At 39.4% G+C, this 72,089-nt stretch overlaps 1 protein-coding gene across 1 annotated transcript; it reads left to right on the forward strand.

Annotated features, from left to right (window-relative positions):
• Nucleotides 1-25,225: 25,225 nt before the first annotated feature.
• Nucleotides 25,226-26,215, forward strand: LOC138907389 (uncharacterized). The gene has a single exon (XM_070197987.1). It carries the CDS (start codon nt 25,226-25,228, stop codon nt 26,213-26,215), a length of 990 nt encoding a protein of 329 aa, XP_070054088.1.
• The last annotated feature ends 45,874 nt before the right edge of the window (nt 26,216-72,089 follow it).

A 72,089-nucleotide genomic window follows, 5' to 3' on the forward strand; every position in this document is an offset into this window, starting at 1 on the left:
CATGGTCGCGGGACCATGAAGGAAGGGATCGAGGGGCAGATATACACCATAATTCCTATAATACTAGCTGAGATGTACCGAGACTTGGATCGGTGCAAACACGGGGTTGGACATTTTGAGGGTTGCAATCTTCTACTACAGGTTTTGCTGCTAGAGCATTTTCAGAGGGGAAATTACCGCCAGGAGCTCTTACATAGACCACTGAATGACTACATCGCCAGTCATCATCCAAAGAGGATGATGTTTGCTCCATATAGGTTTGCAAAGCTTGGGAATACTGAAGGTTGGGTACGTTTCTTCAGTAATCTGACTGATGAACAAGTGCATTGGATGTTCGAGTGGTTTCCTAGTAGAGAGTTCATCATCAGGTCCAAAGGGACCACTCATTAGGTGCTGATTGGGTTACAAGGCATTTAGCCTTACGCTCCTATATGGGTAATGAGGCAAGTTGGGATGAAGCATGTCATACCTCGGGTTTCCAATATGGTTAGTATAAGGCAGACTTCAAAGGAGACGTCATTCCATTCAAGTTCAAGGCCCAGCATATATGGAACCAAAAGATCATTGTAGATGGAGATACAATCGAACCAGACAAGTACCACGTCGGTCACATGTATTACTACCTTTCATGGTTGGAGGAAGACATAACCGGGGACGTCAAAGCGGGGGTCAATCTGAAATAAAGAATCATAGATGAGGTGGCTGAGGCTCAGGTAAAGTACAAGAGGCTATGCAAAAGAGTGTTCAAATCTAAGGCCAAGCATCTGGAGCAACATAATATGGATATGGAGGCAAGCAAAGAATGGAAAGAGATTGCGAACAAGTCGACAGAGAGGTTGGAGCACGTAAAACAAGGGTTGATGGAATTGGCGGGAAAGATTCGAAAGAGGCTTTGGGACTGCCAAGGTATGGGCTACGATAAATGAGGGAAGTTGGCAATGGCTTACTTGTTGCTCGACATGCTTGACCTGGAAAGTGTGATTAATAGAGTCAAAGGAGAAAAGCATGGAGAAGGTTCATCTGGGACCAAATACATTAGGAGTAGATTTTCTTTGTCTTTCTAGTTAGATTTCATTAGATTTCGATGTAATAAGGCTTCATGCCATTAGTGACTTCATATTATTATTTTGATTAAGTAAAGATTGGTTGGATTTATTTTTTGAATTAATAAAATGAGGCAACGAAGGCATATATTTTCTCCAAGTCTTCTTATCGCTTAGGCCTACCTCGGGCACAATGAGGTCCCCAAATTAGGACGCGAACTATTGCATGCCTTACGTGTTACTTGCTAAAATATTGCAAACACTCTTTTATTTCGTCTTACTGACTTGGTTACCTTTTGTTTTCTTTCTTTTGATTATTCCCATTCTCAAAGGTTGATTCGTGCATTCTAGCATCATCAGCATACCATATCAGATCCATATGTCCTCCACCTCCTATACCACCTAAAGACCCCAAAAGCAAAAGCAAAAGCAAGGGCAAAGAAAAGATGGATGATCTGAGTAGTAATCAAAAGGAAAATGCTACTATAGCAGAGAATATCGAGACTTCACATGAAAGAAGTACGCCAGGACAAAATGAGTTGGTTATGTAGTTGGAGCAGAAAATCTTGGAGCTACAAGGCGAGCTTGAGCAGGTCCAAAATCTCACAAATATCTCTCTTACTCTAAACGTCTGCGACATCAACCATCTATAATTAAACTCCACCCTAAAACACACAGACCCAAAATTCACCACCATTAGCTCTACAAAACCCTCCCACAACGTATCAATACCACAACCCTACACCCCCTCAAAGCATTAACCCACAACCATTTACAAACCCCTCAACAACACAACTATCACACGACCCAATACCCACAAACAACCACTTATCATACCCCTCAGAATGTGCCACAACCTACCCTCGATCCACATCAAGCCTCAATTAATGATCACTCATGTACTCAAGTCCCAAGGATGCACCAAGGCAACCCGATATACGTGGAAACCTTACCACATACCCCCCAAAGCAAACACTATATATACCCGAACCAACCGAGAAGGATCTGCTCATCCGGAATATGGCTGAAGAACTAAAGAAGGTGTCAGGAAGAGTCTAGAGTGTTGAGTGTGGAAAGGTGTTTAAGGTTTGAATTATGAAGATTTGTGTATCCAGCCAGACGTGGAGCTACCATAGGATTGAAAACCTCCTAATTTTGAAATGTTTGATGGCATCGGTGATCCCAAGGTGTATTTAAGGACCTACTATGATAAGCTCGTCGGAGTGGGCAAGAACGAACAAATCCGCATGAAGTTGTTCATGTGAAGTCTCACCGGGGATGCTTTATCCTATTACATTAGTCAGAATCCAAAGAAGTGGGGTAACTGGGTAAGTATGACATCTGATTTTATGGATAGATTCAGGTTCAACACAGAAAACACGCATGGCATTTTATACATCCAAAACCTCAAGAAGAAGCCAAAATGGACTTTCCATCAGTATGTTATTCGCTAGAGTTCAAAGGCCACCTAGGTGAGGCCGCCACTAGAAGAGGGCATTAATAGTTGTATGGTTATCAACTTTGAAGAGTTGTAAGCTACCAATAAAGCCTTACAGTTTGGGGGCATTTTGAAGAAGAATGAAGTGGGTGTCATGATGGTAAGTCTCCCCTTACTTATTAGACATCTCCACCAACATACCAACCCTCTACTCCAAAATACCATTACCCCGCCACCACCTATCACACCAACAATGCCCAGCCAACAAACTACCATTCATCTCTCCCCGCCTGCCAAAACTACATAAAACCCCGACCAAACTTCGACCACAGAACTCCCAGACAATACACCTCTATTACTGAGCCCATAGCCCAATTATATGAGAGACTGAAGGCCGGGTTATGTCACTCCCATTCCTGCAGCTGCTATTGAAAACCATTCTCAGTGGGTAACTCTAACACGACTTGTCCCTATCACTCAAGCATGAAGGGACATACTACCGAGGAATGTTGCATGTTGAAAGATAAAATCCAGACATTGATTGACACCAAGGTTATACAGGCGAATGGGTCCATACTGAATATCTGCAATAACCCCTTCCTGATCACAAGGATGAATGTGATTGAGACTAATGAAGAGTGGGACTAGGAAGGATCCATTGGCCTTATCCTAGAGGGAGAAACTCCCAAGACATCTCTTGTCACACTCTAGCCAATTATGGTACAGACTAGGGCACCGTTCAAGGTCGAGGTAGCTACACCCTACACTGTGATGGTAGCTCCATTGTCGTCTTACAAGTCTGATACTATTCCATGGGATTACAAAGTGGAGGCAAGGAGAAAAGGAAAAGCCAAGATGGAAGAGACGGGTGCGGCCCAGGGCATGACCAGTATTGTTAGGGTCTACATGCCAGAATATCTTGGAGGAACGAGTAAAGAAACCGCACCAAAACCACATGTCGTGGAGATGGGTACTGATGATCTTTTAAGGAAGGTACACACAAGGCGGTATTCTGTTCTTGATCACCTAAACAAGACTCCCTCCCAAATATCCATCCTGCCGATGTTACAAAATTCAGGTGCACACATGAATGCCTTGGTGAAAGTATTGAGTGAAGCTTACGTACCTACTGGTATCACTAGTGGAGAGATAGAAAACATGATAGGATAGGTATTGGAGAGTCACAAGATCACTTTCCATGAAGATGAGTTGTCGCCATAAGGATTGAGTCATAGTAAAATATTGCAAATCACTGTGCAATATAAAGATAAGTTAATTGCTCGAGTTTTGATCGATGGGGGTTCAAGTCTGAACATATGCCTTCTGACTACTCTGAAAAGATTGGGTATAGGTCTATAGGAGATACGAATGGGAATCATGAACGTGAAAGAATTTGATGGATCTCTAAGGGCTACTATTAGAGAGATTAACCTAGATCTGAAGATGGGTCAAACTTGGTTCGATGTTGAATTCCAGGTGCTAGATATATCCGCTACCTATTACTTGTTGCTGGGATGACCATGGATACATGCGACTGGGGAAGTTTCTTCTACTCTGCATCATGCCGTGAAGTTCAAGTGGAATCACCAGGAGGTAGTTATCCATAGGGATGGAAGTAATGCTATCTATACCAACCAGACGGTGCCATCCATTGAGAATTGAAGGAAGTTGGGAGGAGAGACATTCTACAGCATTGACCGGGTAAACATAGTCGAGAAAGGATAATGGTGGAGCAACAAAGTACTAAGCTTCAAGGGATCACAACACCAATACGACCACAATATCATGGCAGGACCTTTGGTCTCGGATATGAATACATTATGCAAGAATATATTGATTGGATGCCATTGTAGCGTGACTTCTACTATCTATTAGAAAAACCCATACCACCGCTACACCAGACTGATGTGATTTGGGGATCTGAAGAGGATGAGATCTTAGCCGGCATAAGGAACCTGTTTTTGAATGAGGAAGATATGGATTGCAGTGCAATCTTGGAGGAGGAGGAGGAGGAAGACCTTACCATTCAAATAGTGGGAGATAGAGCTGTTCTCGGGAACTGGACTGCTGCACCATCCCGGGCTCGCCGAGCACCTGGTATAATTATTACCTATCCTGTTGAATCTACGACTATGACATATAATGAGACAATGCAACATAAGGAGGGCGATTCAAAAGATTGCGAAAATGATGTAACACCTGAGGAAATTGTCAAAAAAGTAGAGGATTTTGAGAACAAACCAAAATCCAATATGGAAGAAACTGAGGCAGTTAACTTAGGGGATTCTGAAACAGTAAAAGAAACTCACATTAGCATTCATCTATCACCATCAAATAATGGAGAGTACATAAGATTCCTAAAGGAATATGAGGATATTTTTACATGGTCCTATGACGACATGACATGATTGAGCACATCCATAGTGGCTCACAAGCTACCTACCAATCCTATGTGTCCACCTGTTAAGCAGAAACTCAGAAAATTCAATCCAGATATGAGTTTGAAGATAAAAGAGGAGGTTACCAAGAAAATCACAGCCAAGGTCCTTCGGGTGGTCGAGTACCCAACATGGCTAGCCAACATTGTGCCGGTACCAAAGATGGATGGGAATGTTAAGGTGTGTGTTGACTATCGAGATTTGAATCGAGAGAGTCCTAAGGATGATTTCTTGCTACCGAACATACACATACTGATTGATAAATGCGCTAAGCATGAACTCTAGTCCTTCATGGACTCCGTTGCAGGATACCACCAGATTTGGATGGACGGACAAGATGCATAAAAGACAGCCTTCATCACGCCATGAAGAATATATTGCTACAAGATGATGTCATTCAGTTTGAAGAACGCTGGGGCAACTTATATAAGGGTCATGGCTACTCTTTTTCATGATATGATACACAAGGAAATAGAAGAATACGTGGATGATATCATTATTAAGTATAAGAAGAGTTCGGATCACACAACAGACCTTAGAAAGTTTTTCAACTGACTACAAAGTTGAATCCTGCAAAATGTGCTTTCGAAGTCCCTGCCGGGAAGTTGCTAGGTTTCATCTTCAGTCGCCGCGGCATTGAGTTATACCCATCAAAAATCAATGCAATTCAGGATTTTCCACCGCCAAAGAACAAGAAGGATGTAATGAGAGGGACGTCTCAATTATATCAGCCTCTCTATAGCACAGTCGACGCTAATATGTGAGCCAATCTTCAAAATGTTAAGGAAGGATGTTGCGATGAATTAGACTGGAGAGTGTCAAAAGGCTTTTGATAAAATCAAGGATAATCTATCCAAACCATATGTGTTGGTCCCACCTGAACCCAGGAGACCTTTGCTACAGTACATGTCCTTGTTAAATGGAGCCTTTGGTTGCATCTTGGGACAACATGATGAAATCGGAAGTAAAGAGCAAACAACATACTATCTGAGTAAGAAGTTCACGACATACGAAGCTCGGTACTCTTTGTTGGAATGTATCTGTTGCGCCCTGACATGGATAGCTCAGAAATTGAGACACTACTTCTATGCATACACCACATATCTCATATCAAGGATGGATCTGCTAAAATACATCTTCTAGAAGCCTATGCCTACCGGCAAGCTAGCAAAATGGCAAATACTACTGAGAGAGTTTGACATCATCTATGTGACTCAGAAAGCAGTCAAGGGGAAAGCATTGGTCGATCACCTGGCAGAGAACCCCGTGGACGGAGAATATGAACTGCTAAAGACGTATTTTCCCGACGAGGAAGTGTCGTTTATAGGGGAATACATTGCCGAAGCTTATGATGGTTGGATGTTGTTTTTTGACGGAGCCACAAACTTCAAATGAGTGGGAATTAGAGTTGTTTTGGTATAAGAAACTGGTCAACATTATCCAGTATCCGCCAAGATCAGGTTCCCGTGCACCAACAATATGGATGAATACGAGGCTTGCATTTTAGGACTCATATTGGCCACCGACATGAATATTCAAGAATTGTTGGTAATTAGAGATTTAGATTTGCTAGTACATCAGGTTCTGGGAGAATGGGCTACCAAAAATACTAATATATTATCGTACCTACACTGTGTACAAGACTTGATCAAGAGGATCACAAAGATAGAGTTCAAACACGATCCTAGAATCCAGAATGAGTTCGCAGATGCACTGGCTACCTTGTCTTCCATGATACATCATCTGGACAAGAACTATATTGATACCCTCCAAATAGAAATCTGTATGTAGTCAGCTTACTCTGCTCATGTTGAAGAAGAGTTCGACGGGAACCCATGGTTTCACGATATCAAGGAGTATTTGGAAAAGAGAGAATACCTGGAAAATGTTACGCACACCTAGAAGCATAAGCTTCGGAGATTGGCCAACCACTTCTTCCAGAGCGAAAGAATTCTTTATAGAAGGAGTCCCGACCTGGGTCTGTTATGATGTGTCGATGTCAATGAGGCATCTAGGCTGCTCAAAGAGATACATGCCTGAACCTGTGGACGTCATATGAATGGGCTTGTTCTATCCAAGAAGATTTTAAGGGCATGGTATTTTTGGATGACTATGGAGGCAGACTGCATCAAATATGTACATAAGTGCCACCAATGTCAGGTACATGCTGATATGATACGGGTACCACCCAATGAACTCAATGCAACAAGTTCACCCTGGTCTTTCTCTGCCTGGGGCATGAATGTTATCGGGACGATTGAACCCGCCACTTCCAACCAACACAGATTCATCTTGGTAGTCATAGATTACTTCACAAAATGGGTCAAAGCCGCTTCCAATAAAGCTGTGACTAAGAAGGTCGTAGCATATTTTGTCAAGGATCGTATTGTTTGCCGATTCAGAGTACCTGAATCAATCATTACCAATAATGATGCCAATCTCAATAGTGATCTGATGGAAACCTTGTGTGAAACATTCAAAATCAAGCACTATAATTCTACAGCACATAGGCCACAAATGAATGGAGCCATAGAATCATACAGGAGTCCAATGTCAGCGATGCAGAATGGACATAGCCGGTATGAGCAATTGGCTCTCATTGATGGTAAAATGATGAACGTGGTGTGTCACGGTCAACTCTACCTGAATAGAATGGAAAGGGATTTCAACAAGAAGGTTAGACCAATGTAATTCATACCAGGGCAATTGGTGTTAAAGCAGATCTTCCCGCATCAGGATGAAGCAAAAGAAAAATTCTCACCTAACTTGCAAGGTCCTTACATGGTTCACCGAGTACTGACAGGAGGAGTACTCATACTTGCAGAGATGGACGGGGAGTGTTAGGCCCCGTAAAACTTCGTCTAAAACCAGGGGTCTCATGGTGCCAAAGTAGGCTTATATGTTAACGATTATAGGGATTCTTCGCGGCGAGCAAGCTTGCCGCGGTTCAGACCTTTTGGGTTGAACAATGCGTTGGGGAGTTGAAGAAAATTTTTTGGAAGTGCATGGCATTTCTGTGGTCCATTCTGCCTTCGTAGAACTGATCCGCGGACCACAGATCTGCCGCAGACTGAAACAGAACTTGGGCAAATTTTTGGACCATTATGCGGTCCATTATGCGGCTGCATAAATCGTTTCATGGGCTGCACAATCCATCACATACCCACCAAAAGAATTTTCAAGGGAAGTTCTGCGGCGCATCATGCGACCGCAGAATTGATCTGCGGAGTGCAGACTAGTTGTAGAGTAGGGAAGAAGTGCCCAGTTATAGAGGGCCATTATGCAGACCACAGAAGCATTATGTCCGCATATATGACCGCAGATTTGCATCGGGGCTTCAGTTTTCTAATTTTTATAACCCGACCCTATCTCGATAATTAGATGCGAGAGATAATTTTGAAGGGAATATCTGATATTTTTAGAGAGAGGAAGTGCCCTAGAGTGAGATGAAATCCCTAAGCTAAATGTTCATTCAAAATCTTGCTCAAGCCTTGAAAGTCAACAAGAAAGCTCACAAGGTCTTCAACCAAAAGGTAAAATTCTACTCCCTAGCCCTCAATTCCGGGATTTAATTGGAAATAGGTAATGAGTAAGGCAAATTCTTGGGGATGGGAGTTGTTCATTATGCATGCATGTACCATCAAGGGTAGTGGAAGGATTGTTGAGCTCATTTGGGTAAAATTTGGGTAATGGGATGAAAGAATCCACCATAGGAGGACCTTGAAACCTTAATGCACACCTATTATTTGATAAAATGCTTAAATGAGCTGAAACCATGAATATCTTCCTAATTTGTGTTCAATTTGGCCATATCTCTAATTAGATCAAAGTTACTAGGATTTCCGGAATGGTGTAGTGAATTAAGGAAAGCTCAAAGTGAGGTATGTTGGCAAAACTTTTCTATTAGAATTGAACCTCACGATATCCTTGTAAATCCCATGTTGCTCATTATAAATTGATTATTTCAAATAAGCCTTGTGTCCAAAAGATATATGCTTAATATGTATTCCAAATGTTCTTGTTATGTTATGTGCTATTTGAAAATGTGCTCAAAGCATGGGTTGCATATCTAAATGTTATAACTTCAAGTCGTGATCCAAATGAAAGTTATTATGCCAAATTGGGTAAGAAATCTCAATGTGCTTAACATTCGTATTTGCTCACACGTGAATTTAAAAGTCTTGAATAGAAATGCTTTGTTGTTGATGATTCGTGATGATATTTGAAAGTGAAAGAAGCGAGTATGAGATGTAGAAATGTGGCCATCGTGCCAAGAATGAGAATTATATTTGTGGCCAATAGTGCCAGTGAAATGAAAGAATGTGTGAAACATTATGAGATGTGTTTTGACTCCTTTATATAATACTGTCATTAATGTCATATGATCACCCATGGCTAGTATAAGTAAGTGATAGTATGAACATGAACTGTGGCTGCTTGCCAAAATGAGAATCATGAGGCATTGTATGTTCTAATGGTTTCAACTATAGTTGTATGCTTCTGAAATAATGAATGTAAATGACTTCGATGTTAAGTCACCGAGAATCATGAACTTAGCTAGTGACCTTAAGATGACAAGGATGTATATAATGAGGTGGAAAAGAGATGGCATATGCTAAATGATGATGAACCTTAAGAAAAGAAATTGGGTCCATGCACCATCAAAATCTACTTAGTGATTTGCCATGAATGTGTTAATGTAATAAGCTGTGTTTCTTTATGATGAGCATGAACATGAAGTATTCCAATGATCTAGGAACTTACGACCTTAACGGTAATGTTAATCATGTCGTTTGAGTGTAAATAGGGTCGTGTACATGATGGTATAATATGTGAATCCTATGGACGGTCTATGAAACACATAGGTGTATAATATGAATGATTCCTATGGACGGTCTATGAAATACATAGGTGTATAATATGAATGAATCCTATGGACGGTCTATGAAACGCATAGGTGTATAATATGAATGAATCCCTATGGACGATCTATGAAATGCATAGGTGTATAATATGGATGAATCTGTATGGAAGGTCTATAAAACACATAGGTGTGTAATATGAATGAAACCCTATGGACGGTCAATGAAACGCATAGGTGTATAATATAATATGTGAACCCTATGGACGGTCTGGTGAGATGGATAGGCAACACGAACAATAGGTGCCACTTCCATCGCCCTTGTTTGTACATGTTGGTACTTTTACATTATATTATGTATCCCATGCATAGTTCATAGGGCACGCTTGATCCTAAAAGAGGTTCAGAATGATGTAAGTATAATAAGACTTGACAAGTGATACTATAGGTCATTTCGTAGTTTCTTGACGTAATGTATTTGCCTCTTATTTGAGTTACCGTCTTTCCATATGTTGTTCTGTCTACCTTACATACGAGTACTATTCCACATGTACTCATGTCCCTTTTGTCGGGGGCGCTGTATCTTTTAATGGATGCACATGGTTCCATAGTAGGCGGCATCGATCAGTGATAGTGGTACATCCTCCTCTCAGCTGACTTGGTGAGCCCCACTTCATATCGGGGTCATGTATCTTTTGTTTCTCATGTATTATGTTTTGAGGTATAGCCGGAGACTTGTTGCTGGCACTATCCTAGTACTCTTTTGTACCTGTTAGAGGCTCCGTAGACATGGTGTGGGTTGTAAGTTGGTATTGGGAAGGTCAAACTAACGATGTGTAATTGTATCACATGTTCCACTTCTAAACTATGGATGGGTAATGTAATATTTTGGGACTTATAAATGAAGTAGCTAATAGTAATGGATTGGTATTGTATACATGATCTCTTTATTGTCTAATTAATTAAAGTATATCTTCTCGTTATTCATGGGTGAGTTTGGGTAGAAGAAAATCTAGCAGGCTTTCTCGGTAGGGTTATCCCGATTGAGTGTCGGTCGCACTCCCTGAGATAGGGGCGTGACAGGGAGATATGGCCGAAACCTATCAATTTGGACGTCGTCAAGATATATTACATTTGAGAACGTATTTTCACTTTCTTCTGATGTAACATGAACTAAGCTTGACCTGATTCCCATTTAAGAGGGGATACGTATGCAGCCTTGTAGGTTCGGTCACATCATATTAAAATCTTCATTCCCCTCTACGGTCAGAAATCAGGGCAATATTTCTAGTTTTCGTTAATCTCATTACGTTAAGTATCGCCAAGAAGAGTATCGACGTAAGCATACATTAAACTGGGGCAGAATTTTGAGGGGGTCCTCAAAGTTTCGAGTTAAGAAGGTCGCAATGTATCAAAGCATGTGACGGCCTATGATTCGACCAAATTATTTACCTTTCTGCGTTATCTTTAAAACACTTGCACTATCTATAAATGATTTTCCATGAATACATATTTTTCAAAACTTCATTTCTGTAATAGCCAGATGTTACCCATGGTGACTCAAACAAGGCGTCAAGACAGGAGCGTAGGCAAAATGAGGAATCGAGAGCACGAACCTACCTACCCCCAAACTCATGATTTTTCTTTGGATGAAGGCATAATGGACATAACAAGCACGTCCATAAATATATACAATAAGACCACTATCTTCACACCCACATAAGTCACCAAGCACAAACACATCAAGGTAAGAACCATTTTTCTTCCTCATATTCAATCGTCGTTTTTCTCTGCATAGGGCTAAGTGCTGCCCTCATTATACTGCATGAGTCTAAGCACTGCCTCTATCACTTGCATAAGACTAAGCAATGCCTTCCTCTGCATAGGGCTAAGCACTGCCCTCATTACATTGCATGAGGCTAAGCACTGCCTCCATTATTGCATAGGGTTAAGCGCTGCCCTCATTATAATGCATGAGGCTAAGCACTGCCTCTATCACTTGCATAAGGCTAAGCACTGGCTTCCTCTACATAGGGATAAACACTTCCCTTATAAGGCTAAGCACTGCCTCCATTATTGCATAAGGCTAAACACTTCCTTTCTTTGTATGAGACTAAGAACTATCTCCATTACTTTGCATGAGGCTAAGTACTGCATCCATTATTGCATAAGGCTAAACGCTGCCTTTCTTTGAATGAGACTAAGCATTGTCTCCATTACCTTGCATGAGGCTAAGTACCGCATCCATCACTTACATATGTCTAAGCACTGCCTTCCTCTACATAGGGCATAACACTACCCCCATTATATTGCAGGAGGCTAAGCACTGCCTCCAATATTGCATAAGGCTAAATGATGCCTTTTTTTTGCATGAGATTAAGCACTGTCTCCATTACTTTGCATGAGGCCAAGCACTACCTCCTTTATTGCATGAGGCTAAACGCTGCCTCCATCATCGCATAAGGCAAAATGCTACATGTCTCTACATAGGGCTAACAACTGCCCTCATTACATTGTATGAGGCTAAATATTACCTCCATCATTGCATAAGGCTAAATGCTGAATTTCTCTACATAGGGCTAAGTACTTCCCTCATCTCATACAAGGCTAAGCGCTACCTTGTTTTGTTATCCCATATGACTAAGCATCACCTGCTCCATCTATCAATCAATCAATATCAACGCATCTATGCATTTCATGGGGTGAAATATCGTCACATTGTCCGAAGGCGTCATAGTCTGAAGGCATCATCCTCATAGCCCGAAGAGAACATTCCATGGTTTGAGGATCTCTTGAAACTGCATATCATTATTCAAATGTGTCATAGTCCTGAGGCACCGTCTTTATGGACAGAGGACACCATTTCATGGAATGCGAATCCCTTATCAAATGATTCATGGCCTAGGATGTCATGGTCTAAGGATATCATCCTCATCGTCCAAAAGACAACTCTCATGATCCAAAGGGAATTTGCATCATGTTTAAATTTTTGCCAATAACTACATATATTCACGTGCATCGTGTTTTAAGTGTTACAAGTAACTCGGGAGGTAACCGTTCTACAAATAAGAGCAATTTTCGCTCTGGTTTCCATTCAACGTTCACACCCTTTGATTACCTCGAATGTAACCGATAACCAGCAATAATCGTTTCTATCTCGTAATCGCTCAAACATTTGTCTTGTACATCCATAACGTTCTATTTCACATTCATAGCTCCAGTTGAAATTATCTGTTATTTATGACGCTACCCTACCCAGAGAAGATCCTTTTTCGAAACATACAACCTTTTTAGTAACAACTCCACCGACTTCGTTCACCGTTGGATCTAGAACTACATACGACCTGATTCCCGTAACACCAAGGATATGTAGGCAACTCAGGAACCAAGGTTCGACCCCCATTTTTTCCAAAATATATACCTCACCCTCGTTCATTCGGAAAAAATTGATCATTATTTTTTTTACCCGACAACCCTTTCATCATTCCCGGGTAAATAAGGGCGGTTGTTGATACCTAATTTTGCCCTCATATTTTACAAAATATTTCGTATACTTTCAAAATATTAGTTTCTCACTATACCCAACTTATAAGGGTCATATAAGTATTTTTATAATTTTAAAGCTTTAAAATTGATTTTCTTGTATTTAAATTATTCAAATATTTATTAATTATCCCTTCAAATTATTTTGGGGCTGTTCATACACAGTTTTGCCGTCATATTTTTTTAAATAGTATATATATATTCAAAATGTCAATTTTGCATCATTATTTGATTTACAAGATTTATACAAGTACTTTCCATAATTTTCTACAATTTTTAGAGTTTTAAAATTAATATTTTGCATTTGAATTACTTAAATATTATCCCTTTAAATTATCTATGATGACTTAATCATTCAAATTTATCATTTTATATCCACGTGTGTTTTTAATAATATTTTACTTTATTTTATATAATTACATTTATATTTTAATAATTAATGTAATTTTTGCAATAATAGCCTATGTTCATGCATAATTGCATTTTTATTATATTATTTGTGCCAAAATAGCATTTTATATTTTTATAATGCTAAATTATTATTTCCAATCATTTTACTACATAAGTAATATTTTTACTATTTATTAATTACTTTTATAAATTATTTATTTTTATAAATTTTGTGTATTTAAACTATGGCCCAATTTTAAGCCAATTTCTGACCAAATTTGGCCCTAATCCTCAGCCCAACAACCCCAGCCCAAGCCAAACGACCCTTTACTAAAACTCGGTCGCAACCCACTCCAAAAGACCCACCCGTTCAATTTTTTAAGATCAACGGTCCTCGTTCATTCCCCCTTTTAATTAACCCAACCTAAACCCTAATCCTCATTTCCCACCTAATAGCCGCCGCTGAAACTTCTCCACTTCACTCGTCTCTGAGAAACCCTAGACTCCATACCCTTAATCCTCTCTGATTCCAACCTAAACATGGAATCAATCCATGATCTACTTACCTATTTTGTGATACTTTACTATTATGTGCGTGTCTGTGGTGTTACTTAATTCTTGCCCTATTTTTGGCAAGAAATACCTTTCAAGAGCAGGCCTGATTGACTCAGAATTTATGAAGATCTTGCAGATCTTTCATCTATACACACTCCACAATGAACGATTCTTGCATTATTGGTTCGATTAAAGACAGTTGGACCCAACTCGGGTTTGAGATTTTCCTTTTTCCTTACTGATTTTGATTGCATGTGATATATTCTTTCCTTTCTTGTGTTTGACTGATGATTTTTCATGTTCGCCTGTTCCATTTGAACACTATATAAACCCCTCCCCAATTTCCCCTCGAGAGGGACCTAATTTTCACTGCTAGTACATTCGCCACACTCGTCTCTCACTCGTTCACTTCTTCTAAGATACTTGAATATTATCTGGAATCGTTGAATCCTTGGCCGGCTGAAAAACAAGGCTATAATATTGTTAAAACAACCTCCTCCGGTGCAAGCACTGCTCGAAGCCCTTCTCGAGGCTCTTGTGAACTCTGAAGCATCGGGGATCTGGGGTTCTTTTGCTACCAGTATTCTAACTCCTCATTCTTTTGTTCGTTTAACTTTGCTACTGGTTAGTGTCCTTGACTCTTGCAATGTTAACTATTTTCCTTTCTGTTTATCTACGACGTATGTGTTCTATGTGTTGATGTTATTTAAATTTTATAAGCATGACTCGGTTTCCCTGTTATTTATGGATCCCTGATATTGTACTGCTATGATATTGTTTTATAATCCCATAAAATTTCATGTTATTTATTAGTTGAATTCAGTAGGTTTCAGCATATGTAAGATGCTTTCATTATTGAAATGGATTCGAGCTTTATTAGGTGTTTCTAGACTAATGTGGTTCTCTACTTTGTCCTGTATTTCTATGTTTGTATTCTAGACCTTGTTAAGTTCTTCTTGACCAATATGATAGATCTCTAAGACTGTATCAATTATCTAAAGTATGTTTCCATTTAAGTTATGTTGCATGTTTGGTTTAGAATGGCTTCTAGGGCAAATTGCAATGTTAGTTACTCTGTCGCCTAGGTAATTGGTACGAATGGTTATGCCTGCCTGTCTCATTCCCTTTTAAGTGCTCATGAGTGAGGACACTGATGAGGTTTATGGTAAACCATGCCTTTGGTTTGTTGCTATGCTACTTATGGTCATCTTCATGTGAAATTGCATATCCCTCTAACTGTGATTGTTTCGAATAAGGCTCACCTGTTTAAACTCTTTTTTTGACATTTTGGTTAATGTCTTGTGCTAAACTTGATATATGAGAAATTAGTATATGTGTGTGTTTGTCCCGTCAACTCTACAAACTTGCCTCTTCACCCTTATGCTATAACCTCCCTTTATTGAATAATTGTTCAATTTGGTGTTAGTTCTTCTATGCCAAACTTGCTATGCCAAAGTTGTCTACCCAGTTGGTATGCTCAAGCCCTCTTGTTTAACCAATCTTGTTCCATTAGCTTCTAAGAATTATGACCACTGATAATAGGCTTTAGGACTGTCAATTGGTTATCATGTATGGTTTTCCCCTATATGCTTGGTATGAGTTTGTTTGTGGCCCTGGGTGTGTAGTTGATACATTCTCACTCTGAAACCTGCTGGGTCCTGTAATAATTTGTGAATTAAAATAGATGGGAAGATTAGTAAAAGAGGGGTAGGGTACTCTAATTCTCACATAAATGGGTAGAAAGCATGCCTATAGGATCTATGTGATTTATTCGCTATTTGCTTCACATGTTTAACTTCATGAGTAGAAAGCCTGCCTGTAGGGGTCACACACACACACATCACTTAACTGGCCAACGCATGCTATTTCAAGTATCTATTGTAATAGTCTCCACTACTATGTTTTCTTAGATAACATGACTATAGGGCATAGCAATGCAATATTCTACTAACCTAGGTGCCATGCCTATAGGACTTCGAATGATTAATCTATCGGTTGCCTCAATTATCATCGTACTGCTCATGCCTATGGGTTTATTAAAAAGCTGCCCATATCATTTGTATTGGTCATCCACATAGCATGCCTATAGGGATAAAACTATATAAAATCAATGTCAATCACCGACTATTAGATATCATGCTTCTAGGACACTATCACTTGCCTAACGAACTTGTCTATAAAATAAACGTTGGTAGTTCATGGTTTTGGAGTCGTTTCACTGCCTTTTGCGAACAATCTAGAAATCATGCCTATAGGTTTTTGTAATCTGCAAATCCATTGCTTGTATATTGCTAAAATCAGAATCATTTAGAAACCATGTCTATAGGACTTATAATGATTTAATCTATACGTTAGCCTAAAATGCAGCATTGCCTGTTTGATATTGGGATCATATAGAGATCATGCCTACAAGACCAAAAGATTCTGAGTCTCAAGTTCGAAACGTTCTATTGCTTAATCTGAAAATCAGTCTGCGTGCTTCTCTGTTTATGTGTGGAGGCTAACATGAGCCACTCTGTGCTATTATGTGCAATCCTCTTTGTTTTTGAATGCCCGATTAGTTTTATCATTTTTGAGCAACCTAAGTAAGTGTAGAACCACCCAAATAGAGGTCCAAAGCCTCATGGACCATAGGCATAAGACAGGTAGTGCAAGCATAGGATGCGATTTGGAATTGAATTAGAACGCTTTAGGTAAACAACTTCAACATAGTAATCGGGTAGCAAGAGATGATAGTCTATGCCCGCTGAATAATATGAGTAACTCCTATCTTAAAGGAGTTGCGAAGTGTTATTTATGTTGTACGGGGTGATCATTTAGGCTAAAAAGACTTAGGACCCCCCTTTCCTTTATACGCTTAGTCATTTAACATAGACCAATGTAGTGGTATCCTTATAATCATTAAAGATTAGTACCAATTCCCTTTGCGTTATAATAAAATTCTTGACTTTTTATATTTATTTGTTTATTTGATCACCTAGCCTAATCCACATAGTTTTAAGTTCAGCTGGGACACACAGTTGTGGACCTCGAAGAGTGCATAACACCTTCTATTTGAGGTAATATGAGCCCTTACCCGATCTTTTGTGGTGTTGACTAGTCAAACAGAGTTATTTTCATAATAGGTGCCCTAACACACCTTAAAACCGTTAGGTGTTGACTCTTCTCTTTTAATACCCTCCCTTAAAAGAGTTGTCACACGTTGAAGCCCGATTTCGCGAGAAAAAGGGGCGCGACAACATGGCGACTCTGCTGGGGATTTACACTTAGGCTCTTACCATAATGAACTTGGCTTATGTGTATTACTTTCTTTGTTACATGCACATCCCTTCCCCTACTCACCTTTATTTGTTTAAATTTGTTATGACATGCACATACCTTCCCCCTATTCACCTTTACTTGCTATGACCGCTCTTTTATCTTGTCAAAATTACTATATCATGCCTACTTACTTACTTACTTTATTACATTCTTGCATATATTCTACGAACTAAATTGACTTCTTCCTTTTGTCTTTCTTTTCTATTCTTTCCATGATTACTTTTGCTATCTTTTTTACTGCTTTTACATATTTTATCATGCAAATACTTGGCAACGTGTTATTATCTCTGCATAAAGCATGCTCCACATCATACTTCACTCGTGCCAATTATCAACATAGTGGTGCTTGATGAGTGTCCACACTCTTCCAAAACTACCCTTTTAAAATCAGAAAGGCTTATTTGCGGTAGACTAGTCGATCAGCAGTGCAATCGACGGTCCCGTGCCTTTCCCTCCCAAGTTATTCACTTGGGAGTACCAGTCTAGACCATTCTAGAAACCCTACTCCAACTTAAAATGTACATGCATCATGCTAAACCTAGCACAGATTGGAGCATTATTAACGTAACAAACTGTTAAGATAAACCTTGTCCAAAGTCCGATGGGATTTCCAAAATCCCAATGGACACTATCATATTATGTGCATTTCTTGAAGAAACTGAGCTAATGTATTGATCATTATTGCGTCAATAGTAAAATTTGGAGCGGGAAAAGGGCTAACTTTTATTTGTTTGCAGAAAATGAGGTACGAAGTCCCCAGGTTCGGTATGGTCCAAAACATCCCACCCTTGTTACTCGACTGGTGGGAAGACCTTGCACCGTACGACAAGAACCATATGAGAAGAGTATTGGGTAACCTGCCATCCTTGCTAAACATTCAGCCAAATAGGTCATTGATTGAGGCTGTTACCATGTTTTGGGGTGAGAAAAGGGTCGTATTTCGATTTGGAGACATAGAAATGACTCCTCTCCTAGAAGAAATAGGAGGCTTCGTTAAGTTGCCATAAGATAGTCCAGGATTACTAGTGCCAGAGAATTGCATCCCCCGCGGTTTTCTAAAGATGCTGGGTTTCAAGAAAAATGACGAGCTGCTCTGTTTAAGGAAGTCATATATCGCTTTCAAACTTCTTTATGAACGGTATGGGAATAGCAAGTCATATCGTCTTCATCATGATGAACTTGCCATTACTTCCTTGGGTTGGACGCACCGCCGGGTTTATCTGTTCATTATCTGCTTCTTGGGGTCGTTGATATTCTAATAAAATGGGGAAGGATCCATACTCGCTTATCCATGGTCGCTAGGACTTTGATGGAAGGCATCGAAGGACAAACTTGTACCATAATCACTATGATTTTAGCTGAAATATATCGCGCTCTAGATAGATGCAAGTAGGGATTTGGACACTTCGAAGGTTGTAATCTGTTACTACAAGTTTGATTATTGGAACACTGTCAGAGAGGAGAATATCGTCAAGAGCTTCTGCGACGACCGTTGAATGACCACATAGCTTACCATCACCCAAAGAAAATAATATTTATCCCAGACAGGTTTGCATAACCTGGAAATGCTGTAAGTTGGGTGTGTTTCTTCAGCAATCTGACAGACAAGCAAGTACTTTGGATGTTCGAGTGGTTTCCTAGTAGTGAGTTCATCATCAGGTCAAGAGAGACTACTCATCTGGTACTAATAGAGTTGCGAGGCATATATCCTTATGCTCCTATAAGGGTAATGATACAAGCGGGAAGAAAATAGGTCATACCTTAGGTTTCCAACATTGTCCAATACAAGGCAGATTTTAAAGGGGAAGTCATTCCATTCAAGTTCGAGGCGCAACATATGTGGAACCAAAAGATCATTGTGTAAAAAGAAACCATTGAGCCAGACAGGTATCATGCCGGTCTTATGTACTTCTATCCATTGTGCTTGGTGGATGATATAGCGGGAGACGTCAAGCCAGAAGTCAATCTGAAAGACGGGGTCATAGATGACGCTGTTGAGGCACAAGTTAAGTATAGAAGGCTGCGCAAAAGGGTTTTTGAGTCTGAAGCTAAACATTTGGAACAACACAAAGTGAATATGGAAGCAATAAAAGAATGGAAAGAAATTGCCACTAAGTCAACAGAGAGGTTGTAGTACTTGGAATAATGATTGATGGAGCTTGAAGAAAAGATAAGGAAGAGACTCTCAGATAGTCAAAGCACGGATGGCAGCGAAAAAGGGCATCTAGCAAAGGCTTACTTACTATTGGATATGCGCAATCTGGGGAACCTGATTGATGGAGTCAAAAGAGCCAAGCACGGGAAAGGTCCTTCAGGGACCAAGTAGACTAGGAAATGATATTCTTTACTGCTTTCTAGTTTAGCTTTAGATATCTATTGTAATAAGGCTAAATGCCATTAGTAACTTTATTATTATTGTTGATTTAGTAAAGGTTTGGCTCATTTTTTGCACTAATGAAATGACGCAATTATTGGCATCGATTTTCTCTAAGTTTATGTGTCGCTTAGGTCTACCTCAGGCATAATGAGGTCCCCCAAATTAGAACGCGAATTATTGTATGACTTTGCAAAACATGTTTTAATACCGCAAGCATTCTTTCAATATTTCTTACTAACTTGTCTATCTTTTGTTTTATTTTTCTTTTCTTTTGATTATTGCCATTCCCAAGGTTGGTTCATGCATACTGGCATTGTTAGCATATCACACTAGATCCAGAGGTCCTCCACCTCCTCCTCCACCAAGCGATCCCAAAGGCAAAGTAAAAGGGAAGATCGATGATTTGAGTGGTATCAGAAAAGACAATGCTACCGTGGCAGAAAATGTTAAAACCTCGGATGGTCGAAGTACTCCGGCGCAGAATGAATTGGTCTTACGTCTGGAACATAAAATCTTGGAACTACAAGGCGAACTTGAGCAGGTCCGAAACATGGCAAACCTTTCCCTCACTCTCAATTTCCCCGACATTAACCAGCAAAATCTGACTACCCAGAACTAGACACTACCACAAAACACATAAAACCAAAACCCACCACCAAATTCTCCTGCACCACACCAGTATCCCACACCTCCTCAAAACCTTAATCATCCACCAGTACCAATTCCTCAACAACACCCTCATCATCCAGCTCAATACTCACAAACCACTACTTATCACACTTCCCATAATGCACCACGACCTACTCCTGATCCCCAAAACTCAACTAATGACCACCATATTACCCAAGTTCCCGGATTCCACCAAAGTAATCTGATATACTATGAGCTCAAGAAGCTCACTGGTAGAGTTCAGAATGTTGAAGTCAGTAAAGGCGTTGGAGGTCTAAACTATGAGGACCTATGTATTCAGCCGGATGTGGAACTACCGGAGGGTTACAAACCTCCCAAGTTCGAAATGTTCGATGGGACTGGTGATCCGAAAGTGCATCTGAGAACATATTGTGACAAACTTGTAGGAGTGGGCAAGAATGAACAAATTCGTATGAAGATGTTCATGCGAAGCCTCACAAGAGGTGCTTTGTCTTGGTACATCAGTCAAGACCCGGAGAAGTGGGTTAGTTGGGTAAGCATGGCATCAAACTTCATGGACAGATTTAGATTCAATACGGAAAATGCGCCAGACGTTTTCTACATTCGAAACCTCAAGAAGAAGCCAACAGAAACCTTCCGCGAGTAAGTTACTCGTTGCAGATCAGAAGCCGTGAAAGTAAGGCCAGTACTTGAAGAAGAACAAATGGATAAGTTCTTCGTCAGAGCTCAAGACCCGCAATATTATGAAAGGTTAATGGTTATTGAAAATCACAAATTCTCCGACATCATCAAGCTATGAGAAAGAATAGAATAAGCAATTAAGAGTGAGATGGTAACCAACTTCGATGTGCTGCAGGCCACGAACAAAGCTTTGCAATCGGGAGGTATTTCGAAAAAGAAAGAAGTAGGTGTCGTAATGGTATCCCAGGGTCCCAAGTCTCCTCTCACATACCAAACACATCCACCCACATACCAACCCTCACCCCCAGATACCAACAACTTTCTACCACCTATCATGCCTATAATACTCAACCTGCATATTACGACTCTCTACCACCCGCCTGCCAAAACTACCAAAAACCACGACCAAATTTTGACCGAAGACCACTTAGACAATACACCCCAATTACCGAACCCATAGACCAACTGTACGAGAGGCTGAAGGCTACTGGTTACGTCACTCCCATTCTTGGCATTGCTATGGATAATTCTTCCCAGTTGATCGACCCCAACAAGACATGTGGCTATCATTCAGGCATGAAGGATCATACCATTGATGAGTGCCGCACATTAAAAGATAAAACTCAGACATTGATCGACACTAAGGTCATACAGGCAAAGGAAGTTGCTCCAAATATTCGTAACAATCCTCTCCCGGATCATAGAGGTGAAGGAGTAAATATGATAGAGAAATATAAAGAATGGGACTCATAGGGGTCAATAGGACTCATTCGAGAGGGAAATGCTCTTAAAACGTCTCCAGTCACCCTCATGCCGGTTGTGGTCCAAACCCAAGCGCCGTTTGAAGTTGAGGTATCTACACCCTTCACCGTGATGGTAGCTCCCATGCCATCCTACCAGTCTGATGCCATCCCATGGGACTATGTTGCGGAAGCAAGGAGAAAAGAAAAAGCAAAAATAGAGGAAACAGGGGCAGCACAAGGTATGACTAGAATTGGTCGAGTTTCCACACCTTAGAACCTGGGAGGAACAAGCAAGGAACCTGTATCTAAGCTGCCTATTATCGAGACTGGCAATAATGATCTTTGGAGGAAGGTGCAAGCAAGAGAGTACTCTGTTGTTGACCACTTGAACAAAACCCCCGCTCAGATATCCATCTTGTCACTGTTGCAAAACTCAAACACACGCAGGAATGGTTTGATGAAGGTGTTGAGTGAAGCTTATGTACCCACCAACATCACTAGTGGGGAGATGTATAACATGGTCAGATAGGTATTGGAGAGTCACAGAATCACCTTTCATGAAGATGAATTACCACCAGAAGGATTGAGTTACAACAGGGCACTACACATCACAGTGCGATTTGAGGAAAAGTTCATCGCCAGGGTCCTGATAGATGGGGGTTCAAGTCTCAACATATGCCCATTGACTACTATGAAGTGATTAGGTAAAGACCTGCACGAGATACAGATGAAAAGAATGAATGTGAAAGCATTTGATGGATCTCAGAGAGCTACCATTGGAGAGATCAACCTTAGTCTACAGATGGGCCCGACTTGGTTTGATGTCGAGTTTCAGGTGCTGGATATATCTGCTACTTACAATCTATTATTGGGATGACCATGGATGCATGTTGCTGGTGTAGTGGCTTCAACCCTGCATCAGGCTGTGAAATTTGAGTGGAATCATCAGGAGGTGATCATTCATGGAGATGGAAGTAACCCCATCTACACCAATCAGACTGTTCCAGTCATCGAAAATAGAAAGAAGCTGGGTAGAGAAACATAACATCGCATTGAGCGAGTCAATGCAATTGAAAAGGACCGATGGTGGAGCAACAAGATAGAAAACATACTGCTATGGACATGGTATGAACCCGACAAGGGTCTCGGCAAAAATCTCCAAGGGATCACCAAATCCGTACAACCACAGCGTCATGGCATGACTTTTGGAATCAGATATGAATACATATGGCAGGAGTACCAGGATTTTTCACCACCATGGCATGGTCCTTATTGTCCACCGGAACAACCGGTACCACCTCTGCACCAGACATTCCGTCAAACTGACATGATGTGGGGATCCGAGGAAGATGAAGTTTTAGCGGGCATAAGGAAGCTGTTTCTAGACGAAGAGGATATGGACTGCAGTGCAATAGTTGAGGAGGAGAATGAGGAGGAGGAAGACCTTACTATTCAGACCGTGGAAAAAATGAGTTGTTCTCAAGAACTGGACTGATGCACCATCCCGAGCCCGTTGAGTTCCTCGGTAGCCTGGCAAATTAGCATGAATTACTTTTAAAAAAATAGTTTTGAGCATTTGAGGCATCTTTCGGTATTTTGTTTTGAAATGATTGCTCGAGTCATCGAGCTGTACTTCTTGACGTTTTAAGATTTTATTAATGCATTAATGCTTTTCGTATTTATTATTATTCTTTACATTTTCTTTTTCAGCATTATTGTTTCTTATCCCGATGAACCTACGACTGTGATATGTAATGAGAAAATGCGATATAAGGATAGTGATTCAGAGGATCTGGAAGATGATATAATACATGAGGAAATCATCAGAGAAGTGGAAAACTTTGAAAACAAACCAAAGTCTAATTTGGAAGAAACTGATACCGTTAACTTAGGGGATTCTAAAACGGTCAAGGAAACACGTATAGGCATTCATCTATCACCATAATAGAAGGAAAAGTACATCATATTCCTAAAAGAATATGAAGATATCTTTGCATGATCCTATGATGATATGACTGGTTTGAGCACATCTATAGTGGCACACAAACTATCCACTAATCCCATGTGTCCACCGGTAAAGCAGAAGCTCAGAAAGTTCAATACGGATATGAGTTTGAAGATAAAAGAGGAGGTCATCAAGCAAATCAAAGCCAAAGTTCTTAGAGTGGTCGAATACCCGACTTGGTTGGTCAACAATGTGCCAATTCCGAAGAAAGACAGGAAAGTTAGAGTATGTGTTGATTACCGAGATCTAAACAGAGAAAGTCCCAAAGATGATTTCCCGTTGCCCAATATACACATACTAATTGACAACTGTGCCAAGCATAAACTCTAATCCTTTATGGATTATTTCGCAGGATACCATCAAATCTGGATGGATGAAGAGGATGCTGAAAAGACGGCCTTCATCACACCGCGGGGGATATATTGTTACAAAATTATGTCGTTTGGTTTGAAGAATGCTGGAGCCACCTACATAAGATCCATGCCAGCCATCTTCCACGACATGATACATAAGGAAATAGAGGTGTACATAGATGACGTTATCATAATATCTAAAAGGAGTTCGGATCATATAGCAGACTTGAAGAAGTTTTTTAACCGGCTTCGAAAATACAATTTGAAGTTAAATCCTGCAAAATATGCCTTCGGAGTCCCTGCGGGAAAATTGTTAGGATTCATCATCAGTCGTCGAGGGATTGAGTTGGACCCATCAAAGGTCAAAGCTATCCAAGATCTACCACCTCCGAAGAATAAGAAAGATATGATGAGCTTTTTAGGGCGTCTCAATTGCATCAGCCGCTTCATAGCACAATCAACTATGATATGTGAGCCAATCTTCAGGATGTTGAGGAAAGATGTTGCAACAAGTTAGACTCAAGAATGCCAGAAAGCCTTCGACAAAATCAAGGAGTATTTATATAAACCACCTGTTCTGGTCCCTCCAGAACCAAGAAGGCCTTTGCTGCTTTATTTGTCCGTATTGGATGGAGCTTTTGGTTGTGTTTTGGGACAACATGATAAAACTGGAAGAAAGGAGCAGGCGATATATTATCTGAGCAAGAAATTCACGCCTTACGAAGCCCGATATTCTTTGTTGGAATACACCTGCTGTGCTCTGACGTGGATAGATCAAAAATTAAGGCATTATTTCTGTGCATACACTACATATCTCATATCAATGATGGATCCGCTAAAATACATCTTTCAGAAACCCATGCCTACGGATAAGTTAGCAAAGTGGAAAATACGGTTAAGCGAGTTTGACATCGTCTATGTAACTCAGAAGGCAGTCAAAGGGCAAGCATTAGCATATCATCTAGCAGAAAATCATGTAGACGGAGAATACGAACCATTGAAAACGTATTTTCCCGATGAGGAGGTATCATTTGTAGGAGAAGATATCACCGAGGCGTATGATGGTAGGAGAATGTTCTTCGATAGAGCAGCAAACTTCAAAGGAGTAAGTATCGGGGCTGTCTTAGTATCAGAAATCGGCCAACACTATCTGGTATCCGCAAAACACAGGTTTCCATGCACCAACAATATGGCAGAATATGAGGCTTGCATCTTGGGGATCAAGTTGGCCATTGACATGAAAGTTCAGGAGTTGCTGGTAATCAGAGATTCAAATCTTTTGGTGCACCAGGTTCTAGGGGAATGGGCTACGAAGAACACCAAAATATTGCCATATTTGCACTGTGTACAAGAGCTGATCAAGAGGTTCACAAAGATAGAATTCAAGCACGTTCCGAGGATTCAGAATGAGTTTGCAGATGCGTTAGCTACTTTGTCTTCCATGATACAGCACCCGGACGAGATTTCCATTGATCATATCCTAATAGTGATTCATAAACAGCCCGCTTATTGTGCTCATGTTGAAGAAGAGATTGACAGAAATCCATGGTTCCATGACATCAAGAATTACATGGAAAAGGGAGAACACCTAGAGACTGCTACCCATACTCATAAGTGCCCGCTTCGAAGATTAGCCAACCATTTCTTTCAAAGCGGGGGAATTCTATATAGAAGGACTCCTGACCTGGGATTACTACGGTGTGTCGATGCCAAGGAGGCATCCAGATTTCTCGAGAAAATACATGCCGGAACTTGCGGACCGCACATAAATGGTTTCACCTTAGCCAAGAAGATATTAAGAGCAGGGTATTTCTAGATGACTATGGAAACAGACTGCATCAAGTATGTTCAGAACCCAACGAACTCAATGCACCAAGTTCTCCCCTGGCCTTTCTCCGCTTGGGGTATGGATGTCATCGGCCCAATCGAACCCGCTGCTTCAAATGGGCATAGGTTCATTCTGGTAGCCATAGACTACTTCACAAAATGTGTTGAAGTTGCATCTTATAAAGCTGTAACTAAGAAGGTTGTAGCGGATTTTGTTCGGGACCGCATTGTTTGTGGATTTGGAGAACCAGAGTCAATCATTACTGACAATGCTGCTAATATCAACAACGATTTGATGAAGGCCATGTGTGAAACATTCAATATCAAGCATAGGAACTCCACAACATATAGGCCGTAAATGAACGGAGTCGTAGAAGCCGCCAACAAGAACATCAAGAACATATTGAGGAAAATGGTGGACAATTACAAACAATGGCACGAGAAGTTGCCATTTGCTTTTCTTGGATATCGTACCACAGTTCGTACATCAACTAGAGCAACTCCCTACCTACTGGTTTATGGTACTGAAGCGGTTATTCCTGCCAAAGTAGAAATCCCTTCTCTAAGAATCATACAAGAAGCTGAGCTCAGCGATGCAAAATGGGTACAGAGCCGCTATGAACAACTAGCTCTCATTGATGGAAAAAGAATGAATGCGGTATGTCACAGTCAACTCTACCAGAATAGAATGACAAGGGCTTTCATCAAAAAGGTCAGGCCAAGGCAGTTCACATCGGGGCAATTAGTGCTAAAGCTAATCTTCCCGCATCAGGATGAAGCCAAGGGGAAGTTCTCACCCAATTGGCAAGGTCCCTACATGGTTCATCGGGTACTAACAGGAGGAGCACTTATACTTGTAGAAATGGACGGAGAGATTTGGCTGAAACCTATCAATTTACACGCAATCAAGAGTTACTATGTTTAAGATTTTTTCCATTTTTCCATTTGATATAATTGAACTACGCTTGACCTGATTCCCATTTAAGAGGGGATATGTAGGCAGCCCTATAGTTTCAGTCACATCCTAATAAAATCTTCATTTACCCATGATCAGAAACTAGGGCAGGATATCGAGTTTATCCGATTTTATCACGTGTGTAACAGCTAAAGGATGTATTGTCAGGAGTATGCATTAAAACTGGGGCAGAATTTTGAGGAGGACCCTCAAAATTCTAAAGCAAAGAGGTTGCAACGTCTCTAAATGTGTCGCAGTCACCGGTTTATCTAAATTATTTGATCTCATGCATTATCATATATTTCAAAACAACTACACTTTAACAAATAATTTTATCAAGTACATACAAGTTTTTACTTCATTTCTGCGGCAGCCAAATGTTACCTAGGGTAACTCAAGCAGGACCCCAAGACATGAATGAAGGAAAAATGAGGAATCAAGAGCACGAACCAACCGTCCCCCACAAAAACTCACAATTTCCTTTGAATGCAGGTATGATAGACACAATAGTAATATTCGCAGATACATATACACAGTGAAATCACTACCTTCATGACGACAAGTTGCTAAACGCAAACACATCAAGCTAAGAAATACTTTACTCCCTCGCTGATGAACATTGCTTTTCTTTCATAAGGCTAAGTACTGTCTTTCTTTGTATGAGACTAAGCACTGTCTCCATTTCCTACATGAGATTAAACATTGCCACTTAATCGCATAAGGCTAAGCACCGCCTCTCTTTGCATGAGACTAAGCATTGTCTCCATTTCCTGCATGAGGTTAAGCATTTCCTCCGTAATCGCATAAGGCTAAGCACTGCCTCTCTTTGCATGAGACTAAGCATTGTCTCCATTTCCTGCATGAGGTTAAGCATTTCCTCCGTAATCGCATAAGGCTAAGCACTGCCTCTCTTTGCATGAGACTAAGCATTGTCTCCATTTCCTGCATGAGGTTAAGCATTGCCTCCGTAATTGCATAAGGCTAAGCATTGCCTTTCTTTGCATGAGACTAAGCACTGTCTCCATTTCCCGCATGAGGTTAAGCATTGCCTTCCTAATCGCATAAAGCTAAGCACTGCCTTTCTTTGCATGAGATTAAGCACTGTCTCCATTTCTTGCATAAGGCTAAGCATTGCATCCGTAATTGCATAAGGCTAAGCACTGCCTTTCATTGTATAAGGCTAAGTACTGCCTTTCCTTGCATGGGACTAAGCATTGTCTCCATTTCTTGCATGAGGCTAAGTATTGCCTCCGTAATTGCATAAGGCTAAGCACTGCCTTTCATTGCACAAGGCTAAGCACTGCCTTTCCTTGCATGGTACTAAGCACTGTCTCCACTTTTCGCATGAGGCTAAGCATTGCCTCCGTAATTGCATAAGGCTAAGCACTGCCTTTTCTTTGCATGAAGCTAAGCATTGTCTCCCTTCCTTTGCATGAAATTAAGCATTGTCTCTATTTCTTGTATGAGGCTAAGCATTGCCTTTCCTTGTCAGAGACTAAGCATTGTCTCCTTATATGAGACTAAACACTGTCTCCACTACACTGCATAAGGCTAAGCACTATCCACTTCCTTCGCATAGGGCTATGCATTGCCCTCATCTCATATAAGACTAAGCCTTGTCTTGTCTCGTCCTCGCATACAACTAAGCACCATATATTTGCATTTCATAGGCTGAAATATCGCCATTTGGTCCGAAGGCATCATAGTCCGAAGGCACCATCCTCATAGCCGGGAGACACCATTCCATGGCATGAGGATCTCTCGAAACTGCACATCATTATTCAAAGGCGTCATAGTCTATAGGCATCATCCTTATGGCCCGAGGACACCATTTCATGGCCTGCAAATCCCTAATCATGCGCTTCATGGCCCAGGACGTCATGGTCTAAGGACATCATCCTCACCGTCCAAAGACAACCTTCATGGTCCAAAGAGAATTTGCATCATGTTTAATTTGTCGCAATGACCCATATATGTTCGCATGCACTGTATTTTAAGTTTTGCAGGTAATTCGGGAGGTAACTGTTCTATAAACGGGAGCAATCTTTGCTCCAGTTTCCGTTCATAACGTTCACATACTTTGACTACCTCGAACGTAACCAACTACCAATAATTGACTACCTTTTACTCCATGACCGTTCAAATATCTGCCTCATACACCCGTAACGTCCAAAATTCGCATTCATGAATCCATCTAAAATTGTCCGTTACTTACAACACTATCCTACCCAAAAGAACCTCTTCAAAACATACGACCATTCTTATAACAACTCCGTCGGTTTTGTTCGCCGTTGGATCCAGAACTACACATGACCTGATTTCCATAACACCAGGGATATGTAGGCAACTCAGGAACCAGAGTTCGGCCCCTATTTTTCAATCACATCATTCCCCACTCAATTCGGCCAAAATCGGTCATTATGTTCTTTACCCGACAATTCTTTCATCATTCCCGGATAAGGAGGGGCAGTTGTTGATACCTAATTTTGCCCTCACATTTTTTCAAATAGTATATATATTTTCAAAATGTCAATTTTGCATCATTATTTGATTTACAAGATTTATATAAGTACTTTCCATAATTTTTTGTAATTTTTTAGAGTTTTAAAATTAATTTTTTGCATTTAAATTACTTAAATATTATCCCATTAAATTATCTATGATGACTTAATCATCCAAATTTATCATTTTATATCCACGTGTGTGTTTAATAATATTTTACTTCATTTTATATAATCACATCTATATTTTAGTTATTTATGTAATTTTTGCAATAATAGCCTATGTTCATGCATAATTACATTTTTATTACATTATTTGTGCCAAAATAGCATTTTATATTTTTATAATGATAAATTATTATTTCCAATCATTTTACTACATAAGTAATATTTTTACTATTTATTAATTACTTTTATAAATTATTTGTTTTATAAATTTTGTGTATTTAAACTATGGCCCAATTTTAAGTCAATTTCGGACCAACTTTGCCCCAAATCCTCAGCCCAACAACCCCAGCCCAAGCCAAATGACCCTTTACTAAATCAGGTCGAACCCACTCCAAACGACCCACCCGTTTAATTTTTTTCCTGGCCGTTGATCTCTCAAGATCAACGACCCTCATTCATTCTCCCCTTTTAATTAACCCAACCTAAACCCTAATCCTCATTTCCCACCTAATAGCTGCCGCTGAAACCTCTCCACTCCACTCGTCTCTGAGAAACCCTAGCCGCCATACCCTTAATCCTCTCTGATTCCAACCTAAACATAGAATCAATCCATGATCTACTTACCTATTTTGTGATACTTTACTATTATGTGTGTGTCTGTGGTGTTACTTAATTCTTGCCCTATTTTTGGTAAGAACTACCTTTCAAAAGCAGGCCTGATTGACTCCGATTTTGTGAAGATCTGGCCGATCTTTCGTCTATATACACTCTACAATGAACGATTCTTGCATTATTGTTTCGATTAAAGACCGTTGGACCCCACTAGGGTTTGAGATTTTCTTTTTTCCTTACTAATTTTGATTGAATGTGATATATTCTTTCCTTTCTTACGTTTGACTGAAGATTTTCCATGTTCATCCGCTCTATCTGAACACTATAAACCCCTCCCCAATTTCCCCTCGAGAGGGACCTAATTTTCACTGCTAGTACATTCGCTACACTCTTCTCTCACTCGTTCACTTCTTCTAAGATACTTGAATATTTTCTGGAATCGTTAAATCCTTGGCCGGCTGAAAGCCAAGGCCATAATATTGTTAAAGCAACCTCCTCCGGTGCAAGCACTGCTCGGAGCCCTTCTCGAGGCTCTTGTGAACTCTGAAGCATCGGGGATCTGGGGTTCTTTTGCTACCGGTATTCTAACTCCTCATTCTTTTGTTCGTTTAAATTTGCTACTGGTTACTGTCCTTGACTCTTGCAATGTTAACTATTTTCCTTTCTGTTTATCTATGACGTATGTGTTTTATGTGTTGATGTTGTTTAAATTCTATAAGCATGACTCGGTTTCACTGTTATTCATGGATCCTTGATATTGTACTGCTATGATATTATTTTATAATCTCATGCAATTCCATGTTCTTTATTAGTTGAATTCAGTAGGTTTCAGCCCATGTAAGATGCTTTCATTATTGGAATGAATTCTAGCTTTATTAGGTGTTTCTAGACTAATGTGGTTCTCTTCTTTGTCTTGTATTTCTATGTTTGTATTCTAGACCTTGTTGAGTTCTTCTTGCCCAATATGAAAGAACTCTGAGACTGTATCAATTATCTAAAGCATGTTTCCATTTAAGTTCCATTGCATGTTTGGTTTAGAATGACTTCTAGGGCAAATTGCTATTTTTGTTTCTCTGCCGCCTAGGTAATTGGTGCGAATGGTTATGCCTGCCTGTCTCATTCCCATTTAAGTGCTCATGAGTGAGGACACTGATGAGGTTTATGGTAAATCATGTCATTGGTTTGTTGCTATGCTGCTTATGGTCATCTTCATGTGAAATTGCATATCCCTCTAACTGTGATTGTTTCGAATAAGGCTCACCTGTTTAAAATCATTTTATGACATTTTGGTTAATGTCTTGTGCTAAACTTGATTTCTGAGAAATTAGTATATGTGTGTGTTTGTCCCGTCAACTCTACAGACTTGCCTCTTCAGCCTTCTTAATGTGTAACTATGCTCAGTATGATATACCCTCCCTTTGTTGAATAATTGTTTAATATGGTGTTAGTTCTTCTATGTCAAACTTGCTATGCCAAAGTTTTCTACCCAGTTGGTATGCTCAAGCCCTCTTGTTTAATCAATCTTGTTCCCTTAGCTTCTAAAAATTATGACCACTGTTAATAGGCTTTAGGACTGTCAATTGGTTATCATGTATGGTTTTCCCCTTTAAACTTGGTATGAGTTTGTGTATGGCCCTGAGTGTGTAGCTGATACATTCTCACTCTGAAACATGCTGGGTCCTGGGTTCACTGTTCGTGTGAAAGAAGAAGCTTGCTGAAGGTCCAGGTGTTACTGGGTTATATTCTTTTGGGCATGTTCTGTGTATTGGGCCTGTAGCCTTTTAATATATAATATTCACACTTGTATTCATTATTTTAGGGTATGTAATAATTTGTGAACAAAAATAGATGGGGAGATTAGTAAAAGAGGGGTAGGGTACTCTAATTCTCACATAAATGGGTAGAAAGCATGCCTATAGGATCTATGTGATTTATTCGCTATTTTCTTCACATGTTTAACTTCATGAGTAGAAAGCCTTCCTATAGGAGTCACACGCATACACATCACTTAACTGGCCAACGCATGCTATTTCAATTATCTGTTGTACTAGTCTCCACTACGGTGTTTTCTTAGTTAACATGACTATAGGGCGTAGCAATGTAATATTCTACTTACCTAGGTGCCATGCCTATAGGACTTCGAATGATTAATCTATCTGTTGCCTCAATTATCATTGTATTGCTCATGCCTATGGGTTTAATAATTTCCTGCCCATGTCTCATCTAGATAGCATGCCTATATGGATAAAACTATATAAAATCAATGCCAATCACCGACTATTAGATATCATGCTTCTAGGACACTGTCACTTGCCTAACGAACTTGTCTATAAAATCAACGTTGGTAGTTCATGGTTTTGGAGTCGTTTCATTGCCTTTTTGCGAACAATCTAGAAATCATGCCTATAGGTTTTTGTAATCTGCAAATCCGTTGCTTGTATATTGCTAAAATCAGAATCACTTAGAAACCATGTCTATAGGACTTTTGTTAGCCTAAAATGCAGCATTGCCTGTTTGATATTGGGATCATATAGAGATCATGCCTACAGGACCAAAAGATTCTGAGTCTCAAGTTCGAAACGTTCTATTGCTTAATCTGAAAATCAGTCTGCGTGCTTCTCTGTTTATGTATGGAGGCTAACATGAGCTACTCTTTGCTATTATGTGCAGTCCTCTTTGTTTTTGAATGCCCGATTAGTTTTATCATTTTTTAGCAGCCTAAGTAAGTCTAGAACTACCCAAATAGAGGTCCAAAGCCTCCTAGACCATAGGCATGGGACAGGTAGTGCATGCATAGGACGCGACTTGGAATTGAATTAGAACGCTTTAGGTAAACAACTTGAGCATAGTAATCGGGTAGCAGGATATGATAGTCTCTGCCCGCTGAATAATATGAGCTATTTCTATCTAAAAAGAGTTGCGAAGTATTATTTATGTTGCACGGGGTGATACTTTAGGCTAAAAAAACTTAGGACCCCCCTTTCCTTTATACGCTTAATCATTTAACATAGACCAATGTAGTGGTATCCTTATAATCATTAAAGATTAGTACCAATTCCCTTTGTGTTATAATAAAATTCTTTGACTTTTTATATTTCTTTGTTTATTTGATCACCTAGCCTAATGCACATAGTTTTAAGTTCGGTCGGGACCCACAGTTATGGACCTCAAAGAGTACCTAATACCTTCTCTTTGAGGTAATTTGAGCGCTTACCCGATCTTTGGTGGCGTTGACTATTCAAACAGAGTTATTTTCATAACAGGTGCCCTAACGCACCTTAAAACCAGTAGGTGGCGACTCTTCTCTTTTAATACCCTCATATTAAAGAGTTATCACACATCGAAACCCGATTTCGCGAGAAAACAAGGTGCGACAAGTGTGGCTTAATCATTAAAATTTATTATTTGTACCCACATGCATATTTTATAATATGTTACTTCATTTTATAATTATATTTTTATTTTTATAAATTTGCAATAATAGGCACTATTTTCCGACGATTGTGTTTATTATACTATTTGGGTCAAAATAATATTTCTCTATTTTTTGAAATTATAATTTATTTTTTTAAAGTATTAATTTTAATAATGTAATTTTTATCATTTTATTAGTCATTTATAATTTATTTTATTAATTTTTGTGTATTTTATTTGTAGCCCAACAAGAGCTGCAAGACTCAGACCAAATAAGACCAAACCCCAGGCCCAAAGACCCCAGACTCTTAGCCCAATGACCCTGGCCCAAGACCAAAGAACCCCTTAGTGAGACCCGGTCGGAACCCGTTTAAGTGGCCTGCCCCACCTCCCTTTTAATCTTGGTCGTTGGTCTCAGTTGATCAACGACCCATAAACCACCTCTCTATTTTAATTTCCCAAGCCCGAACCCTAATCTCATTCCCCCCTAAGTCGCCTCCCCAAACACTCTCAATCCTCCTCTCTCTTCTTTAAAACCCTAGCAGTCGTCTCTCTTAATTCTCTCCAACTCCGACCTTAATATGGAATCATTCCATGATTCCTTTACCTTATGTGCTCTGTCTCGTTATTACTTACACGGTTACTTAGTACTTGCCTATTTTTGGCAAGTACCAGGATCCGAATCAAGGGAAACAAGCTCCATTCATTTAGATCTAGATGATATTTTGTCTGTATACGTTTATAGCAAGGCTATATGGGTTCGATTCACCAAGATCTTCGGCCAATCTTTGATTCCTGTCAAACTAGTGTTTGCCTGGTTTTTCTCCTAATCCAATTCTAAATTGATTTTGCATGCTTTTATTTCCTTTATTATGTTTGATTGACTGTTTTCCTTGTTTGTTCGTTTAAATTTTATTACTATATAAACCTCTCCCCTAAATCCCCAAAAACGGACCTAACTACTCGTTATTCTCTCACTCTCACTCACTCTACACAATTCTGAAACTCGGGCTCTTGGCCGGATGAAAGCCAAGGCCATCAAAATTTGACTGTTTGAACACTCTCAGTGTGAGAACTGTCCGGGATTCATCTGAGACCCTTGGGAACTCTGACACACTGGGAAGTTTGGGGTTTCTACTACTCTCTCTTTGCTACTGATAAGCAAGGCGCTGCTACTGGCATTTAGTTTTCTACCTTATTTGCTCGTTAATTCTGCAAACTCGTAAGTATTGAGACTCTCGCAATTTCATTCTCTCTTACTTGTGTTCATGCTTTGTATGCTCATGTCATTTAGGCCTTTGTGAATCAATATGCTATCATTTGCCTCTGTTTGTACACTTGTTTGCTTGGAAGGGTATAAAACATGCCTATAGGACCTTAATTTATTTGCTATTTATCTACGCCATGTACTGATTTATTTGTCTATTCACCTAGAAAGCATGACTTAAGGCTAATATAATGATTTGCAACGTTAGAAAGCATGCCCATAGGAATTAAAACAAAACTTATTTACTGCTCATTGTCATACCAAGATACCATTCCTATAAGAGCTCAATGTGGTTAATTAAATTTGCTACTAATACTATTCTTATCATACTGTTGTTGTAACGACCCGACCAGTCATTGAGCATTTGCATTCTGTTCAGTTATTTGAAGTCTTGAGTAGATTCATATGATGTATTATGATGTGTGTGAATCGTCGGTGTTGGTTTTTAGGTGTTTTCAGAATTAGTTTGGAAGAATGAATTTCATAATTGAAGCTTTAAGTTGTAAGATTTGACCAAGTTTGACTTTTTAGTATTGGATCCCAGATCAGAATTTTGATGATTCTGTTAGGTCCAGATGGTGATTTTGGAACTCGGGTGTATGCCCGGATTTGCATTTGAATAATTTAAAAGGTTTCAGCACTAATTGGTGAAAACTGGAAATTTGAAGGTTTGGAAATATTAATTGGCTTGACCGAGGTTTGACTTTATTGATATAGAGGTCGGATTCGATTCTGGAAGTTATAGTAGGTCCGTTATGTCATTTATGACTTGTGTGCCAAATTTGAGATCAATCCGAGGTGTTTAGGCTTATTCGCCGTTAGTTTTGAATTTTGAAAGTTCATTAACTTCATTAAGTCGATTTGAGGTGCGATTTGTGATTTTGATGTTGTTAACTGAGATTTGAAATATTGAGTAGGTATGCGTTATGATTTGGAACTTGCCTGCAAAATTCAGGGTCGTTCGGAGTTGGTTTGATAGCATTCAGACGCTTGGTTATAATTCTAGAAGTTCTTGAGTTCTCCCTTCAAATTTCATGCGTGTTGATATCCGATTCATGGCTTCGGGTATTATTTTAGTGATTTGATCACGCGAACAAGTTTGCATGATGTTTTTAGACTTGTGTGGATGTTTGGCGTGGAGCCCCGAGGGCTCAAGTGAGTTTCGGGGTGGTTTTAGACTATTTTTAGGCCATTTTCAGTTGCTGGTTTTTGGCTATAAGGGTGTGCATCGCGATCGCGAATATTTGGTCACGTTAGCGAAGAGCAAACTGCAGTTTGGGGCCTTGTGAATCACGATCACGAAAGCATTTTCGCGATCGCATAGGAGAAATGTCTGATGCATAGGGCTGACTTTGAAAGCTTATATCTTACAATCAATAAGGAATTTGAAGATGATCCAAAAATGAAAATTGTAGCCTTTGATGTCTAGTTGTCAAAAAGTTAAACCATTTATCATTTGGATTTTTTACAAAGAGTTAAATCTATTACACTAGAGGTTGTCTGGAAAGAGTTTCGAAATCGCTGTTGAAGAATTTATTCATCGCGATCGCGAAGGGATGTCCGTGATCGCAAAGAAGGAAGCTTGGGAAGTGGATTTAATGTCCAATTTTGGAACTTTGAGCCATTTATCCATATTTTCAGTTGGGGCCCTCGGGATTTAGCGATTCTTTAGGCAATTTTTATCACATGGATTGGGGCAAGTGTTCTCTACTCGGTTTCGATTTTAGTTCATGAATCTATCTTTATTTTTGGCATTTAATTGAGGATTTCAAGAGTGAAATTTGGGGATTTTATCTAAAGTTACATAGAGTGAAGTTTTGAGTTTTGAACATCGATTCGGAATCAAATTTGAGTGAAACTAGTATGGTTGGACTCGTAATCGAATGGGTTGTTGGATTTTCTAAGTTTTGTCGGGTTCCAAGGTGCGGGCCCGGATTTGACTTTTTTGTTGACTTTGGGCTTTTGATGAAAGATTCGACCTTTATCATTTGGAATTATTTCCTTAGGCTTTATTTGGTGTATTTGAGTTGTTTTTTTCTAGTTTCGAGTCGTTCAGAGGTCGGTATGCGCGAGATGGCATTTTTGGAGCATCGTTTGGCTTGCTCGGTGTTGTATTTGGCTTGTTTGAGGTAAGTAACACTTCTAAACTTGGTGCTGAGGGTATGAACCCCTGAATATACGTGATATGTGTTTGGTGTTGAGATGATGCACATGCTAGGTGATGGGCATGTGGGCGTGTACCGTGTGAATTGTGATTCAATTATTTCTGTGGTACTACGTAGTTACATAATCTTATCTGTAACCCTTCAATCTCTACATGCTAGACTAATTAAGATGTGATCCATGTTAGAAATCATGCTTAGGCCACATGTTGGCACTGTTTGGTCCCGCAGAGGTCGTGTTACATGTTGAATTATTTGCTTAACTCGAAATTTAAACCCAGTCACAACTATTATTTGTATATCATATCTCAGTCTCTGTTGTCCTTTATTTATATATCATATCATCATTGTTTGGGCTGATTATCCTGATTCTTGCGAGCCCTAGAAACTGGAGAGATTGATGACTGAGTGAGGCCGAGGGCCTGATTGTGAGGATATTTATAGGATCCGGCTGCATGCAGCAACATGTTTATTTGATTGATGCCATGATTGGATTATTATAGCACTTGGGCTGGAATTGCCCCTCCGAAGTCTACACATCCAGAGTGGGCGCAGGTACCTATTGAGTGCGAGTGAGAGTGCTGAGCGATTAGCAATATTGAGTGACTGTGAGGACTGAGTGACTGTGAGGACTGAGTGATTGGGAGAACTGAGTGACTGGGAGGACTGAGTGGATTGATACTCTGAGAGTATACGCATGGTTATTCACTATGTTGTATTGCATTCGATATGCACATTTGACATATAGGCATAGAGATACATTTTTCTCATGTTGTACAGTATCACGTCATTCATGACTTCTCACACACATTGACATGTAGGCATAAAGATGTATTTTTATCATGCCATTTGATAATGAAACATTTACTTGTTGAAAAGTTTTGGAAAGGAAATCATGGTTTTGCAAACTTACTCATATTTTGGTGCTTACGATAAAAGATTTGGGTTTTACTATTTTATTTGAAAAAATATGCCTATTTTCTCGTAGCTATGAGCGAGTTGAGCATCATACCTCTAGGTTATTATCTGGCACTATTATTATTATGATTATTATGAACTATTGTTGGTTATTGGAGTCGGACTCTGACCCTTGTCCCAGCTCGTCACTACTTTCAACCTAAGGTTAAGTTTGTTACTTATTGAGTAGATGGGGTCGGTTGTACTCATACTACACTTCTACACCTTGTGTGCAGATATTGGATGCTGATGTTGTTGCGTGCGATGAGAGCTGGATTTGAATATGTACCCATGTTCCAGTTATGGCTATCACTTATCCTTGGTAGCATTAGATTCGAATTATGTTTATTTACATTTTAAACAGATATTGTAATTATTTCAATTCGGTTTTGTAAAGAAATCTAAATCTTAGACGCTAATGATTTGTACTACCAGTCCTTGGGAAATTTTTTGTATAATAGTTTAGTTGTATTATCATTTTTTCTCTTAATAAATATCATTTGAATTAGTTTATTGTTAGTTGGCTTACCTAATGGGTTGGGTTAAGTGCCATCACGACTAGTTGGATTTTGGGTCGTGACAGTTGCCTAGATAATATGCCTATAGGGATGAATAAAACAAGTGTATGTTCTCAATTACTTTTCTGCCCGGATATTATTGTCTAGATATCATGCCTATAGGATGTTACTACTCATTTAGAAATCATGTCTATAGCATCAAAGGCGAATAACTATGTGCTTTCGATGTTCTCGAAGTCGAGTCGCAAATCGCCTAGAGATCATGCCTCTAGGGTCTTAATAAGCCATGTATTAAAATCAGCAGTTTGTAAGATTCTATGTCAACTCTTGAATCGATCAATCACATAGAAATCATGCTTATAGGTCTTGCGTCGTTCAATATACTCCGATTTCAAATCTGTCAATCTACAGCCGCTTACTTAGAAATTTGGAACACTGTTAGCTTGATCTTATAATTATTTACGTGTATTCGTGTCTATGTGAGGAGGCGAATGTGAGTCCTTAATTGTTAACTATGTGCAGTCCTAATTGTTTTGATTGTGTGCCTAATTTTATCATTTTTGAGCATCCTAAAGGAAGTCTAGAACTACCAAAGTAGTAGGTCCAAAGCCTCCTGGACCATAAGCACGGGACGGGTAAAGCACGCATAGGACGCGGTTTAGAATTGAACTAGAACGCCTTCAGGTAAATAACTTTAAGATAGTAATTGGGTAGCAGGAGATAATAGTATGTGCTCGCTGAATAATATGAGCAATCCTTACCTTTAAGGGAGTTGCGAAGTATTATTTATGTTGCACGGAATGATCCTTTAGGCTAAAAAACTTAGGACCCCCTTCCCTCACAATTATTGTTTGTACGCTTGTTTGAAACTTAGATTAAATTAGGCCATATCTTGTAATCTTCAAAGATTGTATCAATTATTTATAGTATATCGTACTCTTTCTTTTCCTAAGTGCAATTTGTTTGTCTTGTAAATTTAGGTTCCCTATCCTTCTTTATCTTATATGATCAAATAGGATAATTGTAATTCAAATAATCCCCTCATACCGTAAAATTTGGTCGGGACCCACAATTATGGACCTCGAAGAGTACCTAACCCCTTCTCTTTGAGGTAATTTGAGCCCTTACCTCATCTTTCGTGACACATACTAGTTAAAACAAAGTTATTTGTAAATAGGTGTCCTAACGCACCTCAAAATCGTTAGGTGACGACTCTTCTCTTTTAACACTCATTTAAAAGAGTTGTCACATGTCCAAGCCCGATTTCGCGAGAAAACAGGGTGCGGCAATAGGTACAAAAAATAATTGGCAGAATTAGGGGATGGGGGGATAAGAAACATTTCTTACGCAGGAAGGGTGCAACTTAATTAATAATTCAGTGCTCATGCTTGTGCATACATAAGATCGAGAAGTTCAGCAATGGTGATGGGAGAAGAAGATGAAATTGATAGAATTGAGAGGGTTTTAGAGAGATATTGTAATAGTTGTTTATTCATGATTGTAATATGTAAAGTACACTGTTTTATAGAGAATAGAAAGCTCACACAATTCAGTTTTGATTCCCTCTATTCTCAGCTAACAACTTGACTAACTGCTATAACTAACTCCAACCAACTTTCTAACTAACTCTTGATGTCGTGGCACTTTATTAACTAACTGATTCCTAAAGATGCTATATTTGTGTATCACTATGTTCGTGTTCTCCGTCTCTATTTTCAGTCTCTTGTTTTTATATGTGTTTGCTTTAATATCTATTTTTGATTAATGAGAAAGCATCTATGATGCTATTTTGTTCTTTTAAAATCCATTTTGATTTTTGTTGATAGATTTAGCTCATCCGTCTTTGCTTTTTATGCGAAGATGAGAGTTGCCTAGATCTGAGATCCGCTAAATTAAGTGTTTGTTCTATGTATTTTTTCTTATGCTAAAATATATTTTCTTTATGTGATAGAAAGATTAATTGTTTGTAGTTATAGTGTGTGCTAGTGTCACGATCCATTTCCCACTATAGGCCGTGATGACGCCCAACGTCGCCGTTAGGCAAGCTAACGGTGAACTATCCATGTAATTGTTCATTTTAATATTTTTAGAGTCATTGATTTTATTTAATAAGGGAACGATTAATAGGTGATCGAAATAATGTAAAGCATGAAATAAACGAAAAAGTGAAGTAGTGAATTTAATAATCAAAAATTATGAAATATCTACTAGAATTATCCAAAACCCGGTGTCACAAGTGCACAAGCAAACTAGAAGAATATACAAAACCTCCTATACTACTGTCTAGAGTAAGATAGACAGAAAAATAAATACAAGAAAGAAAAAACTTCGGGTGCTGCAGAACGGGGCATAGCGAGCAGCTCACCACTAAGTCTCTGGGTAGCGGGGGTACGCGCCTGAATGGCCGCCAGATACACCTGCCTCAGATCATGCACGATTAGTACATAAACAACATGTACCCAGTAAATATCTAGTCTAACCTCGAAGAAGTAGTGACGAGCAATCGACAACGACACTTACTAAGGGTTAATAAATAAAGTGTAGAAATTATAAATAGGCATGGAATACATCAGTAACAACGAAATAAGGAACAATAAATAAGTGGTTCTTTAACTAAATATCAATTAAAAATCTCTAACTATCACATACTAATTTCAACAAATAAGAGCCATCAAGTAATTATAAATTCTCAAGTCATGGAAGAAATATCAAGTATAATCATACTCCGAGCAATATCACCCCACGATTTATGTCGAGATCATATGGCCCGATTTAGACTAGTGTGTACACTGCTGAGGGTCGACCGACGCGAACCATAGATGCATCTAATACACTGCCGAGGCATTCGACCCGATTCACAGGAAGAGAGAATACTCTAATAACTCTGATTAACGGCTACTACATAAGAATAATACTCAAAGAAGACATAATTTCCACTAACAGTCAAGTAACCTGCCAAAACTCAAAGTAATGAAACTCAGTCTTTACAAATCCTTCATCTAATTTCAATTATAATTTAAGTAATTAAACTAACAAGTAGGGTACAAATAATACAAGTAATACATGGTAGAGTTTTAAAACTACCCGGACATAAGTATGATTTTAGCTACGTGCGGACTTTTGTCACATCGTGCGTACGTAACACCCATAATTATTAGCAAACAATCATTTTTAGCACCTACGGAGATAATTCCTTCTTACAAGGCTAGGCAAGAGACTTACCTCGTTTCCAAGTCCTCTTTCCGGTCCACATTTCACACTAAAAGCCTCAAATCGGTGTCATGCAATCCGAAACTAGCCAAATGTTATACAAAGTAATTAATATATCCTCACAAGTTTATAATTTAACTATTAGAGTAATTACCCAACCCAAATTGAAAGATTCCTAAAATTCACCTTGGGCCCACGTGTCCGAATTTTGGAAATTTTTATAAATAAATATTGCCCATAACCTCAAGAACACAAATATATAATTCTACTCAATTTCATAATTATTTTCGTGGTCCAATCCCATTCTTATCAAAACCTAAATTTTTCAACAAAATCCTAAAATTTCTACAATTTTCATTTTAAAATCTAACCATAATCTATGTATTAACCTCACATTATGTAAAATACACTTACCTCAAGATGCTAGGTGAAAACTCCTCTCTAAAAAGCTCCAAAAATCGGCCAAGAGATGTGTGAAAATGAAAGAAATGGCCTAAGTCTCATTTTAATTAAAACATTGCCCAGACCTGCCTTCTTCACGATAGTGAACAAACCCTCGCAATCGCGAAGATAAAACTGCCCGAGCCCTTGAAAGCCTCTTACGTGATCGCGAGAAAGCCTCCGCGAACGCGAAGCACAAGCCTAGCCAACCTACGCGAACGCGACCAGCCTTTCGCGAACGCGAAGGGCATTTCACCTGCCCAGCCTCCGGGCCAAGATTTCTTCGCGAACGCGATGGCAAGTGGCTCAGAGCATCGCGATCGCGAATGTGAAGCACAAGCCCTGCCAACCTACGCGAACATGACCAGCCTTTCGCGAACGTGACCAGCCTTTCGCGAACGTGACCAGCCTTTCGCGAACGCGAATGGCATTTCAACTGCCCAGCCTCCAGGCCAAGATTTCTTCGCGAACGCGATGGCAAGTGGCTCAAAGCATCGCGATCGCGAACTCCTTTTCGTGAACGAGTAAAACAAAATCTCTCCAGCACAATTCCTTCATCGTGAATGCGAGGCCTTCTCCGCGTTCGCGAAGAAGAAAACCAGAACAACAGATATCAGAAATTTGGACTTAACTCCGGGTGGTCTGAAACTCACCCGAGCCATCCGGGACACCGTCCAACTGCACAAACAAGTCCATAAATATAATACGGATCTGCTCGAAGTCTCAGAACACATAAAATAACATCAAAACTAAGAATTGCACCCCAAAACAAATTGAATCAACTTATGAACAATAAACTTTTTAACTATCTCTGAACGCGTCGAATGTTACTTAGACAATTCAGACTAATGCCAAATTTTGCGTACAAGTCATAAATTATCATACGGACCTATTCTCAGGCTCGAAATTCCAAACGAATTTCGATAACATCGAAGTCTACTTCAAACCAAATTTAAAGAATTTCAAAACCTTCAATGCGCCAACTTTCAACATTAAGCGCCAAAATACTCCCGGATCACCCGAAACTCGATCAGAACACACGCCCAAGTACAAGATCATCGTACGAACCTATTAGAATTATTAAATCTCGATTTTGAGGTTGTTTACTCAAAATGTTAAATCAAGTCAAACTTGGCCATCTTAGGCCACTATTAAGGAACGAAGTGTTCCAATTTCAACCCGAATCCTTCCAAACCCAAACCGACTATCCCCGCAAGTCATAAAATAGTAAAGGCACATACAGAGGGGACTTAATTAGGTAAACGGGATATAAAAAGTAAAACGAACGATCGGATCGTTACAGCTAGACATTTTAAGCCATGTAATTGATAAATAGGCACTATCAAATTTTATTATAATGTTTTATAGTTTCATTCGTTAAATCTGTAACTTATTTCATGATAGTGGTTATTTTTTATTATAGTGGTTATTTTTCTTTTACATGGGCTGCAAAATGGTATTTGTTAAATGAAGTCAAATGGTTATTGTCGTTTTTACTTTTAAAAGAATGTTTTGTAGGTTAGATAGTTTTCTGATTTGTTGGGTTTGTAATAAGGCCAATTGGTGGCCAATCTTGACTGTCCAATCAGCCTTTTCCCACGCACCATTAATCCAAAACACGAAAATCCGACCTAGCAATCTCATCTCCATTTTTAATGCCATTATTGATCTTCGCCGTTTGATTCTACTTATCCAACGGTCCGTTTCTCAGTGCCATCTCATATATATGAACCTCGTTATAGCGTCATCCCAACCCTAATCACCAAAGCCGCTGAAAAATCCCTGCAAAATGTCTCTCTCAATACCTACGGGCCCCAAATGTAATTACCTTGTTATGAAATTCTCAATTTTAAATTCTGTGAAGGATGCACTTTTTGAAATTGAGGTCATTCGAGTACTCACGAGTCATGAGTTTAGTGATATATTTATATATTCTTACTTTAATAAAGAATATGTAAAGTAGCATAGTTCTGGAATTAATGTATAAGTGAATACATATTCGAACTCAACGATTACTAATAAGTATCTATAAGAGTTGTTGGATTAATATTCTATTCTATTTATAAATTGAAAAATAGATAATTTGAGATGTTATTACATATATATTATGTAGAATTATCTTTCTGAGAGTTAAAGTGTCATAAATTCAAAAATTGAAATAAAAGTTATGCATACAATAGTAATTTTGGTACAATATTTTATGACACTTAAAAATATTTTAAGGTTTACCATTACTAACATGTCAAGAAACCTAACAATAAAATGAGATAATAGATAATTAAGATGTTATTAAATAAATTTTTATTTAATTATTATGTATTAAATAAGAGATAGTTGTTTATCAGGTAACTTGGAAATAGAATAAATAACTCACTATTATAGATTAGTGTAAAAATCACTTATACTATCGTTATATATAAACTATTAGAGAATGATTACTTGCACAAATTGGTGGTTAGATATTTTCTCGTAGTTAGAGTTTCATTTTGTATCAAATTTGTACAAAACTCGAATCCCATAAAGAAATGTAATAAAAATGATATTAATATTATTATAAATAATTTAGAAAAAATGTTATACCATAAATAGATCTAGTACGTCAAAGAAAATTTATTAAAATATATTGTTTTTAATTGAATTATTAATTAAACATCTACAATAAGATAATTTTTCTTTTAAAAATATCAGTAGTAAATACCTCTTTATATTCTATGTAGTTTTGAAACGTCAATAATATCCTTATAATACTATTGCTAATTATATTTAATCATATATGGTTATAAAACAAGCGGTTTAATTATTTAGGCCAAATATATAATTGGAAAAAATATTTTAAGTATCCAATTTAAAACCAAACCTCTTGTATCCAGGGGCGGCTCCAGGGGCGGAAGGGTGTTCATCCGAATTTCTTTCGTCGAAAAATTAAACGGTGTATATAAGGTCAAGTTTTTATTTTATAGTTATATATTATATTTTGAATTCCCTTGACATGACACAACAACTTAGCTATGTGTTCAAGGGGTTCATAATTTTGTTAAGGTCGTGAGTTGCAGTCGTTCTCGCTGCAATCTTTTTCTTCCGAGCTCTTTGAGGGGGTACTTTTAAGAGGATGTCAGATGATCAAGAAACTTAGGTGTTTTAGTACCAAAAACTTTTGTTTCTAGTGCAGAAATGATTATAGGCTTTGATGCTTAAGCTTTTCTTCCTAACGCTCTTCACTGTTTAAAAAATTGTTACATAAAAAAAATTATCTATTATGTATTTAAATATTTATTATGTATGTATTTATGTGTATGAGTAAATCAAATATCCTCCGTAGCAAGTGTATAGGGTAAAATATGATATGACACGTGGTTATCTAAAAGGAGGACACGTGGAATTCAAGGTGGGGATGGCCGAAGACCGGACACAGCCGTTTCGCTTGTCATCGGAAATGATAACGTTCATAAAGGTGCAGTAAATATTCTGCGCCCGGTAGCATTTACTAGTGAATATTCTGTAGCATTAAGAGCGACGGTCCGTTACAGAGAATTTGACATTTATGTTTACTGTTACATCTTCATCAATGACTCATCAATGACCCTCATAATTGACATTAAAGGAGGGCATGATCCTAGGACCTCCTTCCCTAAACATAGCTATAAATAGAGAGCCCAATTATCATTGTAAGGGACACGAATTTTCTAGCTAAACTTACACTCTATTCTATACAAAGCTTTATATAATTTTACTTTCTTGCTTTTTGATCTCATCATCACTGGGCCTGGAAACCGTGCTCACAGAATCATCTTTGCTATTTTATCTACATTCTAAGGCTAAGTATTCTATACTTCTTCAATTATTGCATTATTTCAGGATCAAATTAGTTCATTTTCTAGAAATCACATATAAATTCAAGTGTACCGTTTACGGGTAAACAATATAGAGCCCACCGTGGGGCCTAGACAGTCGTGCAATTAAATTGATCCTTGCCTTTTGTACTAACGCATTTTGCTTACTTTATCTTAGAAAAAATCATGAAAAATGGCAGATAACACTATTAACGACACACGCAACCCTGAAATTTGAGGGATCAACCTCATTTTGAGGATTCAATCAGTGATACCCGCAGTGAGGGAAATGACTCCACGCCGGTGCATGATAGGCGGTACCCTCGATAGGTTCGGGAGACAACTCCCGATGATGCTAATGAGGAGCATGTAGCGGATACGGTGAGGGTCCTGCAAGAGCAACATGCAATCATTCTAGGCCATCTCACGTGGCAGGATCAGGTTATGATGGAACTGAAGCAAGAGCTATCAAGTGTTTCGAATAATGCAAACAGGCGAGATCCAATTCCTCCCGTTGTTCCCGCAGACCAAACAACACAGAGAATCGACAACAACACTCCTAGGGGTGAAGTTGGCTCCGACGGGGCTGGGGGAGCAGATCCAGTCTCAATAACGAGAACGATCCATTCAAAGATGAACTTTTGCGGTTCATGAGGAAAGTAAACGCCTACATGGACCAAATCCCGGGCGCGCCACCAGTATTGAAAGGCCCGAACTCAAAGAAGTATGTTCAATTACCGTACAAGCCGAGTGCGGTACCCAAGCTAATCCCGAATTCAAAATGCCTGAAATTCCAAAGTATGACGGAACTTCAAACCCACAAGAGCATATTACTACCTACACAACAACAGTGAAAGGAAATGATTTAGCTCCTCACGAAATTAAATCTGTGTTGCTAAAATATTTTGGAGAAACTCTCATGAGGGGAGCTCTAACGTGGTATTCATTGTTACTTGAGTATTCCATAGATTCCTAGATGCTCGCAGATTCTTTTATTAAGGCTCATGTCGGGGCTTGAAAAGTGCAAACCCGGAAGGCCGACATATTCAGGATCGCACATGGAGAATCCGAATTTTTACGAGAGTTTGTTACTCGATTTCAGAAAGAAAGAATGTTGCTCCCGGCTGTCCCGGATGAATGGGCAGCTGAAGTATTCACCAAAGGGTTGAATCTAAAAAGTTCAGATGCTTCCCAGAAGCTGAAGGAGAGCCTGCTTGAGTTTTAAGCAACAACTTATGCAGATGTACACAACTGGTATAAGTCGAAGATAAGGATCGAAGATGACCATGTCGGTTCTACATCATCGGCCAAAGGACGGGAGAAAAATAGAGAAAAATCAAAGGATTGCTACGACACAGATAGAAGGACTTTGAGGGGTCGGTTTTTGCCTTACGAGCGGACCGAAGACCGTGGCAGAAACTTTCGGGCATCAAACAAGTTCATTTCTTACAGAGAGACCGATCATGGTCGAAATAATAGATCACTCCAGGATAAGGAGACGTCGGGTTTTCAGGATCTTTCTTACCCCAAGAAATCAGAATATAACTTCAAGGTCAGTATAGTGGAGTTAGTGTTAGCCATGAGAAACATTAAGGATGCACGATTCCCGAGACCTATGAGATCCGATTCCAGTCAGAGAGATCCCAACATATGGTGTGAGTACCATGGGATGAAAGGTCACTGGACAGGGGATTGCCGACACCTCCGAGAGGAGGTGGCAAAATTATTGAAGAATGGTCACTTCAGAGAATTCTTGAATGATCGAGCTAAAAACAATTATGGTCGTAACAGAGACAAGGGGAAACTTCCGAAAGCAGAAGAAGAACCCCTACGCCAAACGATCAATATGATCTTCGGGGGGGATGAGATTAACAGAGTCACCTTTTCGGAAACAAAGAAGACGAAAGTATCAATAACTCATAGTAAAAGACTCCGGGAAGACGATATCACTTTTACGGAGGAGGACACAGACGGATTGTTGTTACCACATAACGACGCACTGGTAATTTCTTTAAATATGTTAGATTTTAAGATTTAACGTGTTTTAGTGGATCCAGGAAGTTCGGCTAATATCATACAATGGAGAGTACTAGAGCAAACTAAACTTACACGAAGCATTATTCTGGCAATAAAGCTCCTCGCTGGATTCAACCTTGCAAGTGTGACGACCCGGGGAGAGATTTTGTTGCTCACAAACGCTAAAGGAGTAATGAAAACAACTCTCTTCGAAGTAGTAGATGGTGACATGGGATACAACATTATCCTGGGAAGGCCATGGTTACATGAAATAAAAGTTGTACCATCAACATATCACCAATTGCTGAAGTTTCCAACGCCCGAAGGAATCAAGCAGATAAGAGGTGATCAACCGGCAGCAAGAGAGATGAATGCAATCTCAGTTTCCAGTAGCAAAGGGAAGGATCACATGGCATATCAATTACAGGAACATGCACCTATTTCCGAACTAGAAGGAGTTAGCTCGGAAACAGAGTTATCAGAACAATATCAGGTGCCAAGATATTTCCAAGTTCCAGAAGAGACAGACGCAATGAATTCCATAGCGGAGGAACTGGAGCAAGTTGCATTGTTCGAGGAATTCCTAGAAAGAAAATTCCATTTGGGGACAAGACTGCACCCGGAGCTCAGGTATGATTTTATTAAATTCCTTAAATTTAATATTGATTGTTTTGCATGGTCGCATGAGGATATGACAGGTATCCTGACGGAAATAACCATCACTACTAAAAATCCGCTAAACACCGATCAAACTTGGTCGGTTATGGCCAATTACCGACCAAAACATGACCATTTATGTGTGGACGGTATTTTGACGGTCGGAAAGGCATACCGACCAAAGTTGGTCAGAAATTACCGACCAAAGTTGGTCGGTCAATTAAATTAAAAAAAACAATTGCAAAAACGACCGACCAAAGTTGGTCGGTTTATTAATTATGTAATCAAAAGATTCACTATCTGGGAATCGAACCAGGGTCTGTACTGTGGCAGGATACTATTCAACCACTAGACCATTAGTGCATTTTATTTTAAGATTATCTTTTATTTGATTTATATTCTTTAATTGTATTTTCGCACAAAAATAACCGACCAAAGTTTGTCGGTTTTATTAAAAATAAAATTACCAACCAAAGTTGGTCAATTTTTTAAAATGACCAGCCGAATTAACCGATCAATTTTGGTCATTTTTTTTAATATTAATTTTATTTATTTTAATTGAAAAATCGACCAAAGTTGGTCGGTTTCTTGAAAAATAAATTTCGCGAGACTTAAAAATAGTTTCCCGCATTTTTACGCCAATGAAAACCGACCAAAGTTGGTCTGTTTTGTAAAAAGAAATTAAAAAATAAAATATTTTGAAAAACCGACCAACTTTGGTCGGTGTTTTGACCGATCAAAGTTGGTCGGTCGACCTTGGTCGGTTTTTACCGAATTTCTAATAGTGCGTGCACAAGCTGAGTTTGGATCCCAACATACCTACTTGTAAGGTAGAAAAAATTCCCTATTGCCGAGGCCAGGAATAAATTCGTCAAAAAAGAGGTAACTCGCTTGGTTAAATTCGGTTTGCTCAGAGAGCTAAGATATCCAGACTGGCTAGCCAATGTAGTAGTAGTTCCTAAGAAGAACAATAAATTTTGCATGTGTATGGACTATAAAGATCTTAATAAGACATTCCCGAAAGACTCGTTCCAACTACCAAATATCGATTAAATAATTGATGCCACGGTCGGGCACGAGTTGATGAGTTTCCTTGATATTTATTACATGTACAACCAGATTAAGATGAACCCGGAAGATCAGGAAAAAACTTTGTTTATAACAAATTTCGATACATATTTTTACAATGTGATGCCCTTCGGGTTGAAAAATGCCAAAGCCACTTATCAACGACTCGTAAATAAGATGTTCGAAAAACAAATAGGAAAGACAATTGAAGTTTATATAGATGATATGCTCGTTAAGTCTTTGAATGCATGTGACCACCTTAAGCATTTACAAGAAATATTCGACATCCTGAGGAAGCATAACATGAAACGTAACCCCGAGAAATGCGCTTTCGGGGTTAGTTCTGGTAAGTTCCTGGGGTTTCTAATCTCTCAAAGGGGAATTGAGGTAAACCCCGACAAAATCAAGGCCATAGACGATATCACAGATCAATTGTCAAATATAAAGGAAGTCCAAAGACTCACATGAAGGTTAGAAGCTTTGAGCAGGTTCATTTCCCGGTCGTCGAAAAAATTCCATCGCTTCTTCTCATTGCTCAAAAAGAAGAAGAATTTTGAATGGACACCAGAGTGCCAGCAGGCTTTGAGGGACCTGAAGAAGTACTTATCAAGCCCTCAATTGCTCTCGAAGCCAAAAGAAGGTAAAACATTGCTAATCTACCTCGTGGTTTCAGAAGTTATGGTAAGTGAGGTTTTAGTCCGGGAGCATAAAGGTACGCAATTTCCCATTTATTACGTTAGCAAAATTTTAACGGGAGTAGAACCTCGCTACCCACATTTGGAAAAATTGGCCTTAGATCTCGTAGTCACCGCTCGAAAGCTGTGGTGACTACTTTCCCTTTGCGGAACATCCTCTACAAACCCGAGCTCTCAGGTAGATTGGCCAAATGGGCCGTCGAAATGAGTGAATTCGACATAGAGTATAAACCAAGGACTACAATTAAGTCACAAGTCTTGGCTGACTTCGTGGCCGACTTTAGTCTGGGACTACTACCTCTGGCAACTAAGGAGGCAGTAATGGTGTCAGAATCGACATCAGTGGTTTGGACCTTATTTACGGATGAATCTTCGAACGTAAAAGCGCCCGGGCTCGGAATAGTCTTAATCACGCCTTTGGGGGAAACCTTAAGGCAGGCTATCAAAACAATCCCTTTGACTAACAATGAAGCAGAGTATGAAGCTTTGATTGCAGGGCTCGAATTGGCCCCGGGGACTTGATTCCGAGGTTATCGAAATCGAATGTGACTCACAGCTAGTGGTGAATCAGGTTTACGGGATTCTTAATACCAAAGAAGAACGTATGCAACAATACGTGGTAAAGGTCCAGGCTCTTTTGTCACAATTCCGAGAGTGGTCAATCACTCACATCCCAAGGGAGGATAGCGCATAAGCAGATGCATTAGCAAACTTAGGATCATCGACGGAAATAAAGGGATCGGAGTCTGGAATGGTAGTACAACTGATGAGCTTAGTCTTGGATACGGATGGTTACTATGAGGTCAATTCAGCTAGTCTGGTCTGGGACTGGAGAAATGAAATAATCAACCACCTCGAGCACGAAAAGTTGCCCGACAATCCCAAAGCATCACGGGCGTTACGCGGCGAAGCTGCACATTATAACTTCAGGAAGGGCCAATTGTATAGAAAATCTTTCCAAGGCCCGCTGGCCCGATGTTTAGGAGCGTCAGAAGCTAATTATGTCATGCGAGAAGTCCACGACGGGATATGCGGAAATCACTTGGGCGAAGATTCTTTGGTGCTGAAGTTGGTACGAGCAGGATATTGTTGGCCTCGCATGGAACAAGACGCCAAAGATTTCGTACGAAAATGTGACAAGTGCCAATGCTACGCATCATTAGTACATCAACCGGCAGAAACCTTATATTTGGTTCTGTCCCCATGGTCGTTTATGAAGTGGGGGATGGACATTGTCAGACCGCTGCCACCGGCTCCCGAAAAGGTAAGGTTTCTTTTAATTTTGACTGATTATTTTTCTAAATGGGTGGAAGCAGGTTTTTCTCAGAAGATCAGAGAACGCGAAGTGGTCGATTTCCTGTGGGAAAATATAATTTGCAGGTTTGGAATACCAAAAGAGATAGCATGCGACAATGGGCCACAGTTTATCGGTGCAAAAATTACAAAGTTCCTCGAAGACATGAAAATAAAGAGGATCACATCTTCTCCTTATCATCCGAGCACAAATGGTCAAGCAGAGTCAACGAACAAAGTGATTATTCAAAAACTCAAGAAAAGGTTGGAAGCAGCAAAAGGCAAATGGCCCGAGGAATTGCCCGGAGCTCTATGGGCCTACCGAATAACGGCCAAATCGAGCACAGGAGAAGCTCCTCGAAGACTTGAAAATAAAGAGGATCACATCTTGTCCTTATCATCCGAGCGCAAATGGTCTAGAAGAGTCAACGAGCAAAGTGATTATTCAAAAACTCAAGAAAAGGTTGGAAGCAGCAAAAGGCAAATAGCCCGAGGAATTGCCCGGAGCTCTATGGGCCTACCGAACAACAGCCAAATCGAGCACAGGAGAAGCTCCTTTTTACCTTGTTTACTATGATGAAGCCCTAATCCCGGTAGAAGTGGGCAAACCCACTTTAAGATATTCTCAGACAAATGAAGAATCGAATGACGAGGCAATGCTAATCAACTTGGAAGTGCTTGAGTAACGCAGGGACTTAGCGCATGTAAGGATGCTAGATCAAAAGCAGAGAATGGAGCGATATTATAATCGAAAAGCCAACTTCCGTTATTTCAAAGTAGGAGACTTGGTTCTAAGGAAAGTAACCCAAAGTACCTGGGAGCTCAATGCGGGGAAGCTAGGTCCAACATGGAAAGGTCCCTACCGGATTTCATCTATCACTGCAAATGTTCATACGAGTTGGAGAACCAGAATGGAGAAAGTTGCCCAGCAACTGGAACGTAGCACACCTCAAAAGATATTACTGCTGAGGAACATTATTCAAGAGGAAAGTATGTGCTGCACTCTTTTTCCCTTCGTTCACTTTTTGTCCCAATTAAGTTTTTCTGGCAAGGTTTTTAATGAGGCAGCGATAGAAAGCATACTACGAAGACAACAACAATAAGACCTTTAATAGAAAGGAAAAAAAACAAGCTTCCACTCGGGGACGGTTAGATAATCTTTGGTTCGATAGCAAATTCCCACTGGGAAGTCAAGTTTGTTACCGAGCGGAGGTTACCCGACCGTTCACGAGCACAAATTACTAAAGGACTATTAAGTATTCTTTCGCTCGATATCATGGATTCCTAAGGGGAAGTAAGGTATGTTTCCGAGTGAAGGATTACCTAGCAATTCATTAGTGGAATCTTTGAAGATATAAGACTTCCAGTGTTCCAACTTGCATTCTTCGCATTCGAACACTGGGGGGAATGATATGAGAATACGGAAACAATGACTGCCATGTCAACCGGGGAACGAAAATCTGGAAACAAAATACATCATCGGGATTGGGGACTGCGCAGCTAGCCCGTAGAAACAAATTGTACAAGATAGCCATAAGTAATGGCAATTTCTTTTCTGCATAGCAAGATGCTTATGTATTTTTTGAAATAGAAGGAATAAAATGAAATCCTTTTGCTTTTATCTTGTTTCTTGTCTGAACGATGAGTTAACTTTGTCATTTGAAAGTTAAACAAGCACTTCAAATATTAGTGTCGTAATGAACAGGAGTCGTCTTCTTCCGGAGCACCGTAAACATAAGAGGTCCCTCTCTTATAAAAACTCTCAATTTAAAGGGTTGGTTCCGGAAAAATCAATGCTCGGAATGTAAAATGCTATGGAGAAAAAATACACCTGAAGCCGCATATGAAAAGGACGCAAAAAGCAAACTTGCGCAAATATTCATAGAAACCCTCATGAAAAAGGGAAACTTGCGCAAATATTCATAGAAACCCTCAGGTAAAAGGGAAACTTGTGCAAATACTTATAGAGACCCTCAACAATATCTAGATACAATCTCAGAACTGGTATCACAAGTGCACGAGCGACTAGAATAATACAAATAATGGTCTGAATGAAAGTATAACTGTCTGAAATGAAATGAATAGCTAAAATAAGGTAGAAGGTGACTTCAGGGCTGCGAACGCCGAGCAGCTGTACCTCAAGTCTCCGTCAGGCAATCAATCCGAGCAATCTGCTGACCGCCGCTAGGATCGACTTCAAAATCTGCACAAGAAGTGCAGAGTGTAGTATGAGTACAACCGACCCCATGTACTCTGTAAGTGCCGAGCCTAACCTCGACGAAGTAGTGACGGGCCTAAGGAGGGTCACTTACTATAACTTGTACGCAGTATAATAATAATAACATGAAAGGTACACAGGAAAAATAAGGCAGTTAACTTATGAAAATAAACTCAATCCTCGAAATCAGAAAAGCCAGAAACACTAGTCCTCGGAATCTCGTATGAAAATACTGAAAGCTAAAACAATTCAACAATGAATACAAAACATACAATTTGTTGCGACGCGCAACTCGATCCCACTATACAAACACAATCCTCCCTTATTTCACCTTATCAGTATCAAAAATAACATGTAAAAATCTATTGCAACGTGCAACCCGATCCCACCATATAATCAGAATCAATATCATATTCCTCCCTTATTTCACCATATCAAAATCACATATAAAATTAGTTGTGGCGTGCAACCCGATCCCACCATATCAATATCAATCCTCCTTTATTTTATCCGTTTGCAGCGTGTAACCCGATCCATAAACAAAATCAATAAATGTAATCAATTGAATAACTCAGTTTACAAGGATCTCTATGATTAAAGAAATGAAAGAAAAGCCATAAAGAAATCTCGTACCAAATTAACGAATGCCAAAAATAATACAAAGCAACAAGACAAGCCAAATATATGGCAATTAAAGTATACAAGTAAGACAATTAAGATAAGTAGCAATTAATCATGGAAGCATGGAAGAAACTAATATTTTAATACGAGAATAATAAGTGACAAGTAACAAGTTAAGGCATATGAAGCAATTAAAGCATGTAACAGTTAAGGCATGGAATAGAATAATTAATGGAATACGGGAAAGCTTGGAAATAATTATTTTGACGGCGTATATACACTTGTCACCTCGCATATACGTCACTACACATGTAATCCACATAACACATAGCTCAAGGGTTCCTATTCACTCAAATCAAGGTTAGATCCGACATTTACCTCGCTCCGCAAGCAAATCAAAGCTCAACCGGGGCCTTTCCTCTAAAATCCGCCTCCAAACCAAAATCGAATCAATAACATCAAACAATGCTAGGGGAATCAATTACAATACATAAAGTTAAGATCTTTACACTTTTCCCAAAAGTCAACAAAAGTCAACCCCGGACCCCCTTGGTCAAAACCTGAGATTCGAAACAAAACTCAATTATCCATTCACCCCCGAGCCCGATTATGTAATTAGTTTCGAAATTCGACCTCAATTTGAGGTCTAAATTTCAATTTTACAAAAACCCTCAATTCTGCCCAAATCCCTAACTTTCTACCATGAAAGAACATAGATTAAGATTAGAAATCAATGGGTGTTGATGGAAATGGAAGAAAACAAGTTAAATTTCACTAACCTATGAAATTATAATGAAATTTCTCTTCAAAATAATTTCTAGACCGAGCTTTAATAAGAAGATGGTGAAAAATGTGTGAAATCCCGTCTTTGGGATATTTAATTGACTGGGCGTCAGGCCTTCTTCGTGTTCACGAAGGCTTCTCCCCCCAAGCCTTCGCGTTCCCGAGCCAGGGCTTGCGTTCGCGTAGAGTAATAGTGATACCTTCTTCCCAGGCACATAACCCTACGTGTTCGCAAGAGACTGGTCACGTTCGCGAAGCATATTTCCCCGAATGCTCCGCGTTCGAGACCCAGCTATCACATTCGCGATGAAGAAAACCACCCCAGCCCAAGTTTCCCCTTCGCGATCGCGAAGCATAAAGCACAAAGCACGAGGTGATAGTGAAAAACCAGCAATAGCCTAAGTCCAAAAATCACCCGTAGCATATTCGGAACTCACCCGAGCCCCTCGGGCTCCAAACCAAACATGCACACAAATGTAATAACATCATACAAACTTGCTCGCACGATCAAAATATCAAAATAACACCTAGAACCACAAATCGGACACAAAAACTATTGAAATTTTCAAAGAAACTCAAGAACATGAAATTTTACAACCGGAAGTCCGAATAACGTCAAATCAACTCCGTTTTGCACCAAATTTTGCAGATAAGTCATAAATACTGAAATGAACCTATGGAAAGTTCTGAAATAGAAATCCAACCGCGGAAGCAACAAAGTCAACCTTCGGTCAAACTTAGAAATTCTTTAAAACTTTAAATTGCTAGTTTTCAACAAATTACATTAAATTAAGTTAGGGATTTTCGAATTCGATTCCGAACATACGCCCAAATCCCAAATCATGATACAGACTCACCAAGACTGTCAAAACACTGATTCGGATCCGTTTACATAAAACGTTGACCGTAGTCAACTCAATTAAGTTTTAAAGTACGATTTCATATTTTCATCAATTTTTCTCATAAAACCTTTTTCTCAAAAAGACACGGATTGCGCACGCAAATCGAGGAAGGCTAAACGGATCTATTCGAGGTCTTAGAACACAGAAATGAAAGGTAAAACTATAAATGACCTATTGGTTCATCACATTCTCCAACTTTAAAATAAACGTTCGTCCTCGAACGGACATAGAAAGATACGTGGACTGGTGAAAAGGTATGCATATCTACTCCACATGTTCGATGCAGACTCCCACATGGCTGCCTCGATCGGCTAACCTATCCACTATACTCAAACTGAAGGATAACTCTTAGACCTCAACTATCGGACCTGCCGGGCTAGAATAGCCATCGGCTCCTCCTCGTACGTCAAATCTTTGTCCAATTGGAATGAGCTGAAATCCAACACATGGGACGGATTACCGTGATACTTCCGCAGCATGGACACATGGAACACCGGATGGGTTGCTGATAAACTAGGTGGATATTCCAGCATGTAAGCCATCTCACCCACTCTCTCAAGAATCTCAAAGGGTGCGATATACCTAGGGCTCAACTTGCCCTTCTTTCCGAACGTCATCACACCATTCATGGGTGAAACCCGGAGCAATACCCTCTCTCCAATCATGAATGCATCATCACGAACTCTACGATCGACATAACTCTTCTGCCTAGACTTAGCTGTGCGAAGTCGATCCTAAATAATCTTGACCTTATCCAAGATATCCTGTACCAAATTGGTACCCAACAACCGAGCCTCTCCCGGCTCGAACCAACCAACTGGCGAATGACACTGAATACTCGATTGGTAGCTGTTGGTGTAGGCAAACTCCGCAAGAAGCAAGAACTGATCCCAAGAACCCCTGAAATCCGTAACGCAAGCGCGAAGCATATCCTCAAATAACTGAATAGTGCGCTCGGACTGTCTGTCCATCTGGGGTGAAATGTTGTACGCAACTCAACCCGCATGCCTAACTCACGCTGTACGGCCCTCCAGAGGTGTGAGGAGAAGTACGAGGTGAACTGCGTACCTCGATCAGAAATAATAGACACGGGCACACCGTGAAGACGGACGATCATGTAGATCTCAACTAACCGCTCTGAAGAATATGTAACTGCCACTAGAATGAAATGTGCTGACTTGGTCAACCTGTCCATAATGACCCATACTGCGTCAAACTTCTTCAACGTCCGTGGAAGTCCAACAACAAAATCCATAGTGATAGGCTCCCACTTCCACTCAGGAATCTTTAGCCTCTGAAGCAAACCACCAGGTCTCTGATGCTCGTACTTTACTTGATAAGAATTTAGACTCCGAGCTACATATGCAAATATATCCTTCTTCATCATTCTCTACCAATAATGTTGCCGCAAATTCTGAATTCATCTTGGCAGCACCAGGGTGAATAAAATACCGAGAACTGTGGGTCTCCTCAAGAATCAACTCATGAAGCCCATCCATATTGGGCACACAAATACGACCCTCAATCCGTAAAATCCCATCATCTCCAACAGTAACCTGCTTGGAACCATTGTGTCGCACCGTGTCCTCAAGGAGAAGCAAATAGGGATCATCATATTGACGCTCTCTGATGCACTCATATAAGGAAGACCGAGAGTCATGCAAGCTAGAACACCACTGAGATCTGAAACATCTAACCTCATGAACTGATTGGCCAAAGCCTGAACATCCGATGCAAGCAGCTTCTCATCAACTGGGATATACACAAGGCTACCCATACTCACAGCCTTTCTACTCGAGGCATCGGCCACCATATTGGCCTTCCCGAGATGATGCAAAATGGTGATATCATAGTCTTTCAACAACTCCAACGACCTCCTCTGCCTCAAGTTGAGATTATTTTGCTTGAACAAATACTGTAGACTTTGATGGTCTGTGAATACCTCAAACAACACGCTGTAAAGATAGTGCCTCCAAGTCCTCAACGCATGAACAATGACTGCCAACTCTAAGTTATGAACATGGTAATTCTTCTCATAAACCTTTAACTTCCGCGATGCGTATGCAATCACCCCACCATCATGCATCACTAGTGCACCGAGCTCAATACGAGATGAATCACAATAATCCATGTAGGATTTCGAACCTGTGGGCAACACCAACACTAGCGTCGTAGTCAAAGCAGTCTTGAGCTTCTGAAAGCTCAACTCACACTCATCCGACCATCTGAATGGGTCACCCTTCTGGGTTAATCTAGTCAATGAGGATTCTATGGATGAAAACCCATCCACGAACCGGTGATATTAGCCCGCCAAGCCAAGGAGACTCTGGATATCAGTAGCTGAAGTAGGTCTAGGCGAGTTCTGGACTGCCTTAAGCTTCTTAGGATCCACCTTTATGTGTTGTGTCGATACAACATGCCCCAAAAAGGCGATGAGTCTAACCAAAACTCACACTTTGAAAACTTGGCATATAACTAACTATCCCTCAGAGTCTAAGTACATTCCGAAGATACTGCTCATGCTCCTCTCGACTGTAAGAGTAGATCAAGATATCATCAATGAATACAATCACAAAAGAATCCAAATAGGGCTTTAACACTTGGTTTATCAAATCCATAAATGATGCTGGGGCATTTGTCAACCCAAATGACATCACTAGGAACTCATAATGCCCATACCGAGTCCGAAAAGCCGTCTTATGGACATCCGATGCCCTAATATTCAACTAATGGTAGCTAGACCTCAAAATATTCAAAAACACCTTGACACCCTGAAGCTGATCAAATAAGTCATCAGTCCTCGGCAACAGATACTTGTTCTTGATAGTGACTTTATTCAATTGCCGATAGTTACACATCCTCATTGGCCCATCTTTTTTCTTCACGAATAACACAGGCACACCCCAGGGCGAGATACTAGGTCTAATGAATCCATTATCAAGCAAATCTTGCAACTGCTCCTTCAATTCCTTCAACTTCGGTGGGGCCATACGGTATGGTGGAATAAAAATGGGTTGAGTTCCCGGAGTCAGATCAATACAGAAGTCAATATCTCTATCGGGTGTCATCCCCGGAAGATTAGTAGAAAACACCTCTGGAAACTCACGCACAACATGTACTGAATCCATGGAAGGAACCTCCACACTCGAATAACGAACATAGGCCAAATAAGCTAGACATCATTCTCGACCATACGTCGAGCCTTCATATAAGAGATAACCCTACTGGTAGAATGACCAGGAGCCCCTCTCCACTCTAATCGAGGCAACCCCAACATGGCTAAGGTCATCGTCTTGGCGTGACAGTCCAATATAGCATGATAAGGTGACAACCAATCCATACCCAAGATAATATCAAAGTCTACCATATCAAGAAGTAGGAGATCTACGCTAGTCTCAAGAATCCCAATATTAATCACACACGAGCGATAGACGCGATCTACAATAAAAGAATCTCCTACAAGCGTGGACACATACACCGGAGCACTGAAAGAATCATGAGGCACAACCAGATATAAAGCAAAGTAGGATGACATGTAGGAATAAGTAGAGCCTGTATCAAATAGAACTAAATCATCTCTATGGAAAACTGGAATAATACCTGTGATAAAGGCATCAAATGACTCGGCCTCAAGCCTAGCTGGGAAAGCCTAACATCAGGGCTGGCCCCCACCACTCTGAACTACGTCTCTGGGACGACCTCTACCTGGCTAGCCTCCACCTCTAACGGCCAAACCTCTACCTCGAACGGCCTGACATTCACCTTTGGCTTCATGAACCCTACCTCTAGCTGGATGAGCGGGTGGTGGAGCAACCGGTGCTGGAACCATGGCACGAGAACTTTGATGTGGGATGTCGACCAACAATCTCAGATAGAACCTCCTGATGTGACTAGTACCTCAACACTCAAAACACACATCCTGTTGCTGTGTTTGCTAAAGCTGAAGCTGACCCGAGTGGGCCGGATAACCATAGTGATAGCTTTGAATCAGAGGCGCACTGATAGAAGCTAATGGTGCACTGTAGGTTGGCTATCCCGAATGAGGTGCATAAGGACCACGACTCCCTGAAGCACTGTGAGATGCCTGAAGCACTGACTGATATGGCCTGGGAGGATGACCTCTACCAAAAGTACCCCTGCCTCCAAATGAGGCACCACTGAAGCTACCGGAATGACGAGGCCTCTTATCAGACACCAAACCCCTCTCCTGAGCACGAACTATCTCAATCCGTCTAGCACTATCTACAGCCTTCTGAAAAGTAATATCATCTTCAGTCTTCTTGGCCATCTGTAGCCTGATAGTGAAAGTGAGCCCATCAATAAATCTCCTCACTCTCCCCCTCTCAGTAGGAAGCAAGATAATGGCATGGCGAGCTACGTCCATAAATCAAGTCTCGTACTAGGTAACAGTCATACTACCCTGCTGAAAACGCTCAAACTGCATACGGTAATCCTCTCTCAAAGTGACAAGGATGAACTTCTCTGGAAATAGATGTGAAAGCTGATCCCAAGTAAGTGCAGGTGACCCAGTTGGTCTAGTCAACATATAATATCTCCACCACCTCTTGGCAGAACAAATAATATGAAACACTATAAAATCGACCCCATTGGTCTCAACTATGCCCATGTTCCGCAGCACCTCATGGCAGCGGTCTAGATAATCCTGTGGGTCCTCATAAGGTGCACCACTAAAATGAAAAGGAAAGAGCTTGGTAAACGTTTCCAACCTCAACAAAGCCTCAGAAGACATAGCGGGCCTATCACCAGCCTGTGCCGCAACAGCTGGCTGAACCACCCCAACTGGTGGGGCTGCTGTAGTCTAATACTGTGAGACGCTTGCTCTGGGGTGTGAGTAGCGAGAGTCTGTGCTTCTCCCCAGCCCGAGAGACGACTGGTGCCACCGGGAATGTACTAGTCTGGGCCACACTCTCCATAAGGCCCGCCAAACGGAGTAGAACATCCTGAAGCACTGGAGTGGCTATGAACCCCTATGGGACCTGAGCTGGTTTGACGGGTACAGTCTAAGCTGCAACCTCCTCCTCGTGATCAATCTAAGGCTCCAGTGTGGGTGCTACTGCTCGAGCTCTAGGCTGAGCTCTGCCTCTGCCTCGACCTCTGCCCCTGTTGTTTCTGCCACACGGGGCTCCGACTCCTGTCCGGCTATAAATGTTGTGCGTGTTCTCTCCATGTGTGAGAGAACAAAAATAGAATGGTTCAATCATCAATGATAAAATAAAATCGCACGATAGAGAAAGAAAGAAGTGAAATTTTTCCTAAACTCTATAGCCTCTGGAAGATAAGTACAGACATCTCCGTACTGATCCTCCATGCTCTACTAAGCTTGCTCGTGACTCGTGAGACCTAGGCAACCTAGTGCTCTGATACCAACTTGTCACAATCCGAAATTCCCACCCCCGGGACTGTGATGACGCCTAACATTTCACTTGCTAGGCAAGCCAACGGTAGAATAGTTTTTAGCCATTTTTAACAATTCAAATTGACTGATACCGAGTAAACTGAATAAACTGAAATAGAGTGAGAAAACCCATAATAACAGCAATATCTAGATATAATCCCAAAACTGGTGTCACAAGTACACGTGGGACTAGAATAGTACAAATAATGGTCTGAATGAAAGTATAACACTGTCTGAAATGAAATAAACAGCTAAAATAAGGTAGAAGGGAACTTCAGGGCTACGAATGCCGAGTAGCTGCTCAAGTCTCCGTCAGGCAATCAATTCGAGCAATCTACTGACCGCTGTTAGGCCCGACTCTAAAATCTGCATAAGAAGTACATAATATAGTATAAGTACAACCAACCCCATTTACTCTGTAAGTAGCGAGCCTTACCTCGAAGAAGTAGTGACGAGGCTAAGGCGGGTCACTTACAATAACCTATACGGAGTATTATAATAATAATAACAGGAAAGGTACACAGAAAAAATAAGGCAGTTAACTTATGAAAATAAACTCAATCCTTGAAATCAGTAAAAGCAGAAACACCAGTCCTCAGAATCTCGTATGAAAATATTAAAAGCTAACACAATGCAATAATGAATACAAAACATACAATCCGTTGCGACGCGTAATCCGATCCCACCGTACAAACATAATCCTCCTTTATTTCACCTTATAAGTATTAAAAATAACATGTAAAAATCCGTTGCGGCGCACAAACCGATTCCCACCATATAATCAGAATTAATATCATATTTCTCCCTTATTTTACCATATCAAAATCACATATAAATCCGTTGTGGCGTCCAACCCGATCCCACCATATCAATATCAATCCTCCCTTATTTTACTTGTTGCAGTGTGCAACCCGATCCATAAACAAAATCAATAAATGTAATCAATTGAATGACTCAATTCACAAGGATCTCTACGATTAAAGAATATGCAAGCAAAGCCATAAAAGAATCTCGTACCAAATTAAGGAATTCCACAAATAATACAAAGGAAAAAAACAAGCCAAATATATGACAATTAAAGTGTATAGGCAAGACAATTAAGACAAGTAGCAATTAATCATTAAAGCATGGAAGAAACTAATATTTTAATATGAGAATAATAAGTGATAAGTAGCAAGTTAAGGCATAGGAAGCAATTAAAACATGTAACAATTAAGACATGGAATAGAATAATTAATGGAATACAGAAAAGCATGAAAATAATTATTTTGACCGCGTATATACACTCTTCACCTCGCATATACGCCGCTACACATGTAACACATAGCTCAAGGGTTCCTATTCCCTCAAATCAAGGTTAGATCCGACACTTACCTCGCTCCGCAAGCAAATCAAAGCTCAAGCGGGGCCTTTCCTCTAAAATCCGCCTCCAAACTAATCAAATCTAACCAAAATCAATTCAATAACATCAAACAATGCTAGGGGAATGAATTACAATACATAAAGTTAAGATCTTTACACTTTTTCAAAAGGTCAACAAAAGTCAACCCCGGGCTCGCTTGGTAAAAAACTGAGATTCAAACCAAAGTCCAATTACCCATTCACCCCCGAGCTCGATTATGTAATTAGTTTAGAAATTCGACCTCAATTTGAGGTCTAAATTTCAATTTTACAAAAACCCTCAATTCTTCCCAAATCCCTAATTTTCTACCATGAAGGAATATAGATTAAGGTCAGAAATCAATGGGTGTTGATGGAAATGGAACAAAACAAGTTAAAGTACACTAAACTATGAAATGGTGATGAAATTTCTCTTCAAAATCGCCTCTAGGCTGAGCTCTAATGAGAAGATGGTGAAAAATGGGTGAAATCCCGTCTTTGGGATATTTAATTGACTGGGCGTCAGGCCTTCGCGTTCGCGAAGGGCCTGACGCATTGGCAAAGCACAACAACCAGAATGGCCTACGCGTTCGCGAGGTTCCTCACGCTTTCGCGAAGGCTTCTCCCCCCGGGGCTTGTGTTCACGTAGAGTAACAACAATGCACCCCTTCCCAGGCCCATAACCCTATGCGTTCGCGAGAGACTGGTCGCGTTCGCGAAGGGTAAATCCCCGAATGCTCCGCGTTCGCGACCCAACTATCGCGTTCGCGATAAAGAAAACCACCCGAGCCTCAGTTTCCCCTTCGTGATCGCGAAGCACAAAGTACCTGGTGACAACAACAGTGAAAAACCAGCAATGGCCTAAGTCCAAAAACCACCTATAGCCTATCCGGAACTCACCCGAGTCCCTCGGGGTCCAAACTAAACATGCACACAAGTGTAATAACATCATACACCCTTACTTGCGCGATCAAAACATCAAAATAACATCTAAAACCACGAATCAGACACCAAAATAATTAAAATTTTCAAAGAAACTCAAGAATATGAAATTTTACAACCGGACATCCGAATCACATCAAATCAACTCCGTTTTGCACCAGATTTCGTAGACAAGTCATAACTACTGAAATGAGCCTATACCAAGTTCCGGAATCGAAATCCAAACCCGGTAACAACAAAGTCAACCTTTGGTCAAACTTAGAAATTCTTTAAAACTTTAAATTTTTAGTTTTCAACAAATTATGCTAAATCAAGTTAGGGACTTCCGATTTCGATTTCGGATATGCGCCCAAGTCCCAAATCACGATACGGACTCACCGGGACTATCAAAATACTGATCCGGATCTGTTTACACAAAATGTTGACCGTAGTCAACTCAAATGAGTTTTAAGCACGATTTCACATATTCATCAATTTTTCTCAGAAAACCTTTTCCTAAAAAAGATACGGACTGCGCACGTAAATCGAGAAAGGCTAAACGGAGCTATTCAAGGTCTCGGAACACAGAAGTAGAAGGTAAAACTATAAATGACCTATCGGGTCATTACAAGATCCTATTTCTATCACTATAATTTTCTCTTGGCTGTTATTTTTTCCCAACATTATTCAAGGTCAAATAAGAATTTTAATTCTTATCATATCAGGTAATGGATACGTTTCTAAATTTCTCGGATCGACATATGCTAATAGCTTCCAATAAGCCATTATTCCATCCAAGATGATAGAAATAAAGTACCAGAAAGTAGATAAATCGGATGCCAAACTAGTGACGCAGATCAAAATTCAATAGAAAAAACACACACTAAGTGAAAATCAATCCTACCCAATCCTTATTTCTCCTTTTTTTTCACCGTTATTTTGGGTTTAGTGACTATGATAAGGAAGCTTAAAAGTTCAGGAACAAAAATTAGTGTCAATAATTCATACTTTTCATTCCCCAAATACAAAAGCCAAAAAAGGCTTGACCATATCTCCCAGTTTGAGCTGCCTCAAATCCAAAGTTACTCGGTCTAAGATATTTTGTCATCATAATTGCATCAGGTTATTACAATCATGATCAAACAAACAAAAAGAAAAACAAAGAGATAAAGAAAACATGTAAGGGCAATATAGCAACGAAGATTCAAGAGTACTGACATAGAATCGATGGAAAAATACCAGTGACAGAGAAGAAATCCGAAAAATAAATCGAAAGAAAGAACGAATGAATTTTATAGAAACGAAAAAGAGAGTCAGCGGTAGTATAAACAATTGAAATGCCCTCGCCTTAATACCTTTATTTTACACCAATAAATGGATCTTGCAAGAAGAAATTAGCATAACGTGTAGATACTTATGTCTTATAAGTATCTGTCGGTGCACTCTCTCTCTCTCTCTCTCTCTCTCTCTCTCTCTCTCTCTCTATATATATATATATATATATATATATATATATATATATATATATATATATACACACACACACACATTATGTAAGCTTTTTTTTTTTTTGTCCGTTTCAAAAAGAATGAACCATTTCTAAATTTGGAAACAATTTTGCTTAAACTTACAATTATATCCTTAATGAGAAGCTTTTATAACCACACAAATACTCTGGGCCCATTTTTGACTTGTATAACCACAAATTTCAAAAGTCTTCATTTTTTTTTAAACTCCGTGTCCAGTCAAATAAGTTCACGTAAATTGAAACGGAGGGAGTATATATTATATATAAAATCCATCACCAACATGTAGATACTTATGTCTTATAAGTAAGCTCGTTTAATATTTGAAAATCAGGTTTAACTTCTTAAAAGCAAATGTATAGTCTGCACATGTTTAACTTGCAATGATAGTGGCACTTCTATATTCACCATTATTAACCTTTGGTTTTTGGATAAATGACTTCGTTTGAGAAGAGAATTCATATTGAAACTCGAAGGCGAAGACATAAATAAATTGTATATATTTTGAATATCGAGTGTACAAATACAAAATATATACAATTAACATAATTTTATGCAAGTTGTATGTATATTGTATGTGTTTGCTTGGATTATGTACAACAAAAAGTTATATACAAATGGTATATAAGTTGTATATTTTTATCGGAATATGTACAACGGAAATTATCTACAAGTTGTATATAAATTATATATTTTGACAGGATTTTTATGTATTTTATAAAAAGAATTCTAGTTACTTTCTGTAAATATGAAAACCTAGCTAAATCAGGTAAATCTTATTATAATTTTGTATCTATAGAAAAAAATCCCTTTAGTTTTTGAGGAATTCACCTAGAATACAAGTTTAGATTTTGTTTGTTGGGATAGTATTACCGGTATTTTTACATTAAAAGAATTATCACTATATTAAAAAAAGTTACAAATATAATATATTATAATTTTTTAACTTATTAATTTGATTATATACCAGTTTCATAAACTCCTTAAATTACTCACCTTAATATGGGATGCTGGTACAAGATCAATATCCCACAATGAATGCATATCAGTTTGTCTTTCAAAGTTTCAATTTTATTTCTCATCTTAAATGCTTGTCTTCCCCAAAATTCTTAATCTTTCTCCATGACGAGCGCAAAACACAACACATTGCTCGCTAGTCAAAGATAGTATAGTTTAATTATCGTCTCCACAGGGATTGAATTTAAACAGTATTCGAATAATCTTCATTTGTTTACTATCCAGAAAAATTAACACTTGATTTGATGATTATCAACTACGATTAACTACTAAAAAATAAGCAATTAACAATTGATCACAGAAGAAAGCAGTTGAGCAACAAAGAAATATCAATGACAGAAATAAAGGTAATTGACTAGAGAGGTGCAAGATAATTGACTCGGAATCCAATTCTTGCGTTAGTTCACTCAATAATATTATTGATTCTCACGAATTCAACAGATAATTACATTACACTTGAAGTTAATGCTCCTCTTTCGAGTAACCGTTAATTTCAGTAATTAATCCAATTGAATCACGGTAAACAATTGTAACGAATAAAATGATGGTTATGGTTTAAAGAGTAACTTCTCACAAATATTTCCCTATTTTCTAGTTCTATTTACAATTCAAGTGGCTCTTTCAATTACCTATTTGAATTACAAATTTAAACTAGAGCATAAGATGTAAGAAATTCAATATCAAGCTCTTCATTCGATTAAGCAAAATAAGAATTAATTTCACAATATGAATTAAAATTCCATCAATTAATTTCAATAATTATCAAGAATCGAATCCCTAATCAAGTTATCAAAACACCGTATATATCAATATCCTCATGAAAATTACTCCATAGAAATGGAAAAAGTCATTTCAATAAGGTTTAAAAACATAGAAAACATCAATGCTAATGATTCAATACAAACTCTCATATTGCACCGATTGTTGGTTTAAATCTTGATGAATTCATGTGTCTTCTCGCCTTAGTTGCTTCTTAAATCTTTCGTATCTCCGAAAGTTCCTTAAAAAACGTATTTTTGGCGTATTTATACCCTATAAGAAATGGCCCGGACGAAACTACCATTTCCCAGCCGAAACAGGAAATAACTCTAACCTAAAATGCACAGATGCGGTGCAAGGAGCGGTGCGCCTGTGGAGTTTATCAGCGGCCTTGAATTCTTTCTGTCAGGCAAGTTTTTCACTGCCATGCCTTGTGGCGCGATTGTGTCTTTTTCTCATAGTAAATCGTTTCATCTACTTTTTGACTTCCAGACTTGGTGCGTGACCCCCGAACACGATTTCAGCTTAATTTCTTTTGCTTTTACTCAGACTTCAATGCGCCAAATTGATCGACTCAGCTCCAAATTAACTTTTTGACTCAGAATCACTTCATGCAAGGCATAAAACACGTAATAAGTATAATTCACTATCATTTAAGCTCAAAACACACGTAAAATACAGTAATTAGAGTGCAAACTACGACTAAAATACGATTTTCTAGCCTACCATCAATACCCTACACTTAAACCATTGCTCGTCATCGAGCAAGCAAACTACACTTTACATAGGGACGACCTTTTCATCAAATAACTTTCCTGATACATTATACCAAGAATTTTTAAAGCAGACTAAGACCTATAATTAAGTAAACGACCTCGGAACCAGGATTTGAATGTTTCATTAGGTTCGTATGATGATTTTGGACTTGGGCATGTATTTGGATCGGGTTTCGGAGAAACCAGGAGCATTTTGGCGCTTAATGTGGAACGTTGGTTCATGGAAGGTTTTCTAATTCTTTAAATTTGGTTTGGAATAGACTTTGGTATTATCGAGGTCCGTTTGCGATTCCAAGCCTGGGAATAGGCATGTATGGTGACTTATGATTTTTACGTCATTCAGAGTTGTTTTGGTATGATTCGGCGTTAGTTTTGGATGTCGGATGTTCATAGTTTCAATAGGCTTGAATTGGGTGCGATTCGTAGAATTGATATTGTTTGATGTGATTTTAGGCCTCGAGTAGGTCCGTTATGTGTTACGGAACTTGTTAGTTTGTTTGGATAGGGTCCCGGGTGCCTCACCTAAGATTCAGATTGAAAATGGATTAAAAGTTGGACTTGGAGAGTTGTTGTTGCTGAAGTCTGGCGTCATCGCACCTGCGGAGGGAGTGGCCGCATATGCAGTCACGCAGGTGCGGTGAAATCATCGCAGGTGAAAGATGTATGGAGATGGCCTGTGAGCACATGTGCGAGGAATATTCCGCACTTGCGAGGTCGCAGATGCGGAGGATAGGTCACAGATGCGGGATTGGCCAAGATGGCCTGGGGGTCCAGAAGCGGACTTGGTCTGCAGGTGCATGTGCATAGAAGAGCTTGTGGCCCACAGAAGCAAAAGTGCAGGTGCGCTATTTGTACTGCAAAAGCAGATACTATTGTATTGAGTTAAAGCCGCACTTGCGATGGACTTTTCGCAGGTGCCGAGTAGCAGAAGCTATTGTTGGTCCGCAAAAGCGGAAATCGCTGGGAAGTGAGTGCATTTAATTCGGGACTTAGCCTATTTTTCACCCACATTCACTTGGTCTTTGGCGATTTTGAAAGCATTTTTGTGGGGGATTCTCATCAACATCACAAGGTAAGTAAACTCTTCCCATTTTAAAGTTAAATATGTGAAATATAGGTATATTAAACATGGGAAATTAGTGAAACTTGTAGTATTTTGTGAAGAACCTAGGGTTTAAGTAAAATTGAGATTTGATCATTGATTTGGTTGTGGAAATTGGAATAAATTATATATTTGAGTTTGGGAGGTCATGGGTAACATTTATACTCAAAAATTTCCGTAATCCGAGGAAGTGAGCCCGATGAATTTTAAAAATCTTCCAAATTTGGTTGGGTAATTACTTTAATAACTAAATTATGAAATTTTGAGCATATATTTATTAGTTTATACCACTTTTGATTAGTTTCGGAGTCCTTGGCGTTGTTTGAGGAGTTCTAGTGAGGTTGAAGAGACGGATTGAGGGATTGGAACCAATATAAGTCTCTTGCCTAATCTTGTAAGAGGGAACTTATCCCCTTATGTGTAATAATTATTGTGTGCTACTTGTTGTGGGGAGCTACGTACGTACGAGGTGATGAGAGTCCGTATGTAGCTATATTTATAATATGTCCGGGTAGACTTAGAATCGCATCATGCATTTAATTGTTTTCTATTTTATGCCCATTTTGTGTATTAATTGTATTGATTAGGACTGAGATTGAGGATTTTAATTAGATATATCCATTTAGTTTCTCACTTTAGAAAGGGAAATACTTGATAAACTATAAATCTGTGTCTTCTCGTCTTGCAAGTGTATCCACGAGCGAGGTAATTCTCTACTCTTATGAGATCGGGTCGTGCGCCTCGGTACGATGGTAACACTACGCTTATGGGATCGGGTCGTTCGCCTCGGCATGATGATAACACTACTCTTAAGGGATTGGGTTATTTGCCTCGACATGTTGGGAATACTATTCTTATGGGATCGGGTCATTCACCTCGGTAGTACTGAGTACTACTATTCCTATGGGATCAGGTCGTTTGCCTCGGCAGCTTCGTGCGTAATTATTGAGATTGGATTCGGTTTGGTAACATTTGAGTTAGCGCCTTCCAGGCCGGTTATGACATGTGTAGTGATTTATATAGACTCATGTGTAGAGATACTATAGCACTCTTATTTGCTTCATTGCTACTTGTTGTACACTCACCATATCTACTTTATGCATTTATATTACTATTTGACCTCTAGTAAGTGTCAAGTCGACCCCTCGTCACTACTTCTTCGAGGTTAGACTGGATACTTACTGGGTACGCGTTGTTCTCCGTACTCACACAACACTTCTGCACTGAATGTGCAGGTACTGAGACAAGCACTACCAGTGGTCACGCGGGCTCATAGCCGATCATCTACGGAGACTTAGTAGAGCTTCTTACCCTGCTACGATCTGCAGCACCGGATTCTCCCTCCACTTTGTTTACTATTTCTGTCTATCACTTTCAGACATTAGTTGTATTAGTTTTATAAATTCTCTAGATTGCTCATGCACTTGTGGCACTGCATTTTGGGGATTTTTGGCATTTATGTATTGTTGTACTCATCATTTCTATCACTACAGTGGATGTTCTTTTCACGCTGGTATTTTGCTGAGAAAATAGTATGTGCGGTTACATGAGATCTTATTTATTTTGTTGTTTTAAAAAAAGGAAAACTTTTGTTTTAAATGTTAAAAAAGGGTAATTAAATTATAGTTTCACTTATGGACTTGCCTAACAACGGTGTTAGGTGCCATCACGACCTATTATTGGTTTTGGGTCGTGACTAAACCAACACAATAACAACAATGAAGACAACATGCACAATCTGTTGCAGCGCGCAACTCGATTCCACCATGTCATCATAATCGACGTCATAATACTCCCTTATTTCACCATGTCATAATTTATCAGTATCAATTATTATGTACACAACCGTTGTGGTGCGCAACCCGATCCCACCATATCATTACAATCAATATCAAAATCTTCCCTTATTCCAGTATCATAACAGTTGCGGCCTGCAACCCGATCCATAAATAATTTTAATAAATGTAATCAATCCAATAGTTCAATTTACAAGAATCTCTACGATTAAGGAATATGAAAGCAAATCAATAAAGGGACTAAGTTATAATCAAAGGAATGCTACAAATAATACAATAGCACCAAGACAAGTCAAGTACGTGACAATTAAGGTGTGCAAGTACAATTAAGGTAAGTAGCAATTAATCACGGAGTCATGAAAGGAAGGAACAATTCAATGCAAGAATAATTAATGACAAATAACAAATTATGGCACAGAAAGCCATTAAAGCATGTAACAGTTAAGGCATGGAGTGAGATAATTCATGAAATACGAGAAAGACATGGAAACAATCATTTTGTCGGCGTATATACACTCGTCACCTCGCATATACGTCATTTCACACATAATTCACATAACATATAGTTCAAGGATTCCTAATTGCCTCGAATCAAGGTTAGACCCAACACTTACCTCGCTCCTCAACCAAATCAAAGCTCAATCGAGGCCTTTCCTCTAAAATTCGCTTGCAAACCAATCGAATCTAACCAAAATCGACTTAATATCATCAAACAATGCTAGGAAAATCAATTACAATAGATAAAGTAAAGATCTTTACACTTTTTCCAAAAGTCAACAAAAGTCAACCCCGGGCTCGCTTGGTCAAAACCTGAGATTCGTACCAAAACTCAATTACCCATTCACCCCCAAGACCGATTATCTGATTAGTTTCGAAATCCGA

This window comes from Nicotiana tomentosiformis, chromosome 3 (assembly GCF_000390325.3).
Source record: "Nicotiana tomentosiformis chromosome 3, ASM39032v3, whole genome shotgun sequence".
Taxonomy (NCBI): Eukaryota; Viridiplantae; Streptophyta; class Magnoliopsida; order Solanales; family Solanaceae; genus Nicotiana; species Nicotiana tomentosiformis.

Bases quoted from the DNA above. Each gene is read 5' to 3' on its own strand.
- LOC138907389 (XM_070197987.1), top strand. From the start codon at position 25,226: ATGGATCCGCTAAAATACATCTTTCAGAAACCCATGCCTACGGATAAG.